General features: G+C 37.6%; 2 protein-coding genes across 3 annotated transcripts in view; one reads left to right on the forward strand and one right to left on the reverse strand.

Moving 5' to 3' along the window:
* gtpbp2b (GTP binding protein 2b) overlaps positions 1-2,655 on the forward strand; it is a 22,116-nt gene extending 19,461 nt beyond the window's left edge. The window contains exon 12 of the mRNA XM_056447750.1: positions 1-2,655. This exon is cut by the window's left edge and continues 2,852 nt beyond it. The gene's annotated coding sequence lies outside the window, so the exon portion shown is untranslated.
* A 2,902-nt stretch (positions 2,656-5,557) lies between these two features.
* tp53bp2b (tumor protein p53 binding protein, 2b) lies at positions 5,558-52,097 on the reverse strand. 2 transcript variants are annotated; one of them, XM_056447697.1, is made up of 18 exons: positions 51,607-52,097; positions 35,616-35,763; positions 33,236-33,349; positions 19,619-19,689; positions 19,130-19,231; positions 16,939-17,116; positions 16,372-16,556; positions 16,029-16,193; positions 15,753-15,927; positions 15,521-15,646; positions 15,154-15,233; positions 14,678-15,071; positions 11,822-12,582; positions 9,826-9,963; positions 9,606-9,739; positions 9,359-9,525; positions 8,101-8,300; positions 5,558-6,185 (listed from the first exon to the last, which is right to left on the reverse strand). In XM_056447697.1, exons 1-18 carry the CDS (start codon positions 51,613-51,615, stop codon positions 6,144-6,146), a joined length of 3,189 nt encoding a protein of 1,062 aa, XP_056303672.1. In that variant the 5' UTR covers positions 51,616-52,097; the 3' UTR covers positions 5,558-6,143. The 2 variants fall into 2 exon arrangements, with proteins under 2 accessions (XP_056303672.1, XP_056303671.1); XM_056447696.1 differs by having other exon boundaries at positions 15,753-15,930.
* Between the last annotated feature and the right edge of the window lie 19,992 nt (positions 52,098-72,089).

Raw genomic sequence — 72,089 nt, forward strand, 5'->3', positions numbered from 1 at the left:
GCTAATCTCTGCAGGACACTGGGCCTCCAGGAGCAGGTTTGGACACCCCTGGTTTAGCATATGCATACAGTTGTGGACTAATTGTTAAAGAGTCGGAAATGTAAATCAAAGGACACAAGTATTATTCCAAGTACCAGCAGGAGTTGTAGGTGAGGAGAAGTGAATAAACAACACTTTCTTCTACCTTTAGTACCCACATCTAAGATGCCCTTGAGCAAGGGACTGAACCCCCGATTGCTCCCCAGTTGCCTCAGCAAATGACTGGCAAAGTTTCATCTTTGTCCAGGGTTTGTGCTATTTCTTCCCAGATGTAATGTCCAGTAGAATTCTCAGTTTCGAAGGAGCTTGGTATGATGTCCGAATGCATTCAACGACATGTCAGTTTTAAAAAATTAACCGATTTTAAACTATTTTTGACATTACCTCTGGAAGTGGTTGAAAGTGGACAAGCTTAAAACAGTTTTGACCCAATTGACTTGAGATTGGAATGAGATTTTTTTTTTTACTTCTGCTTGTTCCCTGTTGGCTTGGTTTCGTCACTTCAGTTTTTGTTGTCATGTTCTGATTCAACAACCAAAGCGCTCACTTTCACCGATGCCAATTCTTCATGTTGAATCAGGCCAACTCGCTCCAACATTAACCTGATGAGATGTGATGTGTGGAACACACCAAACAAACTAGCCTAACACATGTTCAACAATTCCAACAATTGGCTTGGTGTATTCTGACCTGTAAAGAAAACGTTGACCCAATAATTATAGCTGAGATACAGCCAAAACATTTGGACACAGTCTGTAGCCCGTCAGAGGTATTAATCAGCAAGATGCAGCATTGTTAAATATTTTATCTTTAATTTCATTATAAACAACCATCCACGTTTTGTTCATGTCATTTGGTTTTGTTTCCGTGCATGTTTGTTGACATGACAGAATATCGCCCCCTGTTTTGAATAAAGGGAGATAAGGAGTGACCCAGCTAAGGAGATTCAGGAGCTTCTAGGGTTGTAGGATCAGTCAGGCATGACTGGGTTGTAGTGATCTAGGTTAAATTGTGCCTAATCATATGTTTGTCTTCACTGATATGAATCCAAAACAATTGTGCATATTGCACACTTATATATGTTAGCAAATATTAGCAAGGCTTAGGTCATTTCAGATGGCTTACAGCAGGGGTGGGCAAACTCTGTCCTGGAGGGCCGGTGTCCTGCACAGTTTAGCTACGACTCTAATCAAACACGCCTGCATATAGATTTCTAGTGATCTTGAAGACACTGATTAGCATCTTCAGGTGTGTTTAATAAGTGTTGGAGCTAAACCATGCAGGACACCGGCCCTCCAGGAACGAGTTTGCCCACCCCTGGCTTACAGGGTTAACTGAACATTTATGGCAGCTTTGTGTGATCAGTATTTGTCCTGGGCATGCACAGGAACCCAGATAATTATTGTGTTGTGTGTCTTGTTCACCCGTGTGCACTCCTATTCAAGATTTTGTGCAATTTAAAAAACATTGAATGTACTGATCATGGATATAAATGTACCATTTGAAGTTACTAAACTAAATATAGCTAGTTTTATTCAGCTGTATTGGGCATCTTGCATGAAACTTAAACAGAACACATTTGCAATTGTAATTTGCTGGTACAACCATTCTTGCACAGATTTCCACATAAACCTTTGTGTCAAGGATAGTTTTACGTATGTTTTTTGTACATATAAAACCAACCAGGCTCATTCTGAAAACGTACCCCTATATACATTTCTCTAGAGTACCAACTATGTCCCAGGGGGTAGGTTTTTTTGGGTTTTTTTTTTTTTTGCAGTTTTTTAATCCACCAGAGGATGCTGTGTATATGCTTTTTCAGATCTCAAATTTTTCTCGCAAGTGCCATTCACACCTGCCATTCTCGTGTAAATCCACCAGAGGCCGCTGTCGACTGACTGACCGATCAACCGACCCACCCAATAGTGTTTTCAGAAGCACCGACTGACCCGCTCACCCACTTCCCTAAACCCAACCAGCAGTTTTAAAAAGCAATCCAGATAAAGAAAAGTCCTCGCCTGATTTTTACCACGTTTTCAGATTTTACCACATTCTCACCCTGTTATTTACTTGTTTATTTTATTTTTTGGCTTGTTTTTGTCTTACCCACTTTTTGCAACTGTTCTTCACTAGACTCGAACCCAGTCATCATGGTCAACTCCTCTCAGCGTCTCAAGTCTGCTAACGTACGCAGTGAGCCACTATACAAACTGGTAACATCGGGAAAGCTGTCCACACAGAAGTAAGCGCGAAAAGAAACGGCGTCGTACCGCTCCATAGCGATCATTGTAAAAACAAAATGCAGCCATACGTACTTCTGGTTACATAATTTACAATCTCCAGGGCTACGTTTTCAGAATGAGCCTATGTTGCATAAAGCAAATAGTTCTGCTTGTGTTTTATAAATGCAGCCCAATCTCTTTTCATAAATTCAGCTCTTGGTCAACAGTGCATGCTGTGCTTACAAAAAGAATCATTCATATTGTTTGAAGTGCAGCTGGTTGGCTTATGATGTTTGGAATGTATCTTCATTTCATGTACTTTTAAAAGAAAAGACTTGAAAACCTGACTAGTCTATTGCTTCGCTATTAGTTCCTATACAGTATAATAAAGAATTACTGTTCTTGTGGAACCTCTTGTTTGTTATATTATTGATTTCTATTAAAAACTATAGGTGGGCATAGATTTTTTTTAAAATTTAGATTAATCTCACTGTAATCTTGGAATTAATCTAGATTAATCGAGATTAAACTGGCTCATTTGAATTCTGCCAAAGGCAATTAGAATATGTGTGCTACCCGAATAATTACTAAAAGTAAGTCTTTGTTTCTCAAGCCAGGTGGCGCATTAGACCAGGGGCTCATCTCCTGTTTTCAAAATGCATCACAAACTGCTTGAGGAACTGTTCTACTATGATAATTGGTGATGAAAATAAATGATGTTCAATAAGATGTACTTGTGTTTACTGTTTATTCAGCTAAACATGAATTTTGAACTGTAGGCCTAGTTACACAAGCTCAAAACGGCAATTTTTGATTACCTTAATCTGACTAAAGTCATAATTGAACTAAACAGAAATGGTATTAAGACGTGGAGCATATATTAGTGGCATTATTGAAGTAAACACCGCAATCAAACTATTACCGCCATGTAGGACTTTTCGTCTTATTTTCCGACAGTAAAGGACCGCACACACACACACACACATACATCACGAAATGCGGAAGTTTTTTCTTTCCATTCGGCATTATTAAATTCCATAACACTCTCACCACTCCTTTTTTGCGTCCAATAACCCAGTACCCCAGTTTGTCACGGGGGCATGAATGAAATGTTCATGAGTTCATGAAACTCTTAAATGAAAGCACTTCATATAAACACCTTAATTATATTATTGTCTATTAAGGTGAAAAACTAGATTACAGATGTCCATGTAAATGTAGTCAGTAGTGTCTTCGAAGTAAGGGAAAGATCCAGAAGGGCATCCTGCTGATTTGATTCAGAAGGGCACTTTTTTTGTCAGACGGCTCACCGGTTTGAATTTCATTTACCGTCATTCATTTTAAAAAGCACCCGGTTCATTTTACTTGTATATGTTTTACTCAAACGCAACTCTACAGGTGCCTGATAGATGTGGAGTTAACTTTAATCTGATTCACTCTAGTGAACTGCATCCATGTTAGCACATCACGTTTGATGTGGTGATTTCACAGAAGGAATACACACAGGTTTGAAGACTCGTTCTCGCCACCTACAGTGCAATTTGGCCAGGTATACATCCGCGCTAAAATATCAAGGTAAAAGTCATCATAGCTTGCGTAGAACAGACCCAGCTCCCAACTTTGAGAATAAATTAACGGCGATATTTTTTTATCGCCGATAAGAGTCTCGCATTAACGCAGCATGTTAACGCAGATAACGGCCCACCTCTATTAAAAACTCAAAATCTATCTGGCTTACTGTGTCGACACATGGCACACCGGTGCTCACCGTGACCAAAGTTTGATTCCTGCCTTGAGATCCAATGCCGATCCTTTCCCGCTCTGCTCCCCACGCTTTCCTGTCAATACTGTCCTATCCATTAAAGGTAAAAATTCCAAAAAATAAAATAAATTTAAAAAATCCTCTCACATTTTAAATTTGTGCAAACTCTCAGAAAGTTCCTTTATTGTATAATTGTATAAATACTGTTTCCACTGAGTTGTACAGTACGGTTCAATACACTTTAATGGCCGTTTCCACTGTCAAAAGGTACCTAAAAATCGAACTGTATCATACCACTTTTTGGGTACCCTTTCCAAAGGGTACCTAGCACAACAAAAGGGTACCAAAAGGCAGAGCAAGATGCGCAGCTGAACACTATTGGTTTACAGAGATATGTCACTCGCTCCTGCAACAAGCCAGGAGAATGAAAACAAAAGAAGCGCCATTTTTAAATACACAGCTGAGACATCACACGGTAATAATATATACATATAATAACGAGGCATGGTCGACCTGAGCTCAAACAAACCTTGTTGTTGTCTTGATGAACAGCTACAACCCAAGAAGAAGAGCAGAATGTACCCTGTGCCCCTTAGTTTTTTACGAGCCCATCTGAAGCGCAAGCAGTTTCGCTTTCTCGCTTGCGCTTGCGTGTGCATCTATATTTTAAATAGCGAACTTCTTGAGCTGATAATAATAACAACATGCATGTTATTATTGAAGCGCTTCTGACATCCGATCCTTTCAGAAATGGACAAACGTGAGAGTGAAGCGTGAAAAAACAAAGGAAAATCCCCAAAAAAACAAAGCAAATGATTTTTTCAGCAACCTAAAACAGGAACAAACTGCCATGTTTAACTATTATCATCGCCTTTTAGACTATTATGAACTCGGAATGACAGAATTACTTTCTAACAGGTTACATGTGCTGCTGAAGATTAAAGATACAGATGAGAGGTTTGCACGGTCTGGGCTATGTGTTGTGTGTTGCTTTTGAACCCAAATAAGGACTAAATGTATGCTGTGTGTAGTTTTTTGTTATTGGTAAGATATCGAAGACTGTAAGGGGCTGCTCATGTTCATACATGTTGCATTTATTTATTTATTATACATAACTGCAGACGTTACAGTGAGCTATTTCACACTATTAATGATCTGCAGCTATAAATCAAATACTGTTCATAGAAAGGTTAGTAATGAACATTTCTACACAAGTATTTATGTGTATACAGCATCTGTTTTGTGAGAAGTACTTCTCAAATGATATGTGAACGACCCGTACAGCTTTACTTTGACATTTCCTCGAGCGCGTATGACTGAAACTTTCTATCATACACCAGGCCCACCAAAAGTGTACCATTGGTACCCTTTTAGCAGTGGAAATGCAAGCCTGATAAAGGTGACCTGTACCTACCCATACCATACTGTACCACTCAGTGGAAACGGGCCATAATGCTGTATGCATTATCATAACGTAAGATTTTTATGAACCAGAAACATTCCAATTCCAAATAAAAACACATTGTCAAGGATTTATGTCAAGTTTTATTATGATAAATGAAAGCTGTCTTTGCACAATAAATTGTTAATTGTTCACAGAACACACTGTTGTAGCGTAGCAGCAAGCACCATAAGAACGGTTTATGTAACATGGCATTATGAATAAAATAAGAACAAAAATATTATAGAAAACTCTTATTTTTTTAACCTTCAAAAGATGAATGCCTCTTGTTTTGCACTTTGTGAAACAAATCAGCATTAGTGAATACAGAAAATTGATTTAAAAAGATGAAATCTCTAAATCTGACATCCTTCATTTGAAATACGATACTCAGATGACTATTAATGCATCTGTACCATTCGGAAGTCCTTCGTCTAACTACACATGCTTGAACCTGCTTCTGAAATGTGCGTCTAAGTCTACTGGTCCAAAGCTTGTAACCTTACAAACATGTATAGCATACCAACATGAAACTATTCTCTTTTTTTCACAATGAAAATGTGAAGCGATCACCTTCAGATATTTATTTTGCTCTGAAGAACTAAGCGACTGTTGAAATGATGCAATGAAATATCTCTCGGGAAATATCTCTCGGGAATCAGCGCTGATTTGGAGATTCCTACGCCAGGCTCCTCTGTCTGGGCTTGATTCTGGGGTACAGCTATAGGAAGAACAACATTTATCAGTCATTTTTGGTTGACTTGTCAACTATTAACTCTGTAGTTTCACTGTAATATGGTAGGGGGCGCTATTATGCTTCTTTTGAAATACTATAAAATGTGAAGGGTAGAAGAAACAAGCCATAGAAAAGCATTGCTGTCTCACATGAAACTGACAGTTATGAAACATACAATATAGGGCTTGGTGATACCACCTAAAAATCAATATCTCGATAGTTTTAGGTATTAGGTATTTTATCGTCACACTTTATTGTAAGTAACAATTCACGCTATTAACAAACCATTAACAAACCATTATTTAAGACTTTTAGCTCAATAAGCTGCTAATTAGCTGCTTATTGATAGTTATTAAGGTAGTAGTTGGGTTTAGGTACTGGGTAGAACTATGGTTGTAAAATAAGATCATACTATATAAGTGCTAATACACAGTTACTATCTTAAAGAGCCCATATTATGGGTTTTTGAAAATGCCCTTCCATGTAGTGTGTACCACAGCTCTAAGTGAAGTGAAATATCCAGCTAAGGCTTAAATCTGTAAGTGTACAGTGTTTAAAACTATTGATTCATCTATAAAAGAGTCGACTCATAGTGCTTCAAACGAGTCGCCTTGATAACGAGTCATTAGGTGTTTCGCGATGACGCAGCCACGAAACACAAGCCTCGCCAGTAGTTACGCGCGCAAACCAGGGAGATTTGAAACCTGCGGCCCCGCCCACTAACACAGAAAAAACACTAGACACACACACACAGACGCCGCCGGTCCAATGAAGTCACGCTGTGCTCAGATGGATAATATTGACAGTCTCTACCCAAAGATGAGTTGTTAACCTGGTACAGTACACGCGGTTACTCTTTATATTCTCTTATCACATGTAAGCCACGTTAAAAACGCGACGCGTGCCGCTTTGTTTACGGATTTAACGTTAAAGGCTTTTGTGAGCTCGCGTTCCACTGCCGTTTGTCGTTGCTATGGCGATCGATCATAAGCTAGGAGACAGGACACTCGTGTCACTTTCCCTAGTTCTTCTGAGGAGCGTTGTGTGTATGTGTGTGTGTGTGTGTGAGAGAGAGAGAGAGAGAGAGAGAGAGAGAGACTCGCGTCGCTTTCCCTAGTTCTTCTGAGGAGCGTTGTGTGTGTGTGTGAGAGAGAGAGAGAGACTCGCGTCGCTTTCCCTAGTTTTTCTGAGGAGCGTTGTGTGTGTGTGTGTGAGAGAGAGAGAGAGAGAGAGAGAGAGAGAGAGAGAGAGACTCGCGTCGCTTTCCCTAGTTCTTCTGAGGAGCGTTGTGTGTGTGTGTGTGTGAGAGAGAGAGAGGGAGAGAGAGAGACTCGCGTCGATCTCCCCAGTTCTTCTGAGGAGGGTTGTGTGTGTGTGTGAGAAAAAAGCCTTACACTATGAAGCGCGTGTGCACTGTGACTACTTTTATATAGTTGATTACCAGCTGGGCATTTCACTCTGTCTCGTGCTGAAGGCTGTCACTGTCGACCAATCGCAGCAGGCTGTCATCGGTCCAATCAGCGCACATTAGCTTCGCGCTGAGGAGGGGGTTGGGAACAAATGAATCGCTGAACGATTCATATGGGAGTCGTTGAGATAATTAGGTAAAAATAAATGCAGGTTATAAGACCATCAAAGTGTTTTATGACCTTGCATGCATATTAGACTGTTGTTGGAGACCCTTACAACCTAAATATGACCCTATTTCATGTATAATATGGGCTCTTTAAAACTAGGCAGGTAATAAGCCAGTGATAAATGGTGAGAACTTTTACTTGAACTAAAGAGTTACCATTTTTTAATTAGACTAATAGAACTTAGTGACGCTAACCATTCATTCTGATGTCGCGACCATATATTGCATGCAAACGTTTAAAAAAATACGAAGGCACTTCCTTACCCCAAGGAGATTACGAGGTATGTAGCCCTCATTGTCAGCACATCTTGCCCACCACCACTCTGTTTCTTCCCCATCCTCTCTTCGTAAGACAGTCAGGCAGTCTCCTTCCTTAAAGGACAACTCATCTGGGCTCTCTCCATCATAGTCCCACAGGGCGTACACCACGCCCCTGTTCATGATGCCCATCTTCTCCTGCACTCCTGTAGAAAATAATAAAACTCGGTACTATAAATTTACACTTGCAGGTATTATTGTGACGCACTACAAGCTGAACTATTATGGTGGCGTCACACCAAACACGGAATAAGGTCAATTATGCATCGGAAACGTAAAAATGGAAGTGAAGTCTCGTTGTGCGGTGCGAATTACATTGAATGCTAGATGCGAGGAATGTGACCATACGCATCATTTGCTTCTTCCGCGAGTTCAAATAACTGAACTCAGGTGAAAAATTTGTGTGAGGGGGAAAACCATTCCGTGAGTAAACTAGAGCAAAGTCTCTTTAAGGCAACTTATTTTACTCGGCAGCCATCTTTGAAACGCCTCTCGGGCAGTAGGCTCTGGCACTCTGTTTGAATGGGAAAACATCAAATTTTCTTAAGTTGCTTGCCAAGCTTACAATTCAATTTCATATTAGGAATCACCAATAAAAAGGCTAGTTAGCGAAGTGCATGTTAAACCTCCTATGACCACTAAAGGTGCTCTAGCGACAGACGCTAGATGCCATGGTCTGTGTTAGAGCAACCAACTTTCATAAGAAGAATCGCCGGTTTGATGCCAGCTCAGACCGGTTTGGTGGGTTACACGTGGGGGCTCGTCCGGGATGGGAGTGAGGTTTAGTTGGATAAGTGTAATGTATGCCATCTAGCAAAGTTAGCCTACTTGTTAGAGCAACAGACTCCAATATGAAGAATCATCGGTTTGATCCCAGCTCAGACCAGATTGGGTAGAGTAGGACTGGTCGGTTACATAAAAAACAACCGTCTCTTTAGTTGAATTTTTTTACATTTAAATTACACAAAAATTGCAGAAACTTCGAGCCCCTCCCCTAGAGAATTGTTAGTTTATAGCTATCGATAATTAACTTCTGTACTTGAAGGCGGGGCTTCATTCGCCATATTGACGTTACACTATTTTATAGTTCTATAGTATTCTATAGTCTTTGATTTGAGTAAGTGATGCGGTGCTCCTTGTTTGATGTGAACCCAGCATTAGTTCTATTCAGATATATTTCCTAATGTGAGGACAGGCTTCTCACCATAGAGAAACTGGGAGCATTGGGCATAACCCTCCTCCATCTCTTCACACTTGTCTGCTGCTGTCTGCATGTCGCTGTAGGTCATGGCATACACAGCAGCTCCCGATTCCACCAGGAATTTACACACTTGCACATTATTACAAGAAGCGGCACAGTGCAGGGGAGTCCTGAGGTAGAGAAAGAGGTGTATTATTTTGTTGTTTTAAACTAAGGGTTAGGGCTTTTCATAAACACCTTTTCCACTCACCATCCATCGCTGTCAGCGGCATTCGCATTCACTCCAAACTGCACCAGGAACTTAACGATTTCCGTATGTCCAGCACATACAGCATTATGCAGAGCAGTGATGCCCTCGTCATTGGGCAAACTGGGGTCGTCCACCTGGATATCATATACAGACATGTACCTGATCTGTGTATTACTCACTAGTGGATGAAGTATGCAAGTGATCTTGGCGTTTTCCTCACCTCATATATGATCCTCTGGACAAGGTCGTACTCGCCCTCTAAAGAAGAATCCAACAGGAGGGCCAGGGGGTTAAATCGCACACGCATGCCATGGTTAATGCGCTCTGAACCAGTCTTACGGAGGTTAGTTCTCTTGCCCTGGGAAATGGATGGGGATGGATGAAAGGTGAATGAATGCATTTATTATATACAAGAATGAAATTCTGTATACATTGTATAATTTATTAATTCCTTCATAGTGGTGAAGTGGTAAAGTTCGTGAACATGAAGTAATCATACTCCTGTAGGTGTTAGCCTGACATGAACCACTCTTTCATTCCTCATATTAAAAGCCCATTGAGGGTCACTGGTTGCCACTTCTGCTCCATTTAAATGTTTAATGAGATCCGTGTGGAGTGCTCAGAATCTTAGTGTGGCTTGTTGCTAAGCAACAGCCCAGAATGGATGGTTTGATCGGAATCTCTACTGACCTTACTTGTCTTCATCCTTTCTCTCTTTCGATCTCCCCTTTTTCGCTGTCTGTGGCCAGACTTGACTCAAAGCTCTAAGTTAAATACTTAGATAGTGTCTTATATAAAAATAAGGAACTTGTCCCAAATATTGCCATTGTGCCTTGGGATCATTTTCAGAAACTACATTTTGTAAATGTAATACTGTATAGCTTATTGAATTGTACAAATACAAAGAAAGCATCATATGATCTTGTGTATTTAATGGACACATATGAATAAAGGACAAGAGACTTTAAAGTTGACATTAAAGAGACTTTAAGGTGTTCACTTGTATGGCTTTGATTCAAACTCTATGCATCCTTTGGTCTCCCAAGTTTTTCCGCAGTGTTTGACTGCAATGTACTGCTCAGTGTCGAGTCAGTACCTGACTATTCTCAAATGCTTGCACACCTTAGCACAGCAAAAAAGATTTTCAATTTCAACCCATTCATCAAGACCAACCCTGCTGCTGGGGTACTCCACATTTTAGACTTTATTGGACACAACAATTTAAGGTCTAAGCCTCTACTATCGAATTGAAGAGTTAAGGTGGATTAGGAATACAATATATGCAGTAAAGGGAGCTGAAATATGCTGATCAAGGCATAGAAAATGCTTTCGTTTTTTGGCTGTGTGTTCATGTATCCCTGTCCTCCTAAGACATCTAGTTTGTTAAATATATGCCTGGATCACTGTTTATGTGTGTTCACACCACAGCAAAAAACACTGGAGGCTGCAAAAGTTGCTGTAATCCCGGTTAACTGTAGGTCAACTTTACCAGGGGGTGAATCCTGTTGACTCAGAGATTGAGATTGGTAACCATAACAATAACAATAAATCACTGCTTGAGCTGAATTTATCCCAGCTGCACTTTTTTTCTAAACCAGTCCAGCATAAACCATTCCCTGCTGCTGATAAGACTTTATAAGGCATGTCAACGTTGCAAAAAATACTTTAACTTTAATGCATTAAACCGCTCTCAGGAATACTTGATTCTGATTGATCAGTCACAAGGTATGTTATTCCAAGAAAACAACTGCTGAAACTAATAACTCAGGCTCAGTACTTCAATCATCCATATTTATATGCTTGTCGGTGATGCTGCTGTTTTTGATTGTTTGCCACAATCTTGTGTTTGAATAATTTGTAGGTTAGTGTATGCTCCGTCCAGCCATTTTCATTTCTGTCAGCTTTGCCTTTAATGAATGTTTGTGTCTAATTTTATTCAGACAGGTAGACATGTAATAACCAGGATAAAGTACATCCAGGTGGTTGTTTTAACAGAATAAATCTATCAGTCTTTTCCAATATAGTTCTGATAAGCATGTTTGACTTCATTCTGTGATAAAAAAACCCATCTGGATGTACTTTATCTCCTAATCTCAGCCACTACTGTGGTATAAACACACCTGACAGATCATGATCAGGCAGATTTTCTTGACAGGTGTTTGTGTGTCTAATGAAGTCAGCACTGAGTTTGAGAGGGGTGATGTAGCAGTACCTACCGGTGGTAACATGACCTGTCCCGTGACCTCTGGAGCCTTCATATTAATGCTGTCCTCCCCTGGTCCCTCCTGCTCTGCCATACTAGGGTAAGGAGGTGGAGGGTAAGGTGGATACTCCTCAACATACGGCTCTGGAGCAGCTGGGCCATAGACTTCCTGTTCTTCCTTTAGCTGGGGTTCATTCAGTCCAGTGCTAGAATTGGAGTTGTCATCCAGGATTGGAGATCGAGGTGGAAGCGGTGGAGGCGTCAGCTCTTCCTCCTCTCTCTCACACTCAGGTATCGTATTATCATAGTGTCCCTCCTGAGGTCTAGTGCTTTCATTAGGTACAGGCTTGCATCCCTCTTCACCTTCTGCCGGAAAGAAAGCAGCTGGGGCGATAGTCTCCATAGCTGCCAATGTAGTCTTCTGGTAGAGAAGTTTCTGAATGTTGGGTCCACCCGGCCCCTCAGATTCTGTTATAGAGCCACGCTTTTTAAGAGGCCTGGGTGCATTGTGCAGTCTCTTCCTGAGGGCCTCCAGGTCAACGTCACTCTGGAGTCGATGAGAATTTGAGAGGAACGGGAGAAGTTTAGTTGGACTGAGGGGTCGGGGAACACGTTCTGCGTCCTGGCCCTCAACAGAGGCGGATGCAGGGGCCGAGTTACTGCTGCCCTGGTCCACTTGGTCACCATCTAGAGCACACATTTTTTCAATATGATTGAAGTCCTGGATAAAGGACTGCTGTCCCACACTGGATGGGATGACTGGCTTACCGTATACTGTAAGAGGAAAAGAATGAGGATAACTTCATAAAAAAGACAAATAAAAAGCAACATGGCGGTACAATATTATCTGTATTTCTGTCCAACCATTTAAAGTTACGGAGACTTTCATTTTATATGTCGATGTACTTCCAATTGAAATATAATATTGAGTTGGGGGTGGGGATTTCATTTTGCAAATCATTCCCTCATAGCAAACTAACAGTAAGAGTGGAGTGGTTAAGAATAGTGTGTCAAACTGACTTTGACAGTGAAGGACTGACATTCCAAACTCAGAAGCAAATGGTCAGACTTTGATTAAAAGTTACCACAAAATATATTTTTTGCCGATTAACTTGGATGGATTAATTGTTTACCTAAGGAGTAACAACGTGCACTAGCAGAATAAACATTGTACATTTTGATTTCACACACACTTTAAACAAGACCATAGAATATGTTTCTAAGGTAGATCTAATTTAAAGACAATTCATTATATATCCTCATTCAATATTTGTTTCCGTCTGAGCGACAGTGTCCCTATTCATACAAAGCAATTTGCCTATGTGCTCTTAGTTTTAAAGATATGCAAAGTTGGAACCAAGGGACTGCTAAGTTATGTAACAAAGGAATGAGTCATCTCTTTGTGAAAAGTGAGGATCACCATGAGCCCTACCCTGCAGGGTAGAGTTTAGGTACGCCCCTGTTTTATTGTCAAATAATTCCCTGCTCATTTTCAAGTACAATAAATATGCAATGCTATAAAAATGATAACTTACATGAAAGTTCTGTCAAATAATGTCTGCTTATGTCTTTAATTTATACATTTTTACAACTTTGTTACTGTTTCTACATTCAGTTGTCCATTATAATCCACATTTGTGTCCTCTTCCTGTAGTGTTGCACTTCAAGTTCACCTTAGTTCAAGTGCATAAAATGTTATTTGGAATTTCCATATACCTAGATAAAATTTTGTAGAAGTCAGACAAGCTTCCGTGTCTACTAATTAAGTAGATTGATTTAAATACTACAAATCCTTTGTTCCTAATTTGTTTCTGCACTGAAGAGCTTTAAACTAAACAAAAAAGCTTTTGAATTTCAAAATGTTCAGACGCAAGGCTCAGATTAAGACTATATCCATGTTTATTTGAAGCTAATTAGCCTGCTGAGACTTTCAGTCTTTTACATAACCACATGAAACAACTAAGCTTTTTCAAATAAACGGTACACTGTGCTGGAACTGCTTTAAAATGTCAGTTTGACAATAAAATGAATATTAGTTTAAGGCAGTCAATGTCTTAGAAGTTGGTTTTGTGTGCTCTTGTTGGATCATCTTGTGTAATAGATACTTAGGCCCTATTTACACTAATGGATAAAATTGGCATTTAGAATGAAAATGATCAACGTCCACATTGGCATTTTATTTAACATTTCGGAAAAGATCTCTGTCCACACTATACAGCTGAAAATGTACATCACGTGACAATATACGCACTTTGGGCATGCGCATTGGGTTCAAGTCTAAGCAGGAAGTACGTCTTTCACTCTGCATTTGGTTATTAGTCAACAACACTGAGCGGTTGAACAACGAAAGTGATGGCAAACAATAATGCGAGCAAAACTTCCATTTTGTATCTATGTTATTGTTTACAGGTCATCAGGACTAGTCTGTCATCTTCCGGTAGCATTATGACCATAAGTTAGGAGCTTGATGAATAAGGAAAGGATACGCAATAACTAAAAAAAAACCCAATCAAGTAGTAGCAGGGCTTGCAAAATCTGGTAGCCCGAAGTCTGGGTTTCTTATCTAGACCATGCCTGATGGGTTATCTAGATAGCCTGTCAGGCACGGAGTAGATAGATTTTGGTAGCCCGACTGAAAAAACAATAGCCTCGGGACTTCTGCCTATTAGATTTTCTGCGCCATGGGTAGCCATGGTGAAGTCTTAATTTTGGGTTTAAAAACTCTGGGGTAGTGTGGACAGAAGGCATAACAGTATCAAGGGTTATGAATTTTAAAACTAAAATGCATTAATGCAAACTGGGCCTTAAGAAATTTATCACAAGGTACCTCTAAATTTGTTTGGGTCTCTGATGAGGTGGAGGTACTCACGTCGAGGTTGAGAACGGGTCAGAGTACTTTGCCCCTGGTAACCCTTTCCAAGAGTGCTTTGCTGGGTGTACATTGAGTAGATGGAACTCGCTGCCACTGTCTGGGGCTTATGGAGTGTGGTGGGGGTTGATGTCTCTTTTCCTGCCAAAGTATCTGACGTGAAAGGCCGTACTGTTGCAGCAGGTAAGGTGTCTGGTTTAGGGGGCAGAGGTAGGGGTAAGGTGTTGTTGTGGGATGGAAGGGGCATTGGGGGTTTCTGGTTGGCTGATCTTGCTTTGCCAGGGAATGTGCCAGTGCTGTAAGGAAGCTTACTGAAGGTGGACTGGCCTGACAGAGCAGGTTTGGGCTTACTGGGAACAGGAGGTGGAACCTTCCCAAATGTCCTACCTGCAGACTACAATTGAAAGGTGTTCATGTTAGTGTTTATTTATTACAAATATGAGTAAACTGTTCAACTCAGGGATTCAATGCAGTACCTGGGAATCCCTCAAGAGGTCCTCACTACTCTGGTTCTTGCGTAATGGCAATGGTGGCGGTCTCAAATCTGCCTCAGGATCTATAAAAGATTTTCACAAAACAGCTCAATCAGCACTCTTAAGGTTTAAACACTATGATTTTAAAGGGTCAAGTGTGTACTGGATTTTAAATTCTTAAGCGTATCCATGTTTAATGGAGAGACAACCTCAAGTAAGCAATTTGTTCTTGGTTTCCTGATGAGTGTAAACATCGTGGCACTATCAAAGCATTGCTTAGTTTAAGTGGTCTGACAAGTCAACATCTGGCTTAACTGATGGTGTGTGTCTAAATGCAGGCCTTTAAAAGCAGGAGATAGGTGTACCGTACCTTTCTCCTGGGATCCATGACTGTTCATGCGTGGAAGAGTGGATGAGTGGACATGGGAACTGTTGTTGGTTTCTGTGCTGGAGAACAAGTCTGATATCTTGGATATCTTACCTGTTAAGAAACCACCTGGGAGGAGAATTTGGACATGATTAAATCAAGGGTTATTGTTAAAATAGTATGGATCCAACCACAAATAAGGTTGTATAAGGCAAATATAAACATATTGACTCACCTGTGGTTGGTTTTGGAAGAGGTTTGGGAAGAGTAGCTGTGCCATCAGGATAGGCAGGCTTCACTAAAATTTCTTGCTTGGGGGGAAGTGGAGGAGCTGGGGTGGTCTGGATGTATGGCCCGACAGCAGCAACCCTGGAAGGGCCAACAGACTGAGGGTTCTGCCCTTCAGATGGCTGCTGGAAGTGGAAAATTCAAAGAATGAGATGATGAATTTCTGTGCAAACACAAACCACATCTGTGTCTGAAAAATACAGAAAGTGTGAAAGTTGCTCACGGGCAAGTTCTCTTTCTGTTGGAGAGCAGCTTTTTTCTTCCACAGCCTTTCTCTCAGTTCAGCCACTCTTTTGTCCATGGCGGCCATTTCTACGTTCCTCTTGTTTAGATTCTCTCTCTGCTGCTGGAGTTTGGCACTTTGCTCCTGATTCAATTTATTCCTCAGCTGCAGAAAAAAGAGAATGTCAGAACAAAAGAGGCACTGTTGAATTTTAAGCACTGGACAATCATTTTCAATCCCTAACCTTTTTTCTTTAAAATACATGTAAACGCCACTTGATTCAAAGATGTCTTAAAATGTGTCCAAATAGCACTGCATGTGCTGCAAAGTTGGCAAAAGGTACCTGAAGTTCTTTGTACAGTCGCTCTAGTTCTCCACTGGAGCTTGGTCCAGCCTCGTGTGGCATGTCCATTTTTCCACTACGTAACACGTCCAGTTGTCGACTCAACTCTTCCACCCTGCTAACGGCCACCACCAGCTCCCGCTGCTTCTGCTGGAACAGACCATTCATCTGCTCAATTTCCTCCACTACAGAGAGAGAGGGAGAGAAATGAAGTATATCATTTAATTGTTAATTAACTTCTCATTCCCATAAGCAAGATCATTTATTGTTGTCTCTGCTGATTAATTTAGTCGCTAATGGCATTTTTTATAACAGAAACGCTACAATGATCTATTCCATTAGTGGGCCAATGATTTACAACAAATTATATCTCAAATGATTTTGAAAAACATTTTTAAAACCACCCCCTCATTCACAAACAACCCAGTTGTAATACTATTTGATGCCACTAGTAGGTCAAAAATGACAAACTTCACCTTGAACTAATATCCCTACAAGAAGGTTTATGTTACATCCCTTTTCAGTGTTTCCAACCTACTTTTTTCCTATGGGTTTATAGGTTCTGACCTAGTTTGCTATTGCTTATGCGTTTCTGTTCCACTTGTCCTTTCAGAGCTCGAACTCTGCGCAGTTTGGCCTCCTGGTTCTCTGCATTCTCACGCAGCTGTCGCAGTTTCTCCTGTTCGGACACCTGCTGCTGCTGTTGACGCTGGTCCTGTAGCTTCAGGAATCGCAGTCGCTGTTCCTGTGAGAAAGCGTCAGGTTACAACAAACTCACCCAAACTCATTTTCAGCCATGATTATGGTTCAGAACCTAATGTGTTCATTTATGTTGTAAATGAACAAATCATTTCTGATATAGAGAACATAATAAATGTGATAACTTTGATAACCTTCTTGTGGCCAGGGGAGTGAGGTTTACCTGCATAACCCTTTAAACATCACTATCATCTGGGCCACGACACCAATTTATTGTTTCTGGTTCGAATCCCTTGACCAAGTAGGATTTAAAACTGCATGTCTGTCATGGAGGATGGGTCTGTCAGACACTAGTGTGCATTTCGAGACCTGTAGAGTGAGGTCTGCTCCAACAGATTAACTAGCTGTTATGCTCACCTCCCTAACCTCACTCTCATCTGGCACCAAATCAACCCTTCTAGTTCTATTCCCTTGACCAAGTGGAATTCAAAACTGCATGTCAGTCATGGAGGATGGGCCTGCCAGTCACTAGCATGCTTCTTGAGGCCTGGAAGGTGAGATTTGCTGCCATATATTAACTAGCTATTATGCTCTCCTTCTAAACCTCAGTCCCATCTGGGTCATGGCACCAATTTAAACCTTTTGGTTCTATTGCCTTGCTCCAAGTGGAGTTCAAAACGGACTGTCTGTCATGGAGGATATGTCTGTCAGTCACTAGCATGCCTTTTGAGGTCTGGAGAGTGAGGTTTACTCCTACAGATTAACTAGCTATTATACTCATCTCCTAAACCTCACAGATGAACTAGCTATTATGCTCACCTCCTAAACCTCACTGCCATCTGGGTCATGGCACCAATTTAACCCTTCTGGTTCTATTGCCATGCTCCAAGTGGGATTCAAAACTGCCTGTCTGTCATGGAGGATATGCCTGTCAGTCACTAGCGTGCCTTTTGAGGCCTGGAGAGTAAGGTTTGCTCCCACAAATTAACTAGCTATTATACTCACCTCCTAAACCTCACTCTAATATGGGCTACGGCCCCAATTTAACCCTTCTGGTTCTATTCCCTTGAACAAGTGGGATTCAAAAACTTCATGTCAGTCATGGAGGATGGGCCTGTGTTACCAATGTAACCCCTCCAGTTCTATTTGCCCTCCTTTTCACCCAGGATTCAGTTGTTACTGTGCTTTCTGAGGTCAAGGAAGTAAGATTTACCTGCATAGCTTCTACTCGCTGGCCTTTGTTACACTCATCCCCTTAAATCTTACTCTCATCTGTGCAATGGCATCACTGCAAACCTTATGGTCCTGCTCATGTTGCTAAGAGCGGGATTTATACTGCCGTTTTTGGCATCAGTTGCTACTGTGCTGAAACCAGGGGAGTAAAGGCTGATTTATACTTCTGCGTGCTGTTTGTGTTGCTCTGCAATAGCACTTCCGAAACACTACCTGGCAGTATGTTTTGTTCCTCTGTGTCGAGTTTCTTCACAGGTGTTTTGTTTTTTCTGAATGCTACCTTAATGTACAAGCAGCTAAACTTAATTATTTTAGGTTGGAACCAACAGATGTGCAACAACTCATAAGGTAAACACAAAACAAAAGTTTCCATCTGGAGCTCCTTCATGGGACTCGACGCTTATAAACACTCGCTCCATCGGGCTCACGGCTCTCAGCACCGCCCAAACTCGTCACCGGTACCAAATCAACCAATTATAGAGCTTGCGATATGTATCATTACGACGTGTAGTTACATTTTTTTTAAAGGTCAGCGTCTGAGACAGCCACGGCGAGGGATATGCGATGCTTACATTTACGCTAGACACAGACGTCTAAAAAGCTTCAAATTGATTAACTTTTTTACAGGAAACCACAAGAATTTGAAACATCACTTTAAACAGAAATGCTGCTCTTTTCCAAACAATGGAAATGAATGGACACCAAAAACAGCCTTGCTCAAAATGTACTGACACTGCTTGAATGCTCTGCTAAATATCTTCTTTTGAGCTTAAATTCATTTCATGTTTCAAGTCGCACTTTAAGTTGTTAAAAAACAGTGGAGTACCTTTGTGGCCAGGAGTTGTTGCTGTGCGTTAATCTGTTGTTGCTGTCGTGATGCCATTTCTTGCAACTCGCTGAGGGTGATGTCCATATGAGGAGCTGCCATCTAAAAAATATAAAGATTTAGTTTTATATATTGGAAAGCTAAAGAGTATGAGTCTTAGATTTTTTTGAACTCAAAAGGTAGTTTTACCCTAGCAAATATGGTAAAATTATGGTATATAAGCAGTTAAGTGTATTATACTAGTGTTGTAAAAATAATCAACCCTTACCACATAATTTAGAAATTTCTTTAAAAGATAAAATACAAAATATGTTGCAACGTCACAATTCATTCCAGCCATAGCATAAAAAATATCTACTTAATCCTGACCACTATACAGTATGTCCACATTTTACTGAAAATGTCAGATTCATGTCTGATTAAGCAACAGTAGCCAAGGGGAGGGAGTTTAGCACATTAACAAATCTCTAAAGGGGAATTCATACTCACCCCATTCTCCATAAGTCTGTCCTTTACGATGTTACTGCGTTTAGCAAGAGACTCTGGAGTTCTGTGGCCTCCTGTAATTAGAGACAGAGTTAGCAACATATGCTAAGGTAATCAAAATATTGCACATCTTTAGCATTATGGATTTAAATTAAAAATAGATAGTTCACCTCCCAAAAATTGTATATATTGTATAAACATATATATTTATTCACCCTCCACTTTTTTCAAACAAAGTTTTTGTTCTATTGAACACAACATAAGATACTTAGCATAGCATGTTGAAAACCGGTAACAGTTGACTTCTAAAAAGTATTATTTTTCCTATTTTTTATGTCATGAACTTATTCTTTTACAACTTTCAAGCTAAAAAAACAAAAATACCTTAAAAATGTGTTGCGTTGATGTATATATTGTGTATATGAGTGCATATATATTACTCAAAGCTCAACTGTTAGCATTTAGCTGACTAACATCTTAATACTCAAAACAGTGGAGGCCAGGAACAACAGATTAAGCCTGAAATAAAAAGTGGCTGTGCTGGGGTGAACCTCATTACATAATGACTGTTTGGCTGGAAAAAAACAGCTAGGGCTCAATTATCGAGCATATGACTGCCTGTGCCAGGGTCCCACTTACATAACATCAACACTGGCACCACTAGCGCCACTTATGTGGGTTACCGGATAAACCAGTCTAAGAGCGAGAAACAATAGCCAAATAATGTTCTTGGTCACAGTCTGACACCACAGGGGTCCTAATCAGGGCTTACTGATTACACAAGGCTAGGTTTTTACCTCAAATCTGTGTGAAAACAAACCACAAACAAGGCAGATACAAGTCAAACTGCGTGTAATTGACATAATTACGGTGGAAAGAAACAGAAGGAAGTCTTTGTGAGGTAAAGGCAGGCGTACAGAGCCGATATCGCTGGCATTGTTGTACAACAGCCGGTCTTTGTCCGGTGAAGAGGGTCAAAGTCACTGGGAGAAATCTGAAACCTCACACACGGTTTCACATGACTGCCATCTTTAAACTTTTCCATGGGAACAGGGAGGATTCACTTCAAACACCAGGCATAAACACATTAGGAGAAACTGAGACAAAAAGGATTTTCTGAGTAAAAAAATAACATGCACAACAAGTGACAAAAATACTTTAGGTTTTATGAGAATTATTTGGCATACTATGCATTTTTCAAGACACACACACACAATCCTAAATAAAATACAATAAAATGTTATATAGTGGTACCATATCGTACATAAAAACAATATTAAAATAAAACGACTGTTTTAACTAATAAACTATTAGACAAATAAAAATATTATTTTTTTGAAATGATATTTCTAATTAATAATACAAATAGATTTTATTTTATACAATAAACAATGTATAATAATCATTAAAAAATCTTGATTTACCTAAAAATATAATAAACATTTTAAAACAATACCAAAAATATTAAATAAATACATAAATAACTTAATGCTGATGATCATAACAATGCAAGAGAGTCTAAATTATAATATAATATAATATAACAATATAATATAACATAACATAACATAACATAATATAATATAATATAATATAACATAACATAACATAACATAACATAACATAATATAATATAACATAACATAACATAACATAACATAACATAACATAACATAACATAACATAACATAACATAATATAATATAACATAACATAACATAACATAACATAACATAACATAACATAACATAACATAATATAATATAATATAATATAATATAATATATAGGGCTGTAACAATAACAGATCAAGCGGTATGTCACATATACATACTACATAGGCCAATATATTAGGGACGTTAACAATTACTCCATTGTCGGTAACAATTTCAATCGACGTGGACATTTTAAGGATAAGTTATGCTTGCTGTGAGACGCGTCCGCGACTTTACACATTAAAGTAATAATCAAGGCCCAATCCCAATTCTACCCCTCAGCCCTTCCCCTTACCCCTACCCCTTGTTTCGCACGTTCATGTCAAGGGGTAGAGTTGTGCCAATTCTCTTTAGATTGAAGGTGTAGGGCTAAGGGGAAGGGTTGAATAGCCCTTCGAACAAAGATTTTTCAGGACCGCACTCGAAACCAAGGTGTAAGAAAATTTCCCACAACACACCAGCCACAACGGCAGTATTACTGAACCCGGAAGTAAGGAGATCCACAAATTAATATTTTTTGTCATTATTATAATATAATTTTTACAACAAAAAAACATGTTTTAATATATTCATAACCGTGCTTGTGTTTTACCATCATGCTTTTATAAAAACGCTAAAACAAAAAACACTCAATTTCGCAATCTATAATCCACAATCATAACTCCTGTACAGCAGTCCCACAACATTCTGTCACTTGATGACGCTCGAATACCCTGTCAGAAAAGTCTAGTCACTGGGAATGAGCTTTTTACAGTGTCTGCTATAATGTTAATGTTGTTTTTGGTGTGTTTACATCGATGAATATGGCCACTGTGTAAAAGCACAGTATAGTTATGATCTTTTTGCCACATTATATCGTTATGATAACATTATATGCCCTCAGTGATAATAACACTGTGATAATACCAGAAAATAACACAACTGGAATAACTACAGCAGTCGCGATCGTCAATCTCATATGAAGCAAGAAATCGCAATGACATGTGATGATGTGTGAGGGTGCTGTAGTGGTGTCCCAATTCTTAGGGGTAAATTTTGAAGCCCTTCCCCTTCACACTTGGTTTTAAGGGCCAAGGGGTAGGGGTACAAAAATAGAATTGGGATTGGGCCCAAGTCTGTGCAGTTTATGTTACCTTATGGCAGGGCTATTCAATTGGCTGCATTTTGTTCCGGCCCTCCAAATAGTGTGACCAAGACATCAAAATTCAATTTAGTTCAGTCGAAAAACGGCCGCTATAGTTATGAAGTGACGTGCGTTTGTTCAATACAGCATGAGCTGGTTTGACACTATACACTAAACTGAGGATAGTTTAACTAATTTACAACACTCAGCGCTGAGGTAAAATCAGATTCTCAAGTCAAAATCTTTAAAATAATAAATCGTATATCAAAAATGTTGACAGAGGTGTGTGATATAGGAATTACAGCGGAGCATTAAAACTGCTTAATTTCCGTGGAGCAACTGATTTGAGTTAGTAGGCCTGCTATATTTATTTGATGAAGAAAAAATTTACTTGAAATGAAAAACAGCCTATGCCGGTTATTTAAAAGGATTCAGTCAGTGTTTTTGTTTTGTAATTTAAATTTGTAATTTAAGTGGAAAATATTTAGGGAAGGCCTTTTATTCTTTTATTTAGTTTATTCTGTTTTTCTATACAATACTGAAAGTTTCAGGAGGAAAAATAATAATAAACTTAAAAAAAGGGCGGTGATGACGATATTAACCACATCATCGTGGCTGAAATCCTATTATGGCGGTAAGGCGGTGATGCGGTTATCGTCACACCCCTAATATAATATAATATAATATAATATAATATAAAATAAAATAAAATATAAAATATAATATAATATAATATAATATAATATAATATAATATAATATACAAAAAAGTAATGCATTTATTAATAACTTCCAGAGCTTCTCACTTGAGTTATGTGCTATTTATGTGTTTGATGATGTAGGAGTGGCAAAAATGAACAAAACAAGAGCTGGATGAAAATAGTTGAGAAGGCAGGTATGTGTAGGTGTGTTTTAAATGTGTGCATGAGTGTGTGGGCATATGTGTTAATTATGTTACTGCATTCTTGGATGTCTTTGAATGGAAAGATACAAAAAAATCTGTCATTATAATGTTTTAAATATAGTTTTATTAAGGAATTGTATTGGAAAGGGAATTATAAGAGGAAACAAAGAATTTACGAGCAGTTCTTTATTTTATTTGCATCTTTTTTATATCTTATTTGATGATGTAATATTAAAACATCAGTTTGAATGAAAGATTCATTACTGAATGAATCAGTAAGTTTGAAGAATCACTTGAACTAATTATTCAGTGATATTTTTATATATGACACACACTTTCTCTCTCTTTCACACACCCACACATGCAGTGCATAAGTAATTGTCAAGTGATCAAGTAAATATCCAGTCGGATTCTCTGAAGTTTCTGAAAAGTTTCATATTCCAGATATACCAACAATTATTTCTCAATTGAGTTTATTTAATGTTTTCCACCTGGATGACGTGACTGCAGCCATATTACACCACACTGTACACCACACACCAGCTGATTGGTGGAGATGAGACAGAGTGATGAAGCCAATTATAACATAGGGATGGTTAGGAGGCCATGATGGACATAGGCCTATGGGTAAATTTCACCAGGATACTGGGGTTAAACCCCTGCTCTTTTCGAATGACATCCTGGGATTTTTAACTAAAACAGAGAGTCAGGACCTCGGTTTAACATCTAACCTGAAAGATGATGCTCACTGAGCAGTATAGAGTCTCCTTCACTATACTGGGGCGTTAGGACCCACACAAATCGCAGGTTGCACACACCCTGCTGGTCTCACTAACACCACTTCCGGCTGCAACCTAGCTTTCCCATGTGGTCTCCCATCCAGGCACTGACCAGCCGCAGCACTGACTAGCTTTAGTGGGCGACCGTGTGAGAGGTGCAGAGAGCAAGCTGCTTGCTATATCTCATTGAGTCCATTTCATGTTTCCTTTTAAGGGGATACACCGCAGGTGAATATGGTCAAATATTAACCGATTGTTATCACAGTACTTCCTCAGTTGATTTATTTCAAGGTTTTTAAAATGTTATGTTTCAATATGCAAACGAGCCATTTATTTAGTTAAGAATTCACTAATTTGCATACATTTCTAGCACAAATATCTAAACACTGAATGAAGAAATAAATCTTAATTCTTGTTTAATCTTTTGGGAATTACACTCTTTTTTACAGAGGTTATATTGCGTTTCTCTTCATAATTATGAATAATCAAGCATATCAAAATATAAAGCTTCAGAATACAGATATAAACAACACTGAAGTTTGGTTAATGCAAAGGTGTTGAAGTGGAGATTTACTGTATGACTCAAACAATCTAAAAAATATGTATTATAATTGAAATCTACTGAAGCAAATTGATAAAAAGCAACAAAAGTAACCCCTAAAGGTTAACCCTTATGTACTGTTGTGGATGTTTTCATTTACTCTGGGGTGATTTTGAGTATTCATTTGGCCATAACTTTTTTCTGTGCTTCAGCTAACAGAATGATTTTTGGTGATAAATCTTGTTTTGACACATATTTTGAGAAAATGCTTTGATTAAAAAAAACAAACAAAAAACCTCTGACAATATACAATATAAAAAACAATATACTTTGGCCAAATTTACTACCCTTTTGTTATGTTTGGGATGGAAACATTCAATAAATTAAACTGCTGTAAAAATGCATCACATAAATATATATTTTTATTTTTTTGCATAAATCTGCATAGATTAACCCCAGTCCTGATGAAAACTACTAAATTGCTTAGAAAATGACAGGATTTTAACTCTTTAATTGACCCTTCACCAAGCTACACCCGAAAACCGCCACACACCAATTGTGGCTTAGCAACCTGTCTGTCAAGCTTTCGAGCGAGGGGAAACAAGCCAAAGCCTTGTGCATATGGATTGTGCAAATCTGATACCCGGTATCCTAAAAGTTTGGACGGGGCAGTGGAATTTTTTTCCCCTTTTCAAAACCTAAAACCCAGGGGGAGAAATGCCAGCGTGGATCAAGCCATGTGAGGGGCGCTAAAGGAGTGGAGTTAAGTTGAATTTGTTTTCGATATTACTGACACATTCAGTGATAATTAGACGGCAATAACTCACACACCTCTTAAAAGATCTAAACTGTGTTTCCTACAAAAATACAAAGCCGGTTATGTTTCCCAGCTGTCTTTTTCTTTTTTTTGGCTCGATATTATGAGCACTGTTCTGTTTAAGCCCTCGCCATAGTAGTCATACTAATAGCAGTCATATTTCCATCTGTTATAAGCAACAAATATTTGAAATTACATATCAACAGAACAAAACAGAGATGTGATCATAATCTGAGCACTTGCGATCAATATACTTTACCCGCAGCTGTTTTTCAGTCATTTATAACCCTCATGTCCATGTCAAGGCTAATATTTATTCACTGATGTTTTCGTTCGTCTTTTGGAGATTTAATCATTGGTGACGACGTTATAGCGGGTTAGTATCTGCTTTTATATTTGGTGTCTAATTAATATTTGCTGGTGGGGAAAATCTATTTGTTCACTTCTGATATTTATACTTTAACTTGCATTTCAATTTATTTATTTTTTCCACTTAACCGCAAATTAGAATAGAAACGGTATAAAAAGCACACAAACATCCTGACAGTTATAGCTACTGTGCATTGTTATGGGTTAATGATGCTAATATTCGGCACATATCCATCAGTTTCCCCTTTCTGGCTGTTCTTTCTATGATTGAACTATGTAGAAGCACTGTCCATGCATGTTTCCTCGTCGGTTAGTATCGCTATATTTCACTGACAACAATTAATCTATCAGGCTTTTGGGCTAAAAAAGAGAAATTGCGGTTTCATTTGTTGTTATTATTCGATTATTTTTAAATTTCACCTCTCCTGCTGTGCATGAACTAAGCTGTTGAATGGTCAGCGTATGAGGCAGCTAGGCTAACTTCAATTTTTATTAAATTATTTTCTAATCGGTTGCCTATTATGGGTAAATATACAACTGTAATGCATACTGCAGTCCTTTTTTTGTCTGGCTTTCTCAGATATCTCACCTGTTCGCCAAAAATGACTAATTATATCCCTGGCAATGTCTGACACCGGCGCATACATATTGTAATAGACATGACAGGCACGAAAGCTTGACAGGCGTTGCAACAGTACCTAAGGAGGGCGGAGCTTAGCAAAGGGTCAATTGCCAAATTCATAAATGATGTCACTGATTTGTTAAAAAAAAAAACCACACACACAAACACACACACACACACACACACACACACACAAAATGACGTATTTTTAATATAAAAAGTAACTGTGGGCTGGATTTTTTTAACCTTTAAATACAGTCTTGGACATGTGAACGATAAGTAACAACATTGGCTTTGATGCATTGTTAGATTTTCTTTTTTTTTTCTCTATAATTTACTGTTGGTGGCTGTTTTTGCCCCATTGACTTTGTTGTAAAAAAAAATAAATGAGTGAATATAGAAGAGAGAACCCAGTCCAGGAGACTCGAAACAAGCAGAATTCCTTTATTGAGACGTGTTGGTTAATCTGCAGTCATACAGCGTCTTCAAGAAGTCCATGTGTCTGCAGAGCCTATTGGAGGTCTGCAGTCTGCGAGTTTTATCACAAGTCTGAATTAAGACAAAGATGTCCTGTCTATATTTTCTTAGGAGGAGGGGAGATGGCTAAACAAAGCATGCAAATTCAGTTTTAGAGTCAGCGGGGTAAATTGGCATATAGGTGTAGAAACCGGCCCAGCTACTGACCACACAAGTTAATCAACAAAATGGTTTCTGTAGCATGAAAGCATGACCCAAAGACAAAGGCAGTCGTTAGCATTTGCAGTACTCTGGCTTAGCCTGCAGTCAGAAAGACAAAGGTAAATGTCCCTCATGGCTGGGCTGTTAATGAAATGATGTGATCAAAAACCAAAGAATATAACTTTTCAGTTATATGTAGATTATTGTTCATTTAAAACTAGATTATATACATTTATATTCCCACAAGTTCCATTAAAACCACATTTTTTGATTAAAAAACCATGACACCATATAATTATGCAGTTTTGATTGTTGGTGGTTTTCCCTGTTGGGAAGAGGTACTATTTGTAAATCTTACTGTTGATCATCAGTTGGCACCATTAACCCTTTAGATTGGCTTATGCAAAAAAAAAAACTGTTACGAGTAAAACAGCAAATTAAAGTATGTGTATGTGTGTCTGTGAGTGTGTAAGAGTGACCTTTGCGCACTTATCTTGATGTGTCTGAGAAAATCTAAATATGAACCCAGCTCACAGAACTACATGAAGTAAATAAAAACAAAGACTGTGTATTAATGCACCATCGAATATGATTATAATGGAAGTCAATGGGGAAAAAACAGCCACGAACAGTAAAATAGCGATTTTCTAAACAACTTAGTAGTTTTGATCAGGACTGAGGTTGATTAACAGATTTATGCAAAAAAAGTTATCTGATGCATTTTTACAGCAATTTAATTAAGTGGATGTTTTCATCCCGAACATTACAATATAAATTGCAACAGTGCACAAGGGTTAATTTTGAATGTTGATTGAAAACAAGCAAATTATATAAAGCAATGTTTGCGTGCAGCGATATCTAAAAACATCTCCCCAGAGCAATACCAATTTCCATTGCACATGTTTATAGGACACAAAATAAAGATCCATTCTGATCCAGTGAGAAGCCCCCTTTCCCTTAGGCAGTGCCCACCAAACAAGCCGTTCTGCGGTAAATAATTCATGCCTCAACACAGCCGTAACCATGTCAAATTTACAACCGCTCTATTCGCTGTCTCCCATAAAAAGAAATGACATTCACGCGTATCAGCAGCCGCGGCATGTCCACACTGACAGCAGAGCACCAGCGGGCAGACCACCTAATCGAACACACACTGATTGGCCATGGAAATAAAATAAGAGCTGGTCTATATTCAAATCGCCATCTGGCCATGCAACAGATAACAAATACTTAACCAGACCAAATTCATCCGAATGCATTCATTCGCATTCCTACGGTCTTTAGTTTTTAGAGATCTGTCAAAGATCTGTCAGTGGGGAACTTACTAAATTGTACTGAACTAAATGAACCCTTTTGAAATGTATATTGCATCATTATGCCTTCTGAAATATAACAGGATTGATGGTAAACAAAGTTGGCGGATAAAATTTTAACTAAATTATGCTTTCAACAAGTTCATACAATATATCCTTAGCAGTTATTAGTTGTTCTATACACCACTACTACTGACAAACATAAACGTATGATTAGGCTTGTGCCGGTATTCGGTAATGCGATAAATCACGGTAATGAATATGCACGATATTGTTATCGCGGGCACTTCAAAATACCGTGAAAAATAATAGATCCGAATTTATATTCTTAGAACGCGCCTTAGCTTATTTTCCATCAACCGCTTGAAGAAACACTGCGTATATGCTGCGCAGAACTGATGCGCACTCTGATGTAAACAATCCCCACATGTAGAAGCCCTGTGTGCGCGCCGCCGCACTATAATCCTCTTACGCAGGGGCGGACTTGTCATTTGGCTGACCGGGCACTTTCCCGGTGGGCCGACGTACTTTTTGGGCCGGGCTGATCATCGTCTTATGATTTGATCGGCCCATAAAAGGCTTAGCAGCCTATTGTTTTTTTCTGCCTTATTGATTGACGCTGCTGTGATCTGTGACTCTCTGAAAGTAGATGCTTTTTTTCCCGGACAGACAGACCGGGCCGGTCCATGTGACACTGTGCAGCCCATTGGCTCTTTTCGGTATTGACATTGGGCTGGCCCAATCACAAACTCCTATTTTGGACTCCGTGTGAGCGTGCGTCGTCTGTGTGTATTTGTCAAAATAGTCGAGAGTCAGAGAGAAGAAACGCAAGGGAGGCGCAGAGAAATCGCGGGAAATACACCGGCGTTTCATTTAGCGATTCTGAAAAGTTCTCTGTTCATTCTAGTACATGGCTAAAAACGCAAATCACGTGACCACACACTCTCTGCCCAGAGCTGCAGCCACTAGTTCAGCGGGTGAGCATAAACCCCAGGTGAGACTGAGTATAGTGCATGTCAGACAGTTCATCTGCTGGGTGATCTCATCTCACTATAGTTGTTAAACGTGATATTGAATTCATCTTGTTGTCTCTATCTAACAATTCTTATGTCTTTTGAATCACTTGTTCTCAGTTAACTGTTTTGGCTGAGTGCAAAGATAAGCTAAAATATTAATTTATGTAACCACATACACTGATTCTGCACATTGACTGATTGCTTACCTTTATCGTTTAAATTTAATGTACGTTATACTGTTATAATGGCCATTATTGGTTATTAAAACTGATATTCTGCAAAAGACAGTGTAAATCAAATATCAAAATGAAACAAATTTGACTTATATTATGTTTTCATTGTTTAGATAGTGAAACAGCAAGCAGGATGAGGTGAAAGAGGTTAAAATGTAACACTGTTCCCTTTGAAGATTTACCCATGCATTAGCAGGCAGTTTTTGTTATGTTTATTATTGAATATAGGCTGAGTGAATAGTGTATTGAATAAGCTAAATTGACTGTAGTGTATGAGTGTGTGTGAATTAGTGTGTATGGGTGATTTCCAATATTGGGTTGTGGCTGGAAAAGCATCTGCTGCATAAAACATGCTGGAATAGTTGGCAGTTCATTCCACGATTGCTGATCGAAGACGGTTTCCCTTTGCACATTCACTTTGATATAATTGCTCAAGTTTACTTTTATATTGTGTATTGTTTTATTTATATTTATTTGTATTTAAATGTTTGAAGTACTTTTAGTTAATTAAAAAGTTATTAAAGTTACTAAGTTGACAAAACTGAAGTTTTTTGTGTTTTTTTTTTACCTGTTTCTCTAGTAAAATTACAATATCGTGATAATACCGTATACCGTGATAAAAGCTCAATCAATTAATCGCAGCATAAAAATGTGATACCGGCACATGCCTACGTATGATAAAAACGACACTGAATATGTAGAGCTCATTTGCATGAAATTATGATTTTATAAGGCTACAGTTTTTGTTGCAAAAGAACAATATTTATATAATAGTAAGCAATGGTGGAAAGAGTACTGAAAAATCATACTTACTGTAGGTAAAAGTACTATTATTTGCCCAAAAATGTAGTGCAAGTAGAGTAAAAGTATCTGTAAAACCGCACTCTTCCACCAGTCCTTACTCCTTATTTGCGTCTAATACACCAGTTTGTCATGGAGGCATGAATGAAATGTTCATGAGTGAAAGTGAAACTGACGAACTGCAGCTAAAGTCGAAAATTAATGATGAAAATTATATGAGACTCTGCAGGAAACATGGATAGCCTGGTGACGCAACATTTAAAAAGCCCTTTACAAAACACCTTAATTATTTTATTGTCTTATTTAGATTAAGGCAAATAACTATTACAGAAGTCCATGTAAGCTTAATCAGATTTCCAACATTACTAGCCACTTGCCATTTTTTACTAGCCACAATTTTGTTGTTGGGAAAATATATTTTATATGCATAAATATGAATTTGACATGCTAAAATGACTTGATTTAGATTTTGTGTTACGTCCACATGCCTCTTCATTCATTTCACTTTTTGTGTGAGCTTGCTCAATGAGCATGAGCAAATGGGTCATGGTTTCATAGTGTCACATTACAATCAGTTTTTATTTCACAGGACTTTTCAGAGCTCAAAATTAAGGATTTACCAAATTTATCTCTAACCACACTAAAAATAAATAAATAATTATTTCTTAGCCACAAAATTTGTGTCAAAACAAGCTAAATATAGCTGTAGACTATACTTTTTATTTAACAAAACATATCTTAAAAAACAACAACAACAAAAAAAACAATTGACATTTAAAAAATTATTATTGTCATGTATCTAAAATATGCACAGTAATCTGTCTTGGCTAAAGGTCCCAGATCACCCGTTAACTACACATAAATGGGAAGTTATTATCCTATTAAAGCAGTGTTATTGTAAAAAAATGATAATTAAACCATATTAACAGTAAATAACTAAGTAAATGAAAGCAGGTGACAAACATACCGTAAGTGATAATGAAAGAATGATCACACGCACACGGTTAACGTTAGGCCTATTATTCATTTGTTCAAATAATGGTTAAAGCGAAAGCAACCAGTGCTGCTTACAAAAAGTCTGGAGCTCTGGAAAGCAGCAAGACTGTGGGTGCATGAGCATAACTTTTTGTCTAGTCTATTTGAAAGAGAACCGATCTTCTAGGCACGGTTGCTTCAAGCAAGGAAACGGGGGCGTGCACGTGTTTTAAACAGTTGCGCGCATCACCTCAGCTGTTGGCGCGAGTGACTATCCTCTCATTCGACATTCACCTGCTTTCTTTTGCTCGCGCGTTATTTTTGTCAGTCATGCTGCTTCTAGATTCTAAGATCGCATTTGCACCCATATTGGGCCCTCCTTATTGTCGAATCTTGCTTTTAAGAAAACTACAATTTAAAAATTACTTTCAACCAGCCAAAGTGGCTAGTGGTGGTGTCTGTCTAACCCGCCACAGCTAAAATTGGTTTGCGGGTGTTAATGTAAAGCATTGTTGTTAATATATAAATGTATATAATGTTATTAAGGTAATCAAAAATCGCTGTTTGGAGCTTATGTAGGCCTACAGTTCAAAATTCATGTTTAACTGAATAAACGGTTAGTAAACACAAGTACATCTTATTGAACATCATTTATTTTCATCACCAATTATCATAGTAGAACAGTTTCTCAAGCAGTTTGAGATGCATTTTGGAAACAGGAGATGAGCCCCTGGTCTAATGCGCCACCTGGCTTGAGAAACCCGTTCTCAAAGACATACTTTTAGCCATTATTTAGGTAGCACACATATTCTGATTCACTTTATTTGTCAGACGGCTCACCGGTTTGACTTTCATTCACCGTCATTTATTTTAAAAATCACCCGGTCCATTTTATTTGTATATGTTTTACTCGAACACATAAACTCTACAGGTGCCTAATAGTTAGATGTGTAGCTAACATTGATCAGATTCACTCTAGTTAACTGCTTCCATGTTAGCATGTCATGTTTGATGTGGTAATTTCACAGAAGGAATACACACAGGTTCGAAGACTCGGCCTGGCATACATCCACGCTAAAATATCAAGGTGAAAGTCATCATAGCTTGCATAGAATAGACCCAGCTCCCAACCCCACTTTGAGAATAGATTAACGGCGATATTTATTTTAATCGCCAGATAAGAGTCGTTAACACTGATAACGGCCCACCACTAATATATATATATATATATATATATATATATATATATATATATATATATATATATATATATATATTTTTTTTTTTTTTTTTTTTTTTTTTTTTTAATTTATTTTTTTTTTTTTTAATTGTCTGAAATTTCAGGGATTATCACCATAAAATCAGTCCCTTTTAAATTGCAAAAAAACAAACAAACAAAAAAAAAAAATTCATGAAAAACTAGGGGAGCTGTATATATAGAGAGAGGTATGAAAAACTAAATTATAGCTTATGTTTAAATTTGACTTATATATAAAAATAATGTCGTATTTTATGACATGCTGGAAATATATACATGTTAGGTCTGGTCAAAAATGCATCATTTATCATGATGAAAGGAACAATAAATATGCGCATAGTAAGTCCTATTTTGAATTCATATGGAAAACCAATGCCACCATATTTCTAAAGAGACCCAAACCTATTTTCAGAAATCTTTGGATGACTCCTAAAAAATACTCTGCTGTCCAACTGACTTCTATCTCAGTCTCTCTCACCTGTATCGTGTCCCGGCGCTCTGTCGTGGCGCAGGAAGAATCGCACCTCCGCCCTCTGCTGACCCCAACGCTGCAGCACTTCAATGATTCGCTCACTGTCACCAATCACACGCTCTGAGAAAAAGCAGCGGCCAATAGGAAACAAAGGATGCAAATGAGATGACAAAGAACCATTCTGGAGTAATGCACCATTGCACCTTTACACCACAGTCACACAGACAGGTGCAGCAAGAGCAGTAGAATTCCTCCAATGAGTTAAAGAGATCGTTCAGCCAGAAATTATATATATGTATATATATATATATATATATATATATATATATATATATATATATATATATATATATATATATATATATGTATGTGTGTGTGTGTGTGTGTGTGTGTGTGTGTGTGTGTGTGTGTGTGTATGTATGTATGTGTGTGTGTGCATATATGTATGTGTGTGTGTGCATATATGTATATGTATATGTATATGTATATATATATATATATATATATATATATATATATATATATATATATATATATATATATATATATATATATATATATATATATTTTTTTTTTTTTTTTTTTTAAATATATTTTTAATGCCAAAATTGTTTGCAAATTTCTGGGAATTATTCTGGGAATAATCTAAATTATAGCTTATGTTTAAATTTGTTGAAGTTGAGGTCTGAATTATTAGCCCCCCTGAATCATTTGCCCCAGTTTATTTTTTTTCCCCAATTTCTGTTTAACAGAGAGCATATTTTTTCAACACATTTCTAAACATAATAGTTTTAATAACTCATTTCTAATTACTGATTTATTCTATCTTTGTCATGATAACAGTAAATAATATTTGACAAGATATTTTTCAAGACACTTCTATACAGCTTAGAGTGACATTTAAAGGCTTAATTAGGTTAATTAGGTTAACTAGGCAGGTTAGGGTAATTAGGGAAGTTATTGTATAATGATGGTTTGTTCTGTAGATTATCAAAAAATATATATAGCTTAAGGGGGCTAATAATTTTGACCTTAAAATGGTTTTTAAAAAAATTAAAACTCCTTTTATTCAAGCCGAAATAAAACAAATAAGACTTTCTCCAGAAGAAAAAATATTATCAGACATACTGTGAAAATTTCCATGCTCTGTTAAACATAAATTGGGAAATATAAAAAAAAAAAAAAGAAACAAATAAATAAAAAGGGGGGCTAATAATTCTGACTTCAACTGTATATAATAATGAAACCTAAAATTAACATTATTGCTCTAAAAACACTAGATAAATTGTGATTTATGACTAGCGTGTGTCTTTCCCTGGCTAGCACAAGCCATCACAGGAAAGAAGATTGGATTTTAGCAGCTGATCACATGATGAACAGAACGTTCTAATCACACCGCGTCCTAATCACAATGTGTCAAAGGGTTATAAAGAAGCTGTCATGTTTTTTTTTTCTGTAAATCATTTTTCTAAAGGAGCTGTTAACATGTAATTGAACCAGATTTTGGTGAAAACCCAAACAATACAAACCTTAGTTAAAAATGAGTTATGTGTAATAACAATGAAATGACACAAGAAGAAGGTACTGAACTACTGAAACGTATTTAATACTTTAAATACATGTAAAAGGCTTTCTTGGAGATGGCTGCTTAAAGACGCCTCTCATATGGAGAATGAAGTCACATGACTTGCTCAGGAGTGAGTTTTTCACAGTCTTTAACGGAGTGTAAAAATCTTGATGGCTCTGTGGGTTTCATCTATCAAATATGATCTTTAATTTGTATTTTCTATTGGATTCTGATCAGGTGGGCCATTCTACAGCTTGATTTTCTTTCTCTGAAAGCATTTGAGAGTTTCCTTGGCTGTGTTTTGGATCATTGTCTTGCTGTAATGTCCATCCTGGTTTTATCTTCATCATCCTGCTAATGTAGATGTTGGACTGAAGCAGCTGATATTCATATTTACATATGATGAAGGGCAGAGGGTTGCTGCAGAACTACTGAGAGATTTCAGCTGCAGTCTGGGCTTTCGCTGCCTTTCTACACTTCCCTTTCTTCATGTGTTCAATACTTTTTCCCTGCATCATTTCATTTTATTAAACATAACTTCATTTGTAATCTAATTAGATTTGTTTTCTTTGCATATAGTATATGGATTCTTTGGTTGTTACCAACATCCGTGGAAAATTTCAAGTCAACGGCATTTTTAGAAATATGTTTTCATGGAAAAATGGTGACATACTAAATACCTATTTTCTCCTCTGTATATACATGAAATAAGGGTCAGCACAAAAGTAATCTAATGTAATCCAAATGTAGTCAGATTACATCACTATGAATATCTATAAGTAATCTACACATCTCTGCCTGTGTGTCAGCAGCACTTACCAGATCCTCTCCACATCTCTGCCAGATAGCAGTCCACTTCTCCTGGCTCTTTACACATGTCCAGGACATCTCGACACAGAGTCTCCGGTGTAATCGGCAGCTCCGTGAAGTGTTTGTCACTGTTGCTTAGGTACACCGTTAGGAACATCTGGGGCAAAGAAAAAAGAGACAACATGGTATGATATTAAAGGAGACAGGAAAATATTATACAGAAGAACATGTCCTCTGGAAAACCATCTCTATATCTATTTGCATTTATCACCGTAAAATATTTGATGAAATATATTTTAATAAATTATTATAATTAGAGTTACTGTTATTACATTTAACGGTGCATTATATTTTCACTTTCTTTCATTATAGTCATTTCATTCTCATTCATTTATTTTATTTCGGCTTAGTGCCTTATTTATCAGGGGTCGCCACAGTGGAATGAACCGCCAACTATTCCAACACATGTTTTACGCAGCGAATACCCTTCCAGCCGCAACCCAACACGGAAACGTTTCAATCTCATTCATGACATTTTATTCATTTTAGTTTTAAGTAGGGCTGAACGATATATCGTTTGAGCATCTATATCGATATCCGCAAGTCACATCGCAGGATTAGATTATTTATTAAAGATTAAAGATAAAGATGCTATTATTTCTAAATGATTTATACAATGATGACCATGTTATTTTATGTTTGTTCAATTTCTGTACCTGAATACTGTTAGACTTTCCAGAAAACTTTAAAGCGCTGTTTTTTTTACTTATTCTTGCTCTGTTTCATTTATATATGCTTGTAATTTTTTATGATTTATGTAAACCCACTGCATAGAAAAAGATTTGGCCATCCCAAATCGATCTAAATGAATGAAATCTTTGCAAATAGAGCTATTTGATTTATCTGGTGGGATTATATATTCATTTCGCAATATCAATATATATATATATATATATATATATATATATATATATATATATATATATATATATATATATATATATATATATATATATATATATATATATATATATATATATATATATATATATATATATATATCGCAGCAAAACACAATATCGTAATGTCAGACTTTTCCAATATCGTGCAGCCCTAGTTAAGTAATAATAATAATAATAATATCTCAATTTAAAATGATTTTAGGCAACATTTCTAATCGTTTAAATTCTGGTTTAATACTAAAAGTGATTAAAATCACTAAATATAAAACTGTAAAATAAATTTAAGCATTAAATTTAAATTTAATATAAAATAAAAATATAATGAACTGATGTTTTTTTTATAATTATTTTTTAGGGGTTTTCACCTTTATTGGGATAGGACAGTGGAGATTTTACAGACAGGAAAGTGTGGGGAGCAGAGATAGGGGAAGGATCGGCAAAAGACCTCAAGCCGCCAATTGAACAAGTCGGGTCGCCGTGAGCACCCTGGTGCTATGTGTCGACGCACTTACCACTAGGCTATTGGCGCAGACTTTTTATAATTTTAAGTAAAAAAATGAAAATAAAATATCTTTGTTGCTAAAATGATTACATTTATTATCATATACTTTATTAAAAAGTATCAACTTAAAACTTCTGCTATCAAAAACTGCTGTTCATAATTTATTTCACTTCATTTACATTTTTGTCATTTCAACTTAAATTTGAGTGATTTAGTATGCCAACTTAAATTTATTTAACCTCATTGTCAATTGTTTTTTATCTAATATTACTTTATAAAATATAATTAATTCAGTTCAATTCAGTTACACTGAAATCATTTAAGTTAACAATAGCTAAACTAATCTAAAAAAGTTATATTAAGCAACAAAACGTTCATTAACTTAGTCCCTTATTCAGGGGTTGCCACAGCAGAATGAACCGCCAACTATTCCAGCATATTATATATTATATTATATATACTACAGCCAATTTCCCCAATTCAGCTATAGCGCATGTCTTTGGACTGTGGGGGAAACCGGAGCACTTCGAGGAAACCCACACAAACATGGGAAGAACATGCAAACTCCACAAAGAAATGCCAACTGACCCAGCCGGGACTTGAATTAGCGACCTTCTTGGTGTGAGGCGACAGTGCTAACCACTGAGTCACCGTAACAAATTAAGTGACAAATTGTATTCAAAAACCCTATACTGAATACCGGGAAAAAAAATAGTTCAGTTCATGCATCATTATGAATGCTCTTAATCATCCAGACCACTTAAAGATATGCGTTTGCATGCCAGATACCCACGTAATCTTATAATACAGCTGTGCGTGTGGGGGAACATGCCAAGATGGATGGTTGACAGAAAAGAAAAGGCTGTATTTCTGTCTTGGCACTTTAATTGCAGCGGCACAGATGGCTGTCACATCGAGAGGCTTCTTATCCAGAAATAAAACACAAGCCCAGGGTAATTACTCACAGAGCAAGAAGTAATTGATTTGTAATTCTGAAGCGAACAGCACTTTTGGCGGAAAAAGACAAGGTTTTTGTCAATGTGGGCTACGTCATTTGAAAAATAATACTGTATATCTTATGACACGTTTGTGATAAATTGTGATCATTAAAGGGATGGTTCACCCAAACAATTAAAATTCTGCCATAACTCACCCTGCTGGTTTTTTCTACTGTTGAACACAAAAGAAAATATTTAGATGAATGTTGAAAACGGTATAGCCATTTGCTAGGTTTCTATCCACCTACTTTAGGCGCATTTTGCAATATTGCATAAAAGATTTCTAATGTAAATGCCAAGATGGGCATACATTTTGAAAAAACATATTAAAAATTTACGCGCACAATTGAGTAAGATAAACATAATATCCGATTCGAAAAAAATGTGCATAAACTACAGTCGAAACACATTTACTGTATAAATTATAACATACAATACAACTATAAAATAATACGTTTTTGTTTTCAGATCATGCGATAATGCGCAATGGGATGGCAACAATTGACAAACAGAGCGACAACATTGTTAAACATCTCAAATGTTGTGTTGGTCATTCTAAAAATCCCTCAACCAAAGTAGTGCTAGTTTTGTTCGCAAATGTTTTATGAGACATTCCAGTTTTATGCATATTAGAGCTGCTCAATATTGGAAAAATCTGACATTGCAATATTTTATTTTGCTGCGATTTATATTGTGACATGAATACAATTTCGGCAGACGACTTGAAAAGCTCTATTTGGTATTAAATCATTAACTTAGATTAATTGGAATATTCTTGTAGTGGAGTGAATCAAAGAAATTGCACGAATATATAAATAGGATTAAAGTGAAATAAGTAGTTAGATATTCAGTTACAATAATACGATACGATATTTTCATAATATTTTGCACCTGATAATGATAGATCACGATTTCAGCTAGAGCTGCACGATTAATCGGAAAAAGATCGCAATCTCGCCTCGACCCTACACGCGATCTTAATTCAGCTTTTCTACGATTCAGCCAATTATATTTTTAAGGTCAGGAGAGAAGCGTAATGGCGGACGCACAAGCCTTCACAGCAACATGGACACCTCCAAATGACGTTAAAAGTGTCAAATACTGTATTTATGAGGTTTAATTCACCCAAAAATGGCATTTTTGTCTTAAATGTAATGATGTAGACGCGGCCACGAAATCACACGGGAGCTGACGTTTGTTTACTACCGAGAGGACACGTGTCCGCCATTGATGTCTACTTTAGTGAACAGAACCTGCATAGGTTGTGAATAACAGCTAATAAAGTTGTAAATAACCTTCAGCTTGTTGCAGGAACTTGTTGCGCGGGAACTATGATTTGCATGTGTGTTTTTTTCTCAAAATGACGGCAGCCATGAGCCGCATTCGGCAGTGAAAGTGAAAGTAAAACCGGCGCGCACATCATTTAACTTAAACAATCATATCGCGTTTTGGAGTTATGATTACAAGCGCTTAATATGTTTTTTCTTTCATAGCGAACACAAAGTGTTGCACATGAAAATAAATGTTTACTTGATCAGTATAACTACTTTACCCTATATAGTGTTGAATATAATGCAAGAGAGATAATGCCAAATGTTTCATTTTACCAGTGAAAACAAATGGTCTAATAATGTTGTCAATGACAAATGACAAGCATACGTCTCGAACATAATAATTCAACTTCAGAATTATGAATAGTTGTATTCTGATGTCATCACTTTACTGTGATTTAACAAACAGGACATATTTAAAGTCTGTTCAAGTCCACCCTTTCAAGTCTATACAAAATTTTGCATTTTAACCAACAGTAGAACTACACATAGGCCTAATATTATTGTTGTTGTTTTACCACGTTTAGGAAATAACAATAATAGCCCACTTATCTTAACCTTTATTTTACATCTACAAAATCATGAGAAAATCGTGATTATATTTTATCTATAGCAGATTATATTATATAATTCTGCTTTATTTGTATAGTCATGGACACACTTGGTTGTAGAGCAAGTAGTTTGACCGTTTTCTGCTGTTTATTATTTGTAGTATTTATTTACTATTTGTTTGTTTATTTGTTTCTCCCATAGGCAACTGAATCCGAAGTTCTAAAACAAATCGCAAAAACGAACGCACTTCCGCATTGGAGAATAAGGTCAATATCATGATATTTATAAATAAGAAGGTAAAATGCAACAAAAAGTTATAGGATGTATTACTTTTATTAACAGCACACATGGTTCTTAGAATTGCAAGACATATGTTCAATCCGCCATAACGGGAAGTGCCACCTCATGCATATCACTATTGTGTCCTGCTCCTATTGAATAATCAAATGTAATGTAAAATGTAAATACTGTACATTCTCCATTGCTGATCATCAATAATAATCCCCACTCCACATTCCAGATGCTGCGATGTGACTATTTTGAATGCACACATTGTCATATCGATGCTGAAATTATATATTGTGCAGTCCTAGCGTATATTCTAATCTGAATCTTTTTGTATGGAAACATAGCAATTGATTTCCATTGTATTTCTTCCTACTATGGATGTCGATGGTTCCAAAAATGTTGGAGGTAAACTCATAAAGATATGCAAGTACCTGAGGATGATAGGGTTGCACGGTTTACCGGTACTATGGTAGTATCGCAATATTATGGCTCCAAAATACTGGTGGTGACACTGTAGTTTATAAATGATTGTATTGTCATTTACAGTCTATCTACAATAGATAGTGTTGCATGTGGAAAAGTCATTAAAATGCTCACACGTTTGTGCAACATTAGACCATTTTATTTGAATAGTCTGCGGAGCCCTTTAAGGTTGCACATTTTCACATGTTTTCTGACGTTTCAAACGCACACCTGAATCAGTTCATTTCGGTCCCGTCAATGATTTAGTAGCTACAACAACCGCAATAATCTCTTAAAAAGAACGACTCACATAGTGGAATTTAGAATTACTTTGGATTGTTGCCTGATAAGACTGAAAAAAAAAAAGAAAACAATAGATGAAAAACCCAAAATAGCAACAGGAAACATTGAAATGACTTTTGACCACTTCAAATAGCCTAATTTTGTTGGGAAAAAAAACTAACTTTTGTAAAAAATTTGGTATAATTTGTATCTTAATTTTAATGTATTTTTTGTTGGTCTGTTCTCTACAAAATAAACAAAAAGAACTAACACATTTTAGGTGAAGCGAATTAAATTCAAGTAGACCTATAATAACAAGTAAAATGTAGTATTTCTGACTATTTTAGTTATAATTTGAGTTATGAATCACAGTATCGCAATAATATTTGGGTATAGTATCAGGTATAGTATTGTAAGGTAAATTAATGGTATCGTGACAACCCTAGAGGATAAATAAATAGAGAGTATACTTTCATTTTTAGGTAAAAAAATCCCCTTAATAAATAAAGACATAAACTCAGCATTTTAACTGATAAAGAATGGGCATATTTTTGAAGGACAATTGTGCTTGTGTGTTTATTTTCAGACTATCGGCAGCAGAGTTATTACCACCGCTGATAGAGTGCAAAAACACTCAGCACTTCTCCTTTACTATGCGTGTATGTGTGTGTGTGTGTTTGGCAAGCAAGCAGAGCTGAGGTACTGTCACGGCAGATGGGTAGAGAGGCAAAACTCAGCGGCTCTTCCACCTTAACTTGAGTTACACAACGGGGCAGGAAATGCATTTATTTTGATCATACTCAATTCTGATTGTTCAAATTTGGCATTCTGCAGTCAGACGCGATTATTTTTATGCATTCTGGTTTAGGCAAGGTACGATAACCATTTTCATGGTATACCGCGGTTTGGAAAAGACAAGGTTTTAAAAATGCCAAAAATTTTCTATCATACCGTTCCTAAGGTATGTGTAAGATTTTTTAATTACATTTTTTGTTCTTATTTTTAGGGACAACAGTATCTCCAGCAGAAAAGATATCCAAACATGCCATTTTAAATGAAAAGAAATCTGTGTTTTTGAAACTAATAAAGACAGCAGAAGTCAATGATTCATTTGAATTATTTAGCCTGACATGTTTACTTTTCCAAATTATTATAAATCTTTCAAAAACAAAATTATATATATATATATATATATATATATATATATATATATATATATATATATATATATATATATATATATATATATATATATATATATATATTGTTTTCAAAGGGGAAAAAAGTTTTTGTTTTTTACCCAGACATTTAAAAACAATATATTTTAGAGCAGTGAGCACAATACCGTGAAACTGTGATATCTTTATCCAAGGTTATCATACCATCAGAATCTTATACCAGCCCATGCCTATTCTGGTTGTTGATTTAAATGTCAAGGGTATTTTATGTGCAGTTTTAAAAAAAGTTAAGCTTCAAATAGGCATGGGGTGGTACAAGATTCTGACGGTATGATAACCTTGGATAAAAATATCACGGTTTCACCGTATTACAGTATTGTGATTAATGCTCTAAAACATATTCTTTTTAAATGTCTGGGTAAAAAACTAAAACTTTTTTCCCTTTTGAGCACAATATATTTTATTTTGATAAACATTTAAAGTATTTTAGAGCAGTAAACATGTCCGACTAAATGAATTATAGACTTCTGCTGTATTCATTTGTTTCAAAAACAGATTTTTTTACAATTTAAAATGGCATCTTTGGATATCTTTTCTGCAGGAGATACTGTTGTCCTAAAAAACAAAAAAAAAAGTAGATAAAAAAAAAATCATACACATTCCTTAGAAACGGTATTGCAGAAAATTTTGATGGTTTTAAACCTTTAACCTTGACTTTTCCAAACCGCAGTATACCTTGAAAACGGTTATCGTCCCATGCCTAGCTTCAAATTTAGTTGTTCCAAATTGCTAGAGTTTCTTTTGTCCATTGAATGCAAAAACACATATTTTGTAGAATGCTGAAAATTGGTAGTCATTGATTTCCAGTCATTGATATTCTGCCTTCTCCAGAGTGCTCAGGACCTCAGACTGGGCCGAAGATTTACTTTCCAACAAGACAATGCCCCTAAGCACCCAGCTAAAATAATGAAGGAGTGGCTTTACAACAACTCCATGACTGATCTTGAATGGCCCAGTCAGAGCCCTGACTTAAACCCAATTGAGTTTCTTTGAAGAGACCTAAAAATGGCTGTCCACCAATGTTTACCATCCAACCTGAGAGAACTGGAGAGGATCACCAAATCTAGGTGTAAAAAACCTGTTGCATCTTTCCCAAAAAGACTGATGGCTGTATTAGATCAAAAGGGTGCTTCTACTAAATACTGAGAAAAGGCTTTGAATAATTAAGACCATGTGACATTTCAGTTTTTCTTTTTCAATTTGTGAATTTGTGAATATGGGGTGCTGTGTGTACATTAGTAAGGGAAAAAATGAACTTAAATGATGTTAGCAAATGGCTGCAATATAACAGAGTGAAAATTAAGGCGGTCTGAATTCTTTCCGTATCCACTGTACATAAAGGTTTTAAACCATTTGAGGGGGGATAAATCGTAAATTATCCCTTTATAAACTATTATCATCTTCGTGATAACTAACAAAAAATATAGACAGACGCAAGACAATTTTCTTATACAGACAACAATAGGTGTTTCCATCCAAAAATGCAAATTACTTATGCGCAAAACTGTCATACTGCATAAAACATTTGCGAATAAAGCACCGTTTCCATGCATTGAGTCAAACAGAACAAAATCGTCACTTCCTGATAAACTCCCACCAACTATCAAAACGTCATATCAAACTAACATACAGTAGATTTGCCTTTTGACTTTATTCATGCACATTTCAAAGCACGATGTTCAAATGTGTTTTGTTTTTTCCAGCAGATCACTGCGAACAACTGTCATTACTAAATATCCTCACTCACTGCGGTTTTTAATCTAGCTAGATTTGTCCAAACGGCTATCGGTTTTCCTGATCTGTGCAATATTGGAGTCGTGACATTCATCTGCCTTCAAACACAGCTGTGGGAAAAGGCTTTAAGAGGCTTTCACCCCTTCAATGCGCACACACATTGAAGTCTAATCTGGCTTTGGATACGCACATGACTGCTAAAGCACTTGTATCCTTGCTTACTGTCATGCTTGCATGCATGCATGAATGAAGGTTTGACAAGATTCAGTCAGGAATAACTGTGGTTATCGGCTTGTAATCCAGCAGTCTTTTAAAAACAGTCCTGGTGATCAAGAAGGTTTTGTAAAAATCAGGCCTATTAGAGGCTGAAATGGCCACAATGACTATGAAAGGTCATCCAATGCAATTTAAAATGAAATCTTAGGGTGCATTCACACTTGTAGTTCGATTCGTCTGGTACCCAAAATAAAATGATATATTTAGGGCTGGTTCACTTAGCAATTAGCATTCACATTTTATTTAATTTTTTTACAAAACCTAAGGACAAAACAAAACAAAAAAAAGTGTCAGTTATGATGTTTGTTTTGTGGCACAACTTATGAATGAAATCTAATTCTGTGTGCTAGCCTAAACGCTCTGATTTGTTTCAGTATATATAAGCTAAAGCTACATTTTATAACAACGATGTAGCCAAAAGCAGAAAATATGGTTCAACGCTAAGATTTTTTTCGACTGGCTAGGTCGGGCCAGTGGTTCAGATTTTTACTTGCCCTGCCAAAATTTTCACTGGTCCCACCAAAAAAAAGTTAATGGCACATATTTTTAATAATGTGTCAAAAATAACGTCTGTGAATTCAGAATTTAAACATTTAAAAATCTTAATAAATGTATAATTAAAAAAAAATTAATTATTTAAAATTCACAGTTTTATGGAAGCAAAAAGAGCAGTATGGAAAACGTGCAGGTATTATATTGCGGTTCTAAATAATTTAACAAAAGGTGGCTGACTTGCTAAACTGACGGCAAACTGTGCAAAATCTCACTTCATATTTTTCGTCGTGTTGTACCCACATAAATGTCTGCTTCCAAGACGTTAGCCTCATAATTTGATGTTTCCGCCATGTTGCTGTGTCTTCGCTGTACTGGTTGTTACCAAGTTATGGAAAAAATAACGTGCTTACAACATCCAATAAGTTAAGAGGAACCGAAAAGCAATATGGTGTTTACGACATCACAGAGAAGGTAACATTTAAAGGCTTAAAAGCACAAACGGTTTCTCGATTCTAAGTCTGTATTTGCACTCAATTGACAAATAGTCGCACTGTCGCAGGCAAATTACGATCTTGTCTACTGTGCTGAGCGTCTCTCACGCTGGTCCCGGGCTATCAGGCAGTACTTATTGTTTAGCCCTGGAAAGGTTTAACATTTACTTCTATACACTTATCCACGTTGTTTACACATCCATAAAACAACCAAAACACTGTATTACCAGACGTACTCCATCATTGTTGTGTGTTTGTTTGCTATTGTTTTTAATATACATCTTCCTAAATTTGTACTATGCATGCGTATGACATCATTTTCAAAGACTCTCATTTTTGGGTGTTTGTCAGACTCGACAAAGATAGGTAGCATTTTCAAATACTTCCCCAGCAGACACACGATGTCATAAGATGCTAGTATTAGGTTAGATTTAGGTCGCAAGCATCTAAGGACAATGATATTTGGACGTCCAATAACGATGTCAAATGATGTTGATATTTTGTTGATTTTAGGTTGGGTTGGAAAGTGACCAAAATCCAACCTCAAGCCGACAACTTAAACTAACGTCATTTTGACATGAATTGCTGGCATTTAATCATCGGGTATGGCAACCAAAGTCCAATGTTTGATGGACGTCATATTGGTAACGTCTAGTGTTGTCACAATACTGAATTTCAGTACCAATCTGTACTAAAATTTAAAAAAGGTCCATTTCCCACTAACATTTGATCACTGTTGAGCTCAACTAAAAATAAATCAGTAATAAATCAGCTGTAACACAGATACAGGGACACTGTATTGGTTTAAAGTCATGAAGTTTAGTCGATTCATCAGCAGTTTGCTTGTCTGTCAGCTCATAAACAGACTCGGCTGATCTTCGTGGCTTTAAACAGCTTCAGTGTCCCTGTATCTGTAGCTTTGTCTCATTTCAGAGGCTGCATCCTATGAAGGATGCATTCGAAGTGCGCTGCGTCATTGTGGTGTGACAAAGACTGTCTCATTTTAAAAAAAAAATAAAAATGGAAGTCTCCTTCAAACACAGCCTTAAAATGCATCCTTTGTTTCCCGGGTAATGAAGGACACAACCGGTGGATCAAGAATCCCAAGAATCATTGCGCGCTGATAACGCAGGATGCTTTTTAAAGAAAACTCCGGTTTAAATATTTGAAATAGATTTACTTTACGTGAATATGTAAACACATGTTAAAAAACAAAGAGTATGACATGTCTTATGAAAGAGTGATTTTATGGACAGTTTACATTTTTCTGTGCGCATGTATGGTTCAAAGGAAATATATTTCCAGCTTTTATAAACCTTGTTTTGCCTTCAGATCGCTTAATATAAGTTTTAAAATCACTTTGAAAAAAAGTCACTACAAACTGTATTACCGCTTATTAACAGCAGCTGTTACGGTTGCCTAGTGACGAGATCTGTCCTCTGTAGGCTAGATCGTCTCATTTTAAAATGCTCAATAATGGTGAACTGATGAGCTTCACGGCCAATCACAGTCATATCTGTTGAACACCTGAACGCAGTGGCAAATCAGCGGTGTTTAAGAACACGCTCAACAGCGCTTAAATGTTAGCAGGAAATGGACGTTTATAAACTTTCAGTACCGATTGGTATCAAAATTCAGTATCGTGACAACACTTGTAATGTCCACATAACGTCAAGCTGAAACATAAGATGTTGATATTTTCTTGGTTTTAGGTTGTGTTGGAAAGTAACCAAAATGCAACATCTGCCAGATGTTGGACATTTGACGTTGGCCTGATGTTGGGTTCTGACATCAACCCGATCTTTATTTCCAAACAAACTGCAACGTGTCACGACGTTGGGGTTCAACATCATTCTCCATCATGTGCCTGCTGGGTCCATTTTAAAACCTATTTTCAGATGTATGAGGTTTCAGTCACTGTTTCAGACAACATACTGTTGTCATATAAACAAACAAGCAAAAGTTTCTCTTTATTGGCTGAAACAGTGTTGTAAACTAAGAAACATATTGGTGCAAAAACTTCCTCTTGGATGCTTTATTTTAGAAAGTGCAGGCCGCAGCGCTATGATTATATTTCTCTTAGACCACTGAGTCAGGATCCCTTGGGCCGACCAATGAAAGCCTTTATTAGATGAACGACCCTTGCTGGGAATGAAATTTCATTAGTCTCCCTTTAATGTATATCCTCCTCTAATGTCCTCATGTAGTAAATTGCATATGTCAAAATCATTTGTCTCTAGGTTATGGTTCATAAGATGAGCTCCTAAAGCATCTATATTGAATTATGGATGGAGCAAACCGCAGAACCTTTTACATATTATTTTCCTTGTCGGAGATGTTAATTTCAGCTTAATTCTTTATCGAATACATATGCAGCAGTAAATGTTTTCCTATGGTGATGTAGCGACTTTCAAAACTGCTTAAATCTTGTTAAACTATTACTTTAAAGTCAATTAAACATGTCTATCATAACAATTATCTAGAGATATTTCAGTGCTTTTTGGGGGGTCTTTTTGCAACAATTTTAAGTAGAGCACATGTCCTAAAGTCTGACCGCATGATGAAAAGTGCTTTTGAATCAGTGATTGCTTTCAGTAAATCCTAGAAAGGTCTCGGCGGTTACAGAAAAGCCCTTGTGCCAGACGTCAGCCCGTGGGGGTGATCCCACATTCCATCCCCAGAGTAATATTTCTGAGAAACTTTAAATTTACAGGGAGCAGAGCTTTAGGATTAAAGCAATATAGCACGATTTTGCTACAGGACACGGTTTATGTTGCCACAGGTAACCACAGGTGATGTGATGGATTTGAATAGTCAAACATTCAGGCGTTTACCATCAGCTGACTCTCGTTGAATATTGACTTGATAATATTTACTTATACTTAAATGTCCTGGAGACTTTCCATAGAGGTTCCTTTCAGTAAACTTATTTGAATAAAAATGGGTCACTGAACGTCAAAACTCTGGACCCCTTTGACTTTTATTGTATAGACATAAAAACACTTCTGGGGGAAATTTTATGCTGGTAAGTGTTGGTCTAGCTAGTCAAACAGCTTGATCTGATAAACACTGGTTGTTGGTTTAAGCTACTTCAGACACTAGCACCCACCCATTGTGGTCTTCTTAGCAGGCTTTTCCCCTTAAGTTTCTTATCTTGAGTTAATGTGATGACATCATTTCTGACCTGATACTAATACATATAATACTGACCTGATTTTATTTATGCTTTGCTTTTTATACGCTCCCTATACATTTTTCCACCCAGTATGTAGGCCAGTTCAGCGGGCCATTTTGAGTGGACAGGGGAAATGACATCATCTTGCTACTGAAAGTCAAGCCTTGGGCAACTCTAAATTTCACACACCAAAAGAATAAACATTAACAAAAGGTTTGACGACTAAACCACGTCACTGTCAACAGCTCATTTATAATAGAGTTCAAAGCTTTGACGTAATGAGATTTGGGTTAACGCCTGTATGCATCAGGCTAACCTTAAAGTACCTTAATACTATCCAAGCCTCAAACCTCATAAACTGTAGGAATTGGCATCATATTTCAATAACAGGCACCATTCTTAATTATTTTGTGTCGAATGCTGAAAACAGTAGATGCATTGTTCGCCCAATGACATTGTCTATTCTGCAATATACAATGTACACTCAGTGCCAGCACTGCATGGTTTTTATTAACTGTAAAGGTTCATTGCCTTGACCATTAGAATCTTGTGCAAAGGTGTGCAGAAATCACATTTGACAGGATGAATGCAAAGCAGTGAACCACAGTCGAAGAAAATCCAGTACAGCAACACAGAGGTAATCCAGTGCATGCCGAGAGCATCAATTATTCAGTCTGATCACTACAAGAGCATCTGTCAATACATGCTCTGATCAGACACCACTGAAAATTCAGTTTACTCTATAATGTGAGATTAATATAGGCTCTCGTTAGGAAGCTTCCGTAAGTCACAGGACAGAACCCGCAGATTCAGCAGGCTGTAGCCTGCAGTGTGTGTGTGCAAATACGGGCACAGAATCAGCCATATGGCCCCTGCAGTGGATTGACACAAAGCACGACTAAAGTCAGGATTAGTCTTGAGTTCATACACAACAACTCCTGGCCACAAACTGACCCTCCAAAACCCTTTGGCAACAACAAGAATAAGGTAGCAAAAACTGCTGAAGCTTCAAAATACAGGCAAGTCACTCAAGGTCTTGGATGACTTAATTTAAACTCTGCCAGCTTAAAAAAAAAAAGCAGGCGAGTTTGCTTTATCTGTCCTCTGTTCAGCAGAACAGACCCTGTTTATTACAGATAGAAATATCTTTAAGGTCAAAGGTAAAACATTTCATGTGCCTGATTACCGGTTGGTCCTTGGAAGCCGGGTTTTCCAAACCCACACATTGCTGCTACACAGAGTGTGACACTGCATAGCAGCAATGTTGTTGTGTGGAATGTGATCTTGGCAACGGTTGCTATGGCAACAGGTCGCCGCAACTCTGGTCATTGTTTCCCGCTGTGGCCTCAGGTGGCTGAAAGGGCCCAAAAAAATCAGCGATATTTATAACTCCTAATGCACAGCCTTTGAACTGATGTTGGATACAGAATTAAATTACTACAAGCTAATCTTATTCCACAAGTGCTCCCGGCCCAAGTCATCTATTCACCTGTCAAATCAATTTAGAGTCTTGAAAATAGCTGCTCTGGGTCCTTACGCTATGAGAATTTTCTAATTGACACAAAATATATGACCACACGAGGACTGCACAATACCCTTCAGCAGAGGGAAGCTATGGAGCCTGAATCAACTTCCTCTGGAGGAACTACAAACAATGCCTTGATATTCTGAATGTAGTTGAGGACAATGCAGGTTACTTCTGTAAAATGTCACACAGGGAAGAATATACAACTGCGTTTTTTCAGATCACAATTGTTTTTCCTTTGAGACTTAAGGGAGCTAGTAATTCACAGCAAAAAAAAAAAGGAAAAAACAATGAAGCGTCAGCGTCTGAGGTACGGGAAGATTTATGAGGTGAACAAAGAACACAGTCACCATTCAGACAATTCACGTTGCTAAAAGAATATGCTTTAGCACAAGCCCATACACACTGTGGTTCTCCTAAACACTGCGTATGACCTCAAATAGATGCTTTACCTAAGTAAAGATCAACTGGATCTAAAACTGACCAACATGACTCAATGTGAAATGATGGAGAAATGTTTCTAAATATACTCATGTATAATTCTACAGAGTAAATGTATACTATAAATACAATTAAACATTATTTGTTTCCAGAATAAAGCATTTCCATTGAAGCAAATGAGAAAGCAAAGTGCCTCATATAAGCCATTTGCATTTGAAAATCTGCAAAATAATAACTCAAAATGTCCCCTTTGAGTTTATACATAGGGATTAAAATTTACATTAATGCAGAAAGGCTATAAATCCATATAAACTGCTGATGGTTCATCCAGATTGAAGGCGGACATTCGGTGACAAAGCCAGCAGAGATTAAGGACTTTCTTGAAAATGGGTTTTACCCATAACTGGATCTTTATTAGAGATGAAGTAGAGTGGAACGGTCAAAATGACAAATAGCCCTTGTCATCAATATGGACGGAGGTCACACAGTCATATGTTTTTTTTTCTGTGGACGGTGGGTGTATGAATGTGTGACTCACCAACACAAATCATTAGTGACTCACCCGTATGAGTGGTGACAGAAAAGATATATCAGGTGTAAAAAAAAAAAAAAAACTATCTTTGATTTCAATTTTAAAAATACATTCTCAAAAATCTTTACAATCAAAATGTTGTAAGGACTATCACGCAATCTTAATTAAATAAAAATCTTGAATATTTTGTTACTTAATTTGTTTGTATTGAAGTATTTTACATTTGTACATTTCCTGACAAATTATTTAATCTAAAGAACCACAAGATGACTTAAATTCTAGATGAAATAGCCAAAGATTCGTTCTAGCATTTCAGCCTTCCCCACATCTACTAATCAATGTTTAATTCAACACCTGTGTTCAGGTTAAGGGATCTCTGAGGAATCATGTACTGGAATTAATTAATAGATACGCAATGTTCTGGATCATTCTGTGTTTGTTTATAAAAAAGGATAGGAAATCTAAACAGGACAAACAAGTAATTCAACACCTGCCTCCTATTTATTTCACAGAAATAACCATTATAACTCGGTTGCCTAGAAATGCTAGCATTTATCTGTCATAATCCACCTGATAACGCCAGTACAACTCGACTGAACACAAGAATTGACATTAATCCAATGCATGTGATGTGTTCATCGATGGCAAACAAGCAATATTGATGTACAAACATGATAATATACTGTATATTATATCCTAATTTGCATTCAACTTACCGGCATCATTTTGAAAAGGACCTCCAGATATTGTTTATTCCTTATAATGTCTCCCAATATCTGTTTCGTATTATTGTTTCATATGCAGGTAGATCAGGCACGTATTATCCTCTTCTTTTACGTATCATTATTTTGGATTACAGCCTCCTCTGATGTTGTCCGACAACTTTGTAGCGTTGATTTATAATAGAAACCTGTTGCAGAATGAACCCAAGATGAACTCGGTAAATACAGCAAAGTTTCTCATACGAATCTCTCAGACATGGAGAACCGCAGACCACAGATCGCACCGAATCATTTGTGAAGGCAGCGACTCGATACCGCTATTCGCTTTTACGCGACATAAAAATAACGGCCTTCCGCGAACCAATTGAATCCTCTACTGTCCGCTAACCTGATTGCAGGTCCACATTATATCCGCGCGAGCGAGGTTTTTCGCTGGGATCAACAAACGCAACCCAACCCAAGATGACGCTTCGCGAGATTCCGAATCTCCCCGGCGCGTGCATGAGACAAACCCCGCCTCGCGCTACCCGCGCGCTTCCCGCCCACTTCATCACCATTACCTATGAGGAGAGATGGAGCTGTTGTTCAGTGTTCAGCTAACAACACACGGTTTGCGGACTTCATATGGCTCTGATTTAACGTACCCTACATTATTTAGGCTTTTCTGAAATGTAAATTTGTCTAACCTGATAGAAATATAGAATGTGTGAGGTAAATTAATAGTGGCTGCCTGTCAGTACAATACGCTGTTGTGTTTCATTGTTTAGACCATAATACATACACGATTACTAACAAACACTTATAAAATAGTCTAAATCCGAGGCAATGCATATAATAGAATAATCCCTGTTAAAGGGTCACTTAAAAAGTACATTTATGTTATTAATTACATATGTTATTGTTGCAAACCCGAGAACCCATTAAGATGTTTTAGGTGAAATCTGAAAGCTCTCATCCTCCATTGACAGCAACTGTCCCCAATCGTTTAAAGTACAGAAAATGCTCTAAAAACTAACAATGAAAACTCATTATTCTCAGTGTCAGTATATTGTGCACCTTCACGAGTACTGTGCATTGATGTATACCTCAGATGAAATAAAGGACACGCATATCCGAGGTATACATCAGAAGCACTCGTGAACGCATTCCTATTACTGATACTGAGGAGCAGAAATCGTTAAATAAAGAACTCATGTTTTATGTATACAGAATATTGTAGTAGTTTGATAATATTCAAATTGATCCACTAAAAACATATGGTCAAAGTGTCTTTAAGACAAGTCATTTCACTAGGCGACCATCTTTGAAATGCCTCTCGGGCAGTATGCTCGGGCATTCTGTTTGAATGGGAAAACATTTAATTCTTCAAAGTTGCTTGCCAAGCTCATGATTAAATTTCATATTAGGAATCAACAATACAATTAAACAACTGTCTCTTTAGTTTCATTTCTAAACGTTTGAATCACACAATATCTGCAGAAATTTTCATCTGGTTCGAGTTTGTTTGGTACCTTTCTGGACTTTAAACATGTTTGCTCTCAGATTTCACCTAAAACACTTAATTTGTGCTCAGAAGATGATTAAAGGACTCGGGTTTGGATCGACATGAGGGTGAGTAATTAATAACATAATTTTCATTTTAAAGGTCCCATAAAATTAAAATAAAAAAAGTTAGTTTTAGTTAGTATTGTTAGTTTTTAGGATATTTACAAGCTAGTGTGCTCCAAAACAGGGACAAATTTCCATTTAGAAGTTATAACTGATATAAACATGAAAACTTCCGCCCAAGTTGATCAACGATTTTATTCATGTCACCTCACACTACAGTTTCTCATCATATCATAACCAATCAAATGCTCTCTAATATGTAACATGCCCCGCCACCTTCAAGAAGCTTTTCATTTGCTTTTCATTTGATGCACTTGATCTCAACCACTCTCACAAGCAGAGCAGTGATAAAACAAAACACTATTGGCTGTTTTTAAAAAGGGGAGGGGCTACACCATGTCCCACCCTCTCTTTGTGTTTCGATTGAGATTACGTCAAACATCGAGTAAAAATGCATATTTCAAAGCACCGGACCATTAAGAGAATGAACACTACTGATAAGACTATTTGACCAAACAAAATCAAAATTGGATATAAAAGTTCTGAGTGTTATTGAACATGGTAATAGTCTCTCCTCTTAATTAACCATGGCTTTACTATAAAAAAACATAGTTACTGTAGTAATGTGTCAAATAAATGCTTACTATGCTTTTACTATAGTACAACTATCGTTAATTATAACAAGGTCATGCGAATGTGCCATGTCAATACCTAATTTCTTTGGACAAATACAAAGTTCTGTCATGAAACTGTACAGGCTGTTAAATCCAATCCAATCTGCTACCAACTACATGGCACATGTAATTGGTTGCTGTTGCCTCAACAGTCAATATAAGCTTGCTTCACGACATTTAAATACCCCAGTGTCTTTTTCATTTGCAATCTTCAGCACGTGTTTTCAGATACCCTCCTCCACCAGTTTATGGATCTGCTATGAGGGTTAGGTGTATGTTCTGTCTGTGTAGTATACACTACCTTACAAAAGTCTTGTCACCTATAAGTGTTTGGACCAAATCATAACTTTACTTCTAGTTAATCATTTGGCATCACAAGTGGCTTATATGAAAGGCAAAGGCCTCTAGATTACGCTTAATTTACCAAAATAAAATATGATCATGCCTTGATTTTTAATTATGTAATTAGGACAGTAAAGTCTGACCTTGCTTTGACAAAGACAATTGTTCTTGTCACTTAGAAAATGATCTACAGTATAGAATATAAAGTCATGGAGCAGTGGAAAAATAATTAATATTGTGTATGACTCCCATGAGCTTGGAGGACTGCATTAATACATCTCTGCAATGACTCAAATACCTTAATAAAGTCATCTGGAATGACAAAGAAAGCGTTCTTGCAGGACTCCCAGAGTTCATCAAGATTCTTTGGTTTCATCTTAAATGCCTCCTCCATCTTACACCAGACATGCTCAATAATGTTCATTTCTGGTGACTGGGCTGGCCAATCCTGGAGCACCTTAACCTTCTTTGCTTTCAGGAACTTTGATGTGGAGGCTAAAGTATGAGAATGAGCGCTATCCTGCTGAAGAATTTGCCCTTTCCTGTGGTTTGTAATGTAATGGGCAGCATATGTCATGATACCTCAGGCTGTTGATGTTGCCATTCACTCTACAGATCTCTCGCACGCCCCCATACTGAATGTAACCCCAAACTATGATTTTTCATTCACCAAACTTGACTGATTTCTGTGTGAATCTTGGGTCTTTTGTGGTATTTGTGATGACTGGGATGCAGTTCAACAGATGATTCCAAAGGATCAACTAAAAGTCAAGTCATTATCTGTTGCTTTTACAATTGGGATCGATGACAAGACTTTTCTCAGGTAGTCTATTCTCATCTCACATGGCATGTTTGTAAATACACTGGCAGTAGCAAGTCTTGGTACCTGCTCTGCATCTATGCCGCAAAGACCAAATACATTGACATTCCCATATACACATTCAATATCATACTAAATCTCTCAGAGTTGTCATGACAGAAATAATGTATTCACATGATAGATATTAAGTTATTCACACATCAAATATATAACGTCTCTGTAGGTAAGGTCAACAGTTTTTCGGAACAAGGCAAGAAATGTGAAAGTGAGTGGACACTGGTGGACCACAGCGCTTGCCGTTGAAACTAAAGTACGCCATTTTACTATACCCGAGATAAAAACAGCGATGCAAATTTCAGCAGATAAAATGGCATTATCAGGTTTTGCCTTAAAGAAAAACAATCATAATTGTTCATCGAGAGACCAAAATATACCACATGTTTACTGTAATCACATGTAGCTTTTGATCCATGTTTTGGTTTGTAACTTCACCAAACATTAGCAAACCATAGATATACAGTTGAAGTCAGAATTATTAGCCCACCTGAATTATTAGCCCCCCTGTATATTTTTTCCTTAATTTCTATCTAACAAAGATGTTTTTTCAACACATTTCTAAACATAATAGTTTTAATAACTCATTTCTAATTACTGATTTATTTTATCTTTGGCATGATGCAATAAATAATATTTGACTTGATATTTTTCAAGACACTTCTATACAGCTTAAAGTGACTTTTAAAGGCTTAACTAGGTTAATTAGGTTAACTAGGCAGGAAAGGGTAATTAGGCAAGTTATTGTATAACGATGGTTTGTTCTGTAGACTATCAAAAAATATATAGCTTAAAGGGGCTAATAATTTTGTCTTTAAAATGGTGTTTAAAAAATTAAAAACTGCTTTTATTCTAGCTGAAATAAAACAAATAAGACTTTCTCCAGAAGAAAAAAATATTATCAGACATACTGTGAAAATTTCCTTGCTCTGTTAAACATCATTTGGGAAATATTTAAAAAAGAAAAAACTTTCAAAGGGGGGGCTAATAATTCTGACTTTAACTATAAATTTAGTTTAAAAAAAACCCAAACACAGCACAATGCAATGAGCAATTGTTGGGAGGAGTCACACAGAATAGCATTGCATTCTGCTTTGCTTCAGCTAAAAACAATATCAGAATCTGATCATGTTGCAATGATGATTAGGTGTTTTCCAAAATAATCTGAAAACATCAGGAACTAACAGAAATTTGATCTCAGGTATGTGTGGGTATAGGCAGGGACAATGAGTAAAGACCAAATGGGGACTGTTTCAAAGTGGACTGTACCGATTGCAGAGATTGGTTCTATCAACATTCCTCATAGAATTTGCACAATTGGAAGATCAGCATCCAACCACCAGGATGTTATTTCTTTCTACTTATATTTGCATGCTTACCCTGCAGTATTTTCAGCTGAGAGGGCCAAAATCTGAATGACCCAATGCCAATCTGACCCTGTAGCCTCACCACTGGTTTCACAGGTCAAACTGAGAACAGAAACGGAATAAATTAGCATAAGCATCAGACATTTGACAAGTATATATTTTATTTTCCTGACCTACATGGCTAAGGGCTATTGTCAGTGACTAGTTTGTAATGGAAAGACGGGAGATAACTCAAGTATGATGTAAACACCTCTGGACGATCTTTTATCTTAACTGTAAGAGGAATGTCCTTTCAGCACTATGAGTGAGATGATGGCCATCTGGTGGTCTGCATGATAGCATAGTCTGAGAATGTAGTTGAACGGTACAAACCATTGCTATAAAGACAAGCATTTTGAGAGAAATCTGCAATAAAAATATTTAGAATATTTATTAGTTTTATTCTCTGAAGTCATGGGAAAGATTATTGAGTTTCCACAGTCCAAAGGCATGTGGTATATGTGAACTGGATAAACTAAATTGGCCGTAGTGTATGAGTGTGTGTGTGTAAATGCTAGAGTGTATGGGTGTTTCCCAGCACTCATGAGTACTCGCATTGCGGGGTTGTGACTGGAAGGGCATCCACCACATATAAACTCACAGGCTCATTCTGAAAACGTACCTCTATATACATTTCTGGAGAGCGCCAAATATGTCACAGGACGTATGCTTTTTTGCAGTTTTGGTTTTCGCGAATCCACTAGAGGCCGCTGTGTACACTTTTTGTGATCTCAAATTTCTCTTGCGAGTGCCATTTGTGCCTGCTGTTCTTTCGTAAATCCACCAGAGGGCACTGTCGACTGACTGTTTGACTGACTGAATGACTGACTGACCGATTGATCGACTGATTCACCCTCCCCCTTCCCTAAACCCAACAGACAAATTTAAAAAGCAATTAAGAAAAAGTAAAGCCCTCGTGTGATTTTTACCACGTTTTACCACATTCTAACCCTATTATGTACTTGTTTGTTTTATTTTTTGGCTTCTGTTTTTGTCTTACCTGCTTTCTGGAACCGTTCTTCACTAGACTCGAACCCCGTCATCGTGGTCATCTCCTCTCTGTGTCACAAGTCCACCGACATACATGGTGAGCTAACTGGGCAAACTGGTTACAACTGGTCCATACTGAGTTAAGCGGTCAGCTGGTAATCACGAAAAGGAACTGCGTCATACCGCCCCGTAGCGTTCGTTTAAAAAATGAAATGGAGCCATACGTACTTCTGGCTACATAATTCACGATCTGCAGAAATGTATAAAGGGCTACATTTCCAGAATGAGCCTATGTTGAAAAAAAAAATATTTTTTTCAAGAGTAATTGGTGGTTCATTCCACCGTGGCAACCCCAGATCAGGAACTAAGCCGAAGGAAAGTGAGTGAGTGAAGTGTAATCAAATAATGTGATTTTTTTGAAGCGGCTAAGGAATTGAACAAACACCCAAACGTACACACAAAACTACTCCTTTTTAACAGTCTTTTACAGTGGTCGCAGTGCTTTGTAGCACCACTGCCATAGAAAAGAACCCATTAAGCCCCTGTGAGGTTCTATTAAAGATTATCTAAGGTGCCATTTACAACAGTGCATTTGCTTTTTAAAATACATACTGTACATTTTGTTATGTCTTGTATCCATACTACTCCAGCATCCTCGACTTGGAAAAACAGAGCATTCTAAAAAACTCTAAAGACCTACATTTAATTTTGAAATGTTGGTGTTCTGTTTCAATATAGATAGACTGAAACACAAACTTTAGAAAATGGAGGTGTGGATGTTCATAATCACTCTCTGACTGGTCTTCTGAACTATTGCATATTATTTCCTGACTCATCTGACCAAGTATGGATGACGACAAAATATGCCCATACCCAGTAATTAGGGGCGGACCTGACATAGGGAGCATCATTTCCCAGTGGTCTGACGGTCAATTGTGAACCAGCACCCTGCCCCCCTCTCCGTTCTTCACTTACCGATCGCCCTATGCTCTTTACTTAATGATCACCACAGCGATAGATGGCTTTACGTTACATCATTCCCAGGTGAAAATACTGTCCCAGTCCACCACTGCTAGTAAGCGTGAATGGTCACATATCATGCATTTTGGGCTAAAACAGTAAAAATGCTAGTACGGATGCGGAGTGTTTTCAAACTAAAACACAGTTTTAAAACAAACATGCACACATATTTAAGTCTCTTAGTTTAGTCTGAGAAAAGATTTAAAAATGACATTAAAATACAGTGTATTTTTTGAGGATCATGTGGTTTCAAACCTTTTTGGCCACAAGGTCTCCTAATACTATAAACTCTAGAGCCCCCACATGAGACTATTTGCACTGAGGAAAGCATGAAATTAATTCAAACAGCTTTTACCATCATAGCAATTCCCCACTTCTTATGGTTCTACATAGCTCAATTTGACAAAAGTGCTGTAGCACCAGGTGTTATGTGTGACTTAAAGGGGTTGCCCTATGATTACAAGCCATTGATTCACATTTAGTATGGTTTAGCGCCATTTTGTTAGAGTGTACTTTGAACATTTTTCATTTAAACTAACATGAATTATACTGTACATTTAGCTGAATGTGATGAATAGCATTTCATTTCAGACGACAAAAATGTTTTTCTAAACAGAGCCAGAGTAATACTACAGGTGTGTTCACACTGAGTTCTCTAGCAGGGTATATGCAGGAATCCTAAAGGTAATTTCAATACCTTTTTAAGTCTTTTTAAAGACCTTCTCAGAATATTTTAAGACCTCCTCCCCACTTCAAGTTCTAATCCGTATCAAACCTTTAACTTCGTAAACAGTTGTTAACAAACAGTTGTAGTTAAATAAATCAAAAGAGCACAACCATACAACAGAATTCCGATAAGCTTGGAAAAAACAAAGCTTGAAAGAATAAACTACGTGGTTGTTTTCAATGACAGGCTTCAGCCACTGTTTAAACTCGTCTTTCTCCAATCAGGAGTACGCAAACTTACATTTTCCTATTTAGCCAGATGTTTCGCTACATGTGGAGAGCGTCGCAACTTGATATTACCCGGACAGAGGAGCTTGGCCGGACACGCCCAAGCCCAAACTTATCTCATGGATTGAGCATGCTGTTGTTAATATTAGGAGAAAAATACATATATTCATGCTTTTTTTGGAGTAAAACACTTTGGACAAAGCTTGAACAAAAAATAAGACCTCGTAAAAACACAATTAAGACTTTTTAATACCTTTTAGGGGATTGATAATTAATTTATCAACTTTTAATACTTTTCAAGACCCCACGGACACCCTGTATAGGCTGTTTTGGCCCAGATCACAAAAAAAAATTTTTTAATACTGACCCAAAATTATTTAACAACAACTTTAAAAGAACTCCACCCCCCCAAAAAAAGGACACATGACTTATATTTTGCGATGGAACTTACCAATCATCAAAAACAATGCTGTGTACTGGGATAGACATGCACGTTATATGCAAGCACATCTATTTTTATTTTTAGCAACTGAGAACTTGTGAAAAGCTTAAAAAATGTGTTAAGTATTCAAAACAATGCCAAGGATTCCTCTGTCACACACAAATAAAGATCTTCTGCAATGTAGTATGTAACCAATGCCTGTATTGAACCGCAATGGCAGTATCATGACTGATTAGAAAAGACAGGTATGCTTGATTATTCTGTCCTTCTTATTATCACCAGATATCCCCAGAGTTTGTTTTAACTGAACCAAACCTGCCATATGTGAACACTTTCTCAGTGATCATAATACCTTATAGACCAGCACTGGCTATGATAATACCTAAAACCTTTCAGCAATATTTAACAATGCTCTTGGAACATCAATGCTCACCCTCAGAACACGGCGATAGCTTCTAGGTAGACAAGCTCCCATTGTAAAAACAAAAAGTAACCATACAACCTACAACCACACAAACACTATACTGCTATTTTAGCACTTGATTCCCTTCAATCTTCTTTTTCTATTTCCTTCCTTTTTCTTTTGTCCTTTCCCATCTTTCTTCCTCTCGATGTCTTTCTTGACCTTGCAGAGCACCCATGATTGATGGGTTGGGGACAATGTTATGGCAGGTTCTGTATGGTCTAGATTAATGGTGTTTGGCTCAGATTTACAGCTATTTGGCTGTAAAACCGCCTTTGTTGAATGGACATCATAGATTTCAGCGCAGCTTTCAGAGTAAAAGGTGTCAAAAGGTTGTTCGGTATGTAGGACTTTTGTTTCATTTCAATACTGTTGTTTTTGTATGCGCTAACAATTTCTGTATGTGTGTCTGTGTGTTCGTTATGTCCTCTACTGGACAAAAGACGTAATGACAGATGCTTAACCACTCCCTAAAGTGAGGTCCCACCCTGTTAGTCAATGTTCACATCTCAGACATTGCTGATCTAGGATCAGGTTGGGTCTGTCCTTTGTTGTTCGACTAAAATCTACAAACTGCAGTTATAGTTTGACAATCACCAGGGGGCATGACAGCAGGACATATTTAGTCTGTGTTTCAGACAGGGCGGTGTATGGTGTAACGGATGGTCTGGTCTGAGCAAGGTGGAGGGATGTGCTTTCGACTACCACCACAATAGTCTATCGATGTCCCCAATATGCACAAACAACATCCATAGGCTTTAAGCAGTTTTATATTTTTGATATACAATGCAGGTTTAGTTAATAAACAATGCACATATTGTTTTATTAGTATCATTTGCAAACATATTTACTTATTTTTCACATTTTTTTGCATTGCGTGTCAAAAAGCATGTCTATAATGTAATTACAAAAGAGAATGAGACTAAATGTACATGACTAATCTTGAAAAGATTATTTTTTTCTATACAGGAAAACAGTATTTTCTTCTACCTAATGTTGTAGGTGGCAATAAAACAATATAATGAAATGCAAATAAGTTTATTTTGTACACATTTAACTTTAATGTTTTGAAATGGGTTAGATCAGACAAATATCCAGCAAGCATCTTCAGGTAAGTTCATTATTTCATTTTCCTTCGTCTTTGACCCTTTCTTCATCAACCTATCCTGCATTTGTTTTACACAGCGGATGCCCTTCCAGCTGCAACCCAGTACTGGGAAACACCCATTCACTCTCATTTACACATTTACACTATGGCCAGTTTAGCTTATTCAATTCACTTATACCACATGTCTTTGGACTGTAGGGGAAACCCATACGAACACAGGGAGAACATGCAAACTTCACACAGAAATGCCCAGCCAGGACTTGAACCTGTGACCTTCTTGATAACCACTGAGCCACCATGTTGCCCCTCTTGGGGTAAGTTTTGGGGTTCATTTATTTTCTTTTCAGCTTAGTCCCTTTATTAATCCGAGGTCGCCACAGCAGAATGAAACGCCAACTTATCCAGCACATGTTTTACGCAGCGAATGCCCTTCCAGCCGCAACCCATCTCTGGGAAACATCCAAACACACTCACTCACACTAATACACTACAGACAATTTAGCCTACTCAATTCACCTGTACCACATGTCTTTGGACTGTGGGGGAAACCGGAGCACCCGGAGGAAACCCATGTGAATGCAGGGAGAACATGCAAACTCCACACAGAAACCCCAACCGACCCAGCCGAGGCTCGAACCAGAGGCGACAGCACTACCTTTTTTGCCAAGTTTTGGGGTTTAAATATATAAATATTAGTTGTCCATATGTGCATAATATTGTCAGAATCCTATTTTGAATCAAAAATGTTCTTTCCTTAGGTCTTCACAAGTGTAAGCTGTATTTTTAAGGTCAGTTTTCACTCAAGTATTAGGTTTCTAAACATTATTGTGCTTCTGTATACTGTGATACATTATTTTTTCACTAGATGGCGCTATGACAAAGCATTTCACGAAGTGGAATTGGACCGCTCTTCATGATGCAGTGAACCTGTGGTCATGGTTCCGTGCCATGTGCAGTAACTCACTGCTACTCTCAAATTGTAATCTGCCATTATGTTCCACGCAAATTTGTATTTACCAAGTTTGAGAATGCTTGTGATTACTTGAGTATGTGAAGCGCAAGGAACTTGCAACCCTACTGTGGTGCGTATATGCTTTAAACACAGTATGCATATTTTCTTCATCCTTTGCACAATACAAATTTCAATAATTTCTACAAAACCTTATAGGCATGAATGCTTTAATTCTATAACCCAAACATTTTATCAGGGTGCAAAGCAGAATTATCCTTCTAAAGAAAAAGTGTCACCCTGATTTCCACAGAGCGTGAACCACTGCCCTTTGTGCGTGGTGCGTTTGTGATGTGCGAGGGAGGGAGTGTGTTTTTATAAATCCAAAAACTCATTATATTTTACAATGTGCACAGGAAACATGTCCAAGCCAATGATGTGAATGAATGACTTGAATGCTTGACATCATATTTGTTTCCTGATGCACGTTTTGTCTGTTGCGATAGAGAAAGGAGGAGAGGAGAAGAACAGAGCAAGGGAAGCGAAAAATAATAGGAGTGTGCTTCTTCTACTGTTTAATCTCCAGACAGTCCCTAATTTCTCTAATTATCAAGCTGCTAAGCAAACAGAGGCAAGCAGGCAGGAATTGGCCGTCTCCTGCGGCTTACACTTCAGGGGGTCGTGTCTAATTTGAGGGAAGACCCGGTCCATCTCTTGCACGAACATATCTAGGGCTAACACACCCCTACCAGCGTGGCCCCTCCCTTTCGACCCCTACCCACATGCACCAGCTTTATGGCAGATGGCGTAGTTCACCCTCCCTCTGAACCTTCATTCCACCCCCACCCTCTGCAGCTTTTGTGCCCCTGTGCGTGCGGTGTTAGGGGGCTGCGACAACAGCCCTCCCTATTGCTTCCTCCCGCCTTGGCCCTATTGTAAACGGGGTTCAGGCTTCATGCATGGCGCTGCGATCAGGTGCCCTAACAGGGTTGTCAGCACCCGAAAAATCGTTTTAAGCTTAGTGGTGGTGCATAAGAGCCACAGGAGTTCATAGTACTTTCCTGGAACACTTGACCATGTTTGAACCCAAATAACAGAGAATTTCAAAAACATTGCAGACCTTGCAGTTTAAAGGTGTACCAGTCAATATCAATAAATTAATATTAAATTGTTTGATAATTGTTAAGTGCATAAATTCACAATGTACAGACTTCTATATCCCAGAGATTTTTTTGATTCGCTTGTTCCTTGTTCCTTGCAGCTCTTCTTGGCAGTTAAATACCTGATCTAGCAAGTGCACCAAGCAAAGCTTTTCCAAAGAGTTTTGGATCGAAAAACCTCGTGCAAGGTCTGAAAGGTAAGAATTGTTCTAGCTACGACTTTAATTGCGGCTGTTACCAGTGTTATATTTTCACCAGAATTTTTTGTAGCTAAACACTTGATAAAAAAAAACAAACAGCCAAATTCTGCTTGGTCATGAGTGTTATGTAACTGCTAAGGGACTTCTGTTTCCCTTAGGTTATCTCCATGACAACAGGGTTCAAGTCTCTTGGGACCTTTGGCACACGTAACCCTTCTGCAGGGCAAGGCCCCTGGGGCCTGGGGGTGGGGACACGTGTGGGTTAAAGGTCGCTGGACACTGAGGACACTGAAAGCGAATTGGAAAAGGGTTACGGTGACACGGGCTGAGGTCACCTCAGAAAATGCCTTGCATCTTCACAGCATTAGTTGCGGTCAAAGAAGTTCTTTCTGGTCATGAAAGACCGTGATGACCCTTGGAGCGGATGGCACACGCCACCAATTTAATCTGATGACAGCTAACTCTCAATCATGTTTCACCCTCAGTTTGGCTAGTTACTGTCTTCTGCATGTTATGCCAAGTGGGTGAATCTTTACTTAAGTTGCATTGTACTGCCTCTTGAGACTGTAGCAGAGATTTGAGATACTCCTGCCACTTGTTTTCAGATGCCACTCTTTGGGCCCAAAACCACCTTTGACATTGAAGAGGAATAGTAATCAATGTATGGGTTTTAAGATTTTTAAACTTTTACATTTGGCTACACTCTTGCCTACTTTCCCCTCAGTTACAGGCTACTTTTTATGGTTTAGCCCTCACATTGTAGGAAACAGAGCAAGGAGCCAAATAGAAGGTGGACAGAAAAAAATCAATACATTGCGTGTCCAGTGGCGTATACAGATGACAAATGCAGCAACCGAAGACGCCATGATTAGTATGGAGAAAGAGAAGAATGGAACAAGAATAAAAAAAAATACAGGGAATGAGTTGAGAAGAGTCTGGCCCCCACTCTCTCCTTCCTATCCCTTTGTTTTTCCCTTTTTCTTTTCTTGCGAACTGTAACGTGTTCTTCAGTTTGCTTTGTTATTGCCTGACAACCTGCTGACACTCATCCACCAACTCCCTGAAATTCTTGCTGCTTCTCCCACAGTCATTTTTTTTTAGTTTCGCCTCCATATTTCTGTCTCGTATCCTTGCTATGTCATATTGTGCAGTTGCTATTTATTACTTTCTCTACAAGTTAAAAGAGTCTGGTAAGGGAAAGAAGAGAGAAAAGGAGGGCGTTGGGGTGAGATTTGTAGCTGTGGTCATTCCAGCAGCTCTTGTCCCACCTGCCATCCTTCCATGATGGAGGGGGTGAAAGAAGAGTAGAGTGGGGAGCTGCATCTCTCTTTCCCTCGACTAACTCACCCTGACAGGCGGGAACGCAGACTGCAGAGAGGAGGAGGATGACGAGGAGGGGCCTGAACCCCCACCCTCCAATCAGATGCTCCCTTCGCTCTCAGCCAGTGGCAGCAGGGCAAAAACAGTAGCAGGGCTAAAGCTAGTGGTCCTCTCTTCTCCTCTCCTCTTCTGCCTTCTCTTTTCCTAACACTCTAGGCATGGAGTACTATTCCTCCATCTCCTGGGCGTCACGCCTCTCTCCTCCACCCTGGCTGACCACTGCAGTGCATCCACGAGGTACTCTCTCCCTCTCTTTCTGATTTTCTTCCCCTCTTCCTTCGGCTCTCTCTCTCTCATGTACGTTCTCTTTGGCTTGTTGCTATCGGAGTATGTTCAAAAGAACTTTTTGGTGAATGCGATGCTGTCTGTGATCTTACTCTGTTTGTCCTACTAATGAAATAGAACCTGTAAATGTTGGATAAGACTGCATATCTCATTGCAAAAGCAGATTTTCCACTTTACTTTTAGTTCAACTAATTATCCTAAATTTGTAATGTTGCATCGGCTAAATCCAGCCTTGAATATTTTATGCACTGCATTGCTCTCTGGGCTGTAAAGTAGTAAACAACCGTTTATGTTTAGACTCCACAGTGAACAGCAGATTCTGTTGTGCAAAATATTATGTCCCCTCACACTTGATCGTAACTTCATGAAATTCAATTTCCCAACTTTTTTTTTCCTACTTCAATACATTGATATATTTTAACATCATTTGGCCATGCTGCCTGTTACGCATTCAAAAAGCATGACTCTCGTGATAGCTGATGAAACGTGCATAAAATAAGCAGAATACCATTATTTGAATTCGCACTAATTGCACTTATTTTTTAACAGAACTTAAATGGTAGACCTTTTTAACTACCTCTGCCAAACAAAGTTCAGTTTTGATGTCCAGATATCAGCATGGCACGCTTATCCATGGTCTCTCAAATGGAGAATGCATTTCCAGGCTGCACGTTTCTAAAATCAGTGTGTCCACCCCCTCTTCTGTCTCTTGTATTGATTGGTTAATGGCATTATTTGTGGAGTGTGCCTCTCTGGACATAAGCCCTTTTTGGCCCCCTCGCTGTATTTGTGTGTGTGTGTTTGGTCAATAGAAGGCCATTGAGGCCTGACCGATGGTCATCTTTCAGCGTTATTTGCTTTCACACCAAAGGTCAGGGGGGGTCATAAGAAGTCAGAGGGTAATAAGTTTAACCCTGATAGGGCCAAGGTCACTTATAGCGTGACTCCAACGACACCAAATCAATACACCCCTCACGCCATCCTCTTCATATTCTGAGCAGGACTCTTTCTACATTCTCAATATGTGATAAACAAGCATCTCATATCACCATGTGGAGACGTAAAAGTGTTTTATATGCTCCTTAAATCACCTCATAATCTTATATAAAAAAAATTGTCTTATGCGATTTTTTTTTACGTCAAATGTTTTGTGAAGGCTGTTTTTCCTATATTTTTGGTTTCAAAGCCATTCAGAGATGTTCGTGTCGTCTTAGGTGCAGCGAGCCAATTGTTGGAGGCAGAGCAGGGCAACACCCACATGACAGATTTGTGAACCTTCTGGAAATTATTCACTCTGCGCTTCTGCACCTGCACATCTCATTCTCAAACCTCCCTCGTAAACCGATAACACTTTCACTAAATCTAATATCGCTGTTAAAATTTCATATGCAAAAACACATAGCAATAGAAAGTCTAAGTACAGTAGGTGTTGCACTGCAGTTCGGTGTAGATTTCGACTTTACATCCCCAAGTCCTGAGAGAAAAACAGCAGGTGTTTCTGAACCATACCTTGCGATAGCGACCAACAAAATGTTTAAACATGAAGCAAGTGCGAAAATGGTAGTGTGGGAAGGCCACCGGCTGGGCCACCGCATATGATAAGAGCCTCCATCTTCACTGATTCAGCCATTTTACTACAGTACTAATAATCTTCTGGTCATTCAGTCTACATGTGCTGACATTAACATTGCGATTTTCGCTAAAATGTGCAGAGTTTTTATAAAGTTCTAATCTATGAAACCCGAAAGGCATGAGCATGCAATGGGATCACTAATGCATCTGTAAAGCTCATTTAAAATTCATTACTTTGCGAAAAATGTGTTAAAATAGTCAGCCATAATGACAGCAAGGTACAGTCGGAAATGTACCTTTTCCCATACTCAGCTCTACTTTGTTTTGATATCATCTAAATTCAACGTATTGCTATAGGAATTGTTCGCACAAGTAAAATTGACCATTTGCAATTCCTTAATTAATAGTTTAAAAGTTTAGTTTATTAAATTCTGGTATTCAGTGGCACAAGTATCCTTTTATCTTGTAACGCTGAAGGAAATTACCGAAACAAAACTAACAATAAAAACCAATTAGCACTATTAAAATGCTAATTATCACAGCGATTTAACAAAGATCCGGGGTAATCTTGTAATTGTAAAACAAGTTGGCGAATTTAAAAGACTAAAAATAAAAAATGCTAATTCAAAAAATTCCAAATAAAGCTGATTTACTTTACAAATTAAACATAAATGGTCAAAAAAGATTTAATCCATCTCATTAACCCGAACTCACCAACAGAAACTTTGAATGGCCTGCATTATTATTCGTGTGGAATAAACGTAAACATAACCCTACTGAACAGAGTCACCCCTTGAACCAGGCCACATACACTCAGTGCACTTTAACACGAACATACTACATTCCTCCTGTCCCGCCGGACCGAACAAGGGGAAAGAGGGAAAAGGGAAGTGCTCTCTCCATCTGTCTCACTCTATCTGAAAAAAAAAAAAAATCTCCTTATGATTGCAGTTCTTGCAAACCAAGCAATGGTTAAACAGGAAGAAGTGACCTGCAGGGTGGGAAGCCTATCAGGCAGGCTGAACATAGATCAATGAAGGGGGGCCATTGGAAGAAGCAGAGTCGTGGCTGCTCTACAGTCAGAGAAATAGGGTGGGATTTCACAGGCTAGCAGCACATGCTCTCACCACGCCGAGAGCTGAAAGACGTTTAGTACACGTGTGTGTGTGTGTGTGTTTGCAGTAGAAGGCCCTGGTGTCTTGGGACTGTCGCTTTGAGGAAAAGGCAAGGTAAGATGCCTTTACGCTAATATACAAAATTAATCCCGCTTTTGCACATTTATGTGCAGACAGGGCTTGATTGACGGATTTAGAAGTAAAAAAGCGCTATGCAAAATTGGTAAAATTTTACGATTATGATGTATTTCTCAAAATAGATTGTTTTGATTTTAAGTGTACGTTTTGTTGATTTTTTTCATTTACGTTAAGTTTTTGTTTTGCAAAAATTTGCTTTGTCACTATGGGCCCCTGGCCCATATGGCACCGCCTGTAATTCAGTTGATTGCATTAATGCATGCATTGATTGATAGTAGTAGCCACTACTGTACAACCACATCTGCTCATTCTACACTAAGGCAAAGATTGACCACTGCTACTAATACTAATAATAAAAATCTATTTTATTAAATATTATTAATAATTTTTTTTAAATCATTCACTGTATTTTTTCTTCCTTAGTTTTTAAACTATTATTTTTGTTTACTTTTGGAAAATGTGTAATTATTTTAAGTTAAATATAGCAGTGCAATTAAATTAATGCATTAGTATGTTACTATAATAATAGATTTAAGACTTCGATACATTGTATCGCAACACATCTGGGAGAAACTCCCTCAGAAACAGCTTTAAAATCATACACAAGGCAAAGTGTGAATGCGTAAATGTGCAAGTATGTGTTACTGTGTACAAAATAAATGACAGGTTATGTTGTAAACGTTGGGACATTTGTTTGATTATTCTGTGGTTAAATTCCAGCAGGGGGCCCAATCACAAAAGCCTCCTTTTCTCCGTACGCTATCACTAATTAAAGATGACTATTACTCTAATTACGAAAACGTCCAAGACGTCCAGGGTTCCAGAGAAGTAAGACTTCAGAGCACACAATATAACAGGCCTCATTAATGAGACAAGTGCAACACCATGGATCCTTCTGTCAAGGTCTGGTCATATTGTCTTTTTTTGTTTTCAATTTTCTAGCAGACAATATGACGACAGAGGGGGGTCCCGGTCTACGACCACTGCCAGAGAAGCTGTTCCACTTTTCCAATTGTTTTTTTTCCTGCCCCTGGTGGGAAAGTATTTAGGACTTTAGGTCTGTGACAAATAAAAATGTCATCCCTGCTCAAGTCTGCCACGATTGTTTGTGGGCAAACTCAAGTCTTGAGATGTTGCCTTACAGTGAGAGGAGATGCTGGGAATGGCTCTGTCCCCTTCACACGCACCCTTTGGTCAAGCCCAAGTTCTAGCCTTTCCCTAACAATACCACTCTCGGCACAGGGGGTCCACTTCAACCCAAAGCTCAAACAAATTCACATAGAAACACTATTGTACAGTAAAAGCCTTTTGAATATGACCGCCGACTGACACATCACGTTTCAGTTCAAGGGGGTGGAAAGAGGTTGAAGAAAAGTAAGTAACAAGGAACCATACAAAAGAGTGTCGAATGGGCTTGGTGGAAAAATGTAATGGCGAAATATCAAATATTCTTTGAAATAAACAGGGATTTTAGAAAATATTGACATTTGTTAAACATCCGCCACTAGGGAGTTAATGGGAGGGACAGGTTTTTGTTTCGTAAAAAAAAAACATATAATGGATTAGACTGAAAGCTTTTTTAATGGGTTCGAAAATGACATTCAAACATACTGTTGTAAAATCGAAAACGAATCACGAAGCAGGTGAAACTTATCCGCTGAACAAAAATTGCAAGAAAACATCTCACTTTTTTCAGTCATATTTGTTCCGCCCTTTAACCCTTTTATTTTCAACATGGGTTGTTGTTGACCTAGTTTTGATCAAAATCCTTTAAAGTAGTGAGTGTTTGTTTTTTGGCATAGTATTTTTATAATCAGTTTTTCTACAAACACTATTGTTAAACAATAGTGTAGCAAAACCATAGTTCATTTGTGGTTACTACAAGACCATTTTTTAATTATTTGTGATAAGAACCATGGTTAATATTCATAAGGGGAACTTACGAATGTAATAGGTATTTACATTCGTACGTTTTTTTTTATGTAATAGGTAACAATTTACCCAAATATAGACGCATATTAATATCTTTCTTAAATTGTACTATATTATCTTTAAAAAATTTCACTTTTTGATGCTTCGCACCTTAAACTAGGAAACAGAATATTTCAAGTTTTTGCGACTGCATCCAAATAAATCGATTTGGTACAATTACGTTTTTTTCCAAAATGCTTTATAATGGCTGAAACTAAATCTGCATAAGTAGTTTTTAATTCAGGTCGGTTCGATTAACGAACAAAACCCAAACACCCTTAAGTGCATGCGTTTTTCTTGTCCCGTGTCTTTGATGGCTATCAGGTGTTTAGTAGTAAATCACTTTTCCACCACTAGTTGAAATGGCCAGCATACAACTCCCACAAAAGCTAAGCCCCCAGTGCTTTGTAAAAAGGTCTGCAAGTTCTGGAGGAGCTGGCCTTTGATCTGGCCCACACGACTTAGTCTAGCAAACACACAACGGCTACTCTCTCGCTCTCTCTCCCTCCCTCGTTCCCTCTCCTTCACTCCATTCTTCTGTCTTTCTCAATTTGTTGCAGTGTTCAGGGGTGTCAAAGGATCCGGGCTGTGACTCTAAAGAAGCGACGGCGAGTGGGACATACACATCGGACGCTCGGACAATACAGGCTCAGGTTCCTGTGAGTTTGCCATGGCGACCGGTGGGCCCTGATAGCAGCGGGGATCACGCTCTTGCTGTGTGTGTGTGTGTGTGTGTGTAGTCGAGGGGGTGTGGGGTTATTGGGGGACACACGCCAGATGCCTTGGGGAGACGCCCTTCAGCTCACCAGCTGGGCGAGGCTAAACTGCCCCTCACGCGTCCGTTCTCGGCCTTAACGGATTAGACTGTTTGTTTACGGCACACTTTGGCGATCATATGCACATGAAATATCACAACAACTATGATCAGTATTCATTGTTGATTTTCAAAAGTTGTTGAAAAACGAGATTCGTAATTGGTTTCGTTTCAGGACTGAGCCAGAAATCGTTTTTAAATTGTATAGAGTTAAACAAGTTGAGGAAAAAATATAGTTAAACTTTTTATGAATTTTACATTATTTATTATACACACAAAAAATATTAATTTGATTTACAATTTTTTTAAGGTGACTGATTGCAAACAATTTATATGGGCTGAATTTAAACAAACAAATTAAGTTGTTTATCTAAATTAATTTGTTTGTTTAAATTCAGCCCATATAAATTGTTTGCAATCAGTCACCTTAAAATCATTTAGTAAATTCAATGAATACTTTTTTCAGTGTACGTTTTTTATTATATATTTGTAAGTTCATGTATAATTGTAATTTTAAAAGCAGAAAACGTCTCTCAGAGCAAAGCAATATCAAAATATTTATGTTACAATTTGAATCTCCTTTAAGATATCCCAGGATAATGTAACTGTGTTATGTTGGTTTGTATAAATTTGTATAATCTTATTTAAATGAAAATGTTGGGATGGGATAGAGAGAAGGCCTGCCCCTAACCTTGCCCCTTAACAAAATAATTTGACCAAAGTAAGAAATTCATAGGAATTTTCAGTTAGCGTAAAATAATTATGAATTGAAAGGGAGAGTAAATTGAAAAGAAAACTCATTAAATTTAACAAAAAATATGTGACAATATTAACTAAATTTAGTCGCTAACGTAACAGTTACAAATAGAGAGGAGATTAACTTATATGTGACAATAGAAAATAAATGTAGCCACTAATGTGAAATAGTCACGAATTAAGAGGAGATTAACTGACAATATGTGAATACAGAAATAAATTTATCAGCTAACCTAAAATAGTTACGAATTGAGAG

The sequence above is a fragment of the Danio aesculapii genome, chromosome 22, assembly GCF_903798145.1.
Source record: "Danio aesculapii chromosome 22, fDanAes4.1, whole genome shotgun sequence".
NCBI lineage: Eukaryota > Metazoa > Chordata > Actinopteri > Cypriniformes > Danionidae > Danio > Danio aesculapii.

Bases quoted from the DNA above. Each gene is read 5' to 3' on its own strand.
- tp53bp2b (XM_056447696.1), bottom strand. The intron at 15,072-15,153 runs GTACTGCATTGA...TTTCAATTGTAG, and splicing joins ACCTCTTGAGGGATTCCCAG to TCTGCAGGTAGGACATTTGG. The intron at 9,526-9,605 runs GTGAGTGGAAAA...TCTCTACCTCAG, and splicing joins GCCGCTGACAGCGATGGATG to GACTCCCCTGCACTGTGCCG.